At 43.2% G+C, this 72,089-nt stretch overlaps 1 long non-coding RNA gene across 1 annotated transcript; it reads left to right on the top strand.

The window, feature by feature from the left end:
* Window positions 1-21,046: 21,046 nt before the first annotated feature.
* On the top strand, window positions 21,047-58,922 carry LOC137351362 (uncharacterized). Its single transcript, XR_010969490.1, has 3 exons — window positions 21,047-21,168; window positions 57,827-57,952; window positions 58,844-58,922. It is a non-coding gene; the product is annotated as an uncharacterized lncRNA (long non-coding RNA).
* The last annotated feature ends 13,167 nt before the right edge of the window (window positions 58,923-72,089 follow it).

Here is a 72,089-nt window from a genome sequence, read left to right as displayed (position 1 = left end):
TGGAAATGTGCAAACTGCAAACCTCCCCAAAAATCACATGAATGTATTGCAGGCTGAGAGTGAAGAAACTTTAAACCCCTTGGGCAACACATAACTATCTTACACCCACCAAGGGAAAAGGGGCAGCTTAAGGCAGCACTGCTACAAAGGAAAGACAGGCTGTAACAATTTTTAAGATTTCTGAATGAATGAGAGAAATGCATGCATGTTTTCCTGTACTTTCTCTTCTTCATATTTTATAATGAAATTCTCCCCTAATGTCGCATTTCATTCTGCCAGATGTGGAGCTGTGACGGAAACCAAACCTGACAGTTGGAAATATATTAATTTTGTCATATGGAACATTATTTGAACGTTGACTGGACATTGAAAATAATTTGTTTCAAAAAGACCACAGAACAGTGGCTGAAAACACGGCTGCACATTTGCATTCTAAAAGATAGTGGCATGGAGAGACAATGGGAGTACTTCCGGATTCAATTAGCCAGATGGGTTTTGTCAATAGTGACATTGAGAGTCATTGACTGTGTAAGAGCCAGCATTCTACACCCCCCCACCCCTCCCCACCACCCCCCACCCTGCCACTGAGAGTGTATGGTAAGCTGTGAGGAATCCACAAACTTGCAGGTGAGGCTGTCTCAAGCACTAACCTGCTGACCAACCTGGAGTTAATTGAATTGTGCTCACAGAACAGTTTTTGGAAGAGACTGCAATTGAACTTCAAGGAGGAAGGTCTCCCTCTCTCTGTCTTTTTCTCTCCTCTCTCACACAAAGTTCCAGGGACCCATGGAAGTAACTTAAGCCTCAAGACAGAAGACCAGCGACACAAGTTTGAAAGTATGCACTGGGCCCCAACGAGAACTGCAATACTTAACTTCAATCAAAGACTTTACATCCAACCCCAAAACCATTAACTGAACTCCATCTATTACTTCAAACCTATCCCCTTTAATTCTCTCTCCTCCTCTGTCTCTATTTGTGTGTGCGTTTATCGCATATGCATGCTAGCGTGGTCGCGCTGCATATTTTTAGTAGTTTTACCTGAGTTAGAGTTTTGAGGTTAATAAACTTAAACCTTTCTTGTTTAAATCTGAGAAAACCTGTCTGGTTGATTTCTTTACAATTACAATTAGAGAGCAATGAGTAAGGACTCACTGAGAGGAAGATAAAAATACTGTGTTTTAAAAGTTAAACTCTGTTACAGCCAAACCAGGAAACGGCTGAGAGGGGAGCCCTAGACCCCTTCCTCACCTGGTCATAACAGTACTTAGTTCATTTACAGTTTGACCCCAAATTAGAAAGGCATGCTTCCAATTGCATGAGTTGAAACCTAGAACAGTTCATAATGTTGTAGACATGTCACAGCAATAATTTGAGTGCGTTTTTGACTTGCAAAGAGGAGAAGCAATGCCAGGCAAATTTGCATGAATTTCCCATAATAACTCCACCTGTGAATGGGACAGAATCTGCGCTCCAGGGATCATTGGCTACTGCAGAAGTCAATACAGAATCCTTTCCTTGCCTGTAACCTATATAGATCTGCCCCTTTTTATTTGTCATTCAAAGTCAGTGCAATGAATTGCTTTTTGTATAGAATACTGCGGGTACACGGTTCAAAATTCTTCACATACATCACCAGTGGGCGATTTTCCATGCTGGTTATGCGATGTTAAAAATTAATCCTATTGTACACACATTATTTAAGAATCAAAAGAGAGGTTCTTGGGTTGTTACTATTCAAAAAAGGTAATAGGTGAAAAGGCAGGCAAAGAAGAACATAGTTAAATGATGTGATAGAATGGCCACATGTAGAAGAAGGGGCTGTTGCAATCCATCTGCATAGAGACAATCTCAGGAATGGAGAAGAGAGAGAGAGAGAGCGACAGGGCTGTGATAATCTATCATACAGACCAGGAAGGTCTCAGTTTGATCCTGGGTTTGTACGAAGCTGCTGCTCCTGATTGGTGTCGAGCTGAACTAATTGGACTCTGTTTCTTCAGGGGAAAAATCAACCAGCTTTCCCATTCCTAATTGCCTTGCCATTATTTTTGCAGAAATGTGAACACATTGAATAAATACTTGAAGGGAAAAATTTTACTGGGGTGGGGGAGTAGGACTAATTGGATAGCTGTACCAAAAGAGCTGGCACAGGCACGATGGGCTGCATGGCCTCCTTCTGTGTCGCATCACTCTGTGATTCTACGTGGATATTAGCAAGGTCTGGACCAGGCTTGGATGTGTTGTTCTCCATGGTTGAACAGCCCATTGACACTCATTCGTGGGTGACGTACAGAAGGTACCATTCCTTTGAAAATGTACCCCAGCCTGTCATCACTCTCAAGGAGGAGAGGATAAATTCACAATTTTAAGCTTAATTATTGATGTTGGGAGCTGCCAAACAAAATGTTCTAAATATTATGCATATTTCGACCGCCTACTCAACTCCCTAACAGTTGTAGGGGAGGATAATGTCTAACCTTTCTCACTCAAGCCACACAAAACTGAATTTGAATTCCCATAGAATAAAAATAGAAATCCTTCAAGCTTGCTGGCTGGGAATAGATTCCACTGGGTCAACTGTGAGTTTGAATTAAATCCCAGTTAAATGCCTAAAAGGGCCTCAGACTGGTGTAAAGTTCTGTTCCTTGAAAACTTCCTTGGCACTGTGACCAGAAAGATACTTTTTCTTTCTTCCACGTTGATCTCATGTTACTTCGGGTCTGTTTCTGTGATCAGTAGGGTACTGGATCTTGTTCTTTGATACATGGATGTTGACCTGAGAGATTTTTTCTGCATTACGGCCTGCATTCTAAATGGATGGTCTGACAGACAAAAAAGAACCAATTAAATGAGGGTAGGAGGCAAGGACATTAGATAATATTTGAGAATGCGCAATCCTTCATCCAAATTTTATTGTGATTAGGGTAGATTTGCGGTCTTAATTTATTGCTCTCCTGATAGCTTAGTAGGTAAATGAACTGCCTAAAATACGGAGCCACAGATCAGAAAGGTCTAAGGTTGAACCATCCCCCCACCACCACCGACCACCGCCCCCCCCCCCCCCACACCTCCCCTCGACTGTGTCACATAACTGATCTCAACAGGAGCTGTACTTGGGGTGCTATAATTAGTTTCAGTGTTCTTGAGCTCAGGAGAGGGAAAAACATCAACCAGAGTTCCTGCATTTGATTATTATCCACTGATCTCTGCTGGTATTGCAAATATGCAATGTCAGATCTAATACTAAACCATATAGAGCAGAAGACCCCAAGACTGATTTCTGGTCCAAATAAGCTGATCTCAGGTAAGGCTGCCATTGGGCTGCAACAATTGCTTTCAATGCTCAGAGTGCAGACAAGATTTTCACGGGAACAGGATTAGGCCATTCAGCCCCTCAAGCCAGTTCTACCATTCCAGTTACTAGAATGGTACCAGGGATGAGGGACTTGAGTTTTGTGGAGAGTTTAGTTTTAGTTTAGTTTAGAGATACAGCACTGAAACAGGCCCTTCGGCCCACCAAGTCTATGCCGACCATCAACCACCCATTTATACTAATGCTACACTAATTCCATATTCCTACCACATCCCCATCTGTCCTTATACTTCCCTACCACCTAACTATACTAGGGGAAATTTATAATGGCCAATTAACCTATCAACCAGCAAGTCTTTGGCATGTGGGAGGAAACCGGAGCACCCGGAGGAAACCCACGCAGACACAGGGAGAACTTGCAAACTCCACACAGGCAGTACCCAGAATTGAACCTGGGGCGCTGGAGCTGTGAGGCTGCGGTGCTAACCACTGCGCCACTGTGCCGCCCCAGAGACTAGATTGTTCTCCTTTGAGCAGAGAAAGTTAAGTGGAGCTTTAATGGAAGTGTTCAAAATTGTTAAGTGCTTTGCCAGAGCAGATAGGGAAAAATTGTTTCCACTGGCAGGAGGATCGATAACCAGCGGACTCAGATTTAAGATAATTGGTGAAAGAACCCAGGGAAATGAAGAGAATATTTTTAAGCTGAGAGTCTTCATGATCTGGAATGTGCTGCCTGAAAGGGTAGTGGAAGCAGATACAAAGCAACTTTCAAAAAAGGAATTAGATTATATACTTGAAAAGGAAATATTTGCAGGGTGACGGGAAATCAGAAAGGGGAACAGAATGGGATAGCTCTCTGAAACAGCATGATGATGATTCTTTAATTTGTGCGAGAGCTAAGCAGAGAGAGAAAAGTCATTTAGGGTTCCTACACTTTATCACTATCCAGTGGTATACCCTTGGCAGTGTAGATATACATTCCTCAAAAGTTGCATGATGCTGAACACCAGATGAACGTCAATATGGCAGGTATGTCTCTGGATGGTCTCCCAAAATGCTTTCCTGATTGCCCTTTGCTGCTTATTAGGTGATTGGAATACACACGCCATGGAGCTTCAAAGATTTTGTAAATGCCTTTGGCCTCTGCTTTCTTTTTGTAGTTCACAGAATTACTTGGAATCATCATTGGGTTCAGAGCAGCACAGGAATCTAAGATTCTGGATGGCCACTACTGAATGACCACCTAGAGGCCAGGTATGAGAACATCCTGCCACCTATTCAGGACCTGGCGTTGAAGCTCTGTACCACCAACTGGTGGAAACACCATTCAATGCGGTTATGGTATGTGTTTGTGTTATGGTCAGCAGCAATGTGTTTTTTATGCTAGCGTGTTATGCTATTCACCATGCTAGAATTGAAAAGCTCCTAGAACTTATTGTCCATCCAGCAAGGGTTTGAATTTTTACTTGTCAATTTTCTAATGATTAACTAGTGGCTATATTTATGAGGAGGAGAAATAAATGGGGCTACAATGGTTCTTGGATGGAAGTTTGACAACCAGCCAACCCTCAATGGCAGACTAAATCCCTGAACCAGACAAGTCTGTGGCACTGCAGGGTACTATTAATGATTAACCGGTCAGGGTGACACAATTATAGAAATCAGAGGGGTTGGCATGTCACTGGGCACTGAAATTCTTCCAGGTAACCCCACAAGCCAATTCTTTAATAGGTGCAGTGGTCCTAGCTACACAAACCGCAATTCTGTACTAATAAGTTGTGTGGCTTTAACTGGTGAACTTCAGTCACATCCCTGCACACACTTGGGGTCCCAAAATCTTGATTTTGCTGAACTACACCCAATGTATGAACTTAAGTAAATGCAGTGTGTTCCTAGAGGGTAAGAGTGTGTATTATGCATCAGACAAATAGAAATTCTATAGATGCAGATTACTCAGTAACCTGGTTTAGAGATTTCTAAACATGTTCTAGCCACCCAGCTGACGAAAAATGGTATTAACTTAGGCTATGTTGCCGTCTACAGTCGAACAGCCTGCCTTTACTCACTGTTTGGCTAATTCATAAAGAATGATACTTGGGTGAGATACCAAACTATTATCCTGGCTGAGATAAGCTGATTTTAATCAAGGTGGCAGTGATGGTGCTACTATTGACCTCGATCCCTGGGTGAGAAAGTGGAAAAAAAATAGAGGATTCCTACTTCTGTTTACTATCCACAAGCTGTGTTGGAAGTGCCATGAGTTGAGGAGAGTATTAAGCTGGAATGTGAGGTTCCCTCTCCTTCCCACTATAATTAAAGCCATTTGAGTGAAGTATGTCGAGGGTGATTGAGGAACTGTACTCGAGCAAGGTCTAAACACCTTCCCTTCAAGAAAGAAATAATAGACAAAGTTCAGTCATGGCAACCTGTAGCAGTTTAGTTTTGGTACATTTGCGGCTCCTTTAAAAAACTTTTATCTTCTTGGGTGACATACAGTGCTCCAAGCAATATGCTCGTCCTTCCACCATGTTGTTCTCAACTGTTTATTAGAGACTCCATGTACCCAGATAAAGCTTTTAGCAACAACACAATCACATGGTAATGTACATACTGATAAGGAAAGATCAGAGTTGATGCTTGATCTCTATAATGTTGCTTTTCAAGGTTGAGTACATAAATGATACCTGCCAAGTGACTGACCAACAAGAGATGTGATTTAAGTGACTGTTAAAATTAATAATAGTTAGCTTATTTGTAATTTTGACAGTGAAACTGAATGTATAGATTTTGAACTTTTCAATGCGAGGTTTTAATAAGAAAATTATCAGCTGCCAGAACTTAAATATCAATGTTGTTAGCTTGGAGATTTACTGTAAAGTGGATTGCCTATCTGTCATAATCTTATGAAACTAAATGTAATGACTCCTTTCTGTGGAATGGGTTGGACATTTGATATGGGTTTGTCAGTGATTATCAAAAACAGTGTGTACTTTATCAACTTAAACTGTGTAATCTGTCTGCTAATATTAGTATCTTTGTTCTGTAGTTTGGCTGACTATCAAAATCACTACAAATAAAAGGGGTAATTTAAACCACATTTTGCTTCAAACAGAATAGTTATTATTGCCAGTATGCAGTTTGATTTTGTCAAACTAGCTCTACCCATCAGCTAAAACCTAACCTCAAAAAGGGGATAAAATATTGTATGATTAATCTTAGATGATTGCTATTTTTCGACTAATATACGATGCTATTTTCAACAGACATATTTCACGGTAAATATTTGGACATTTGCTACATGTGGGTGTGCGAGTATTTTTATCATTATTATCTTACTCTCCTGAAGGCATTACAGTTCCATAGGCACTGCTTCCTTTAGTAACTTACTGAAGTGGACATTATTCATGCAAACCTCGACATAATGGTGGCAGGTTATTTGACAGTTGCTGGCAATGCAGCAGCCTGATCCTGACCTGTGTTTCATGCTTACAGCAGGGATTGCTGGCCAGCAATCATGGGTTTGGACCTTTGGCATTTTACCCATCTCTAACCCAAGGCTAATTGTAGTGCCCTCTACTTCCTCTCCACTAGCTGGAGACCAGAGACCAAACTTGGGACAACCCTTATCTATATGGCTCAGCTGGATAAAGTTATCAGGGGAATCCAGCAAGCAAACACTTTTTGTAGCACAAGTAGCTATTTCAGAACAGACGGTTGTGATAAATGATGTTTACTGGTGTTATTGTAGACAATATGTCCCAATGTGTCAATGCCTATACTGACTGAAACCAGCTTTTTTTAAAATAGTGATGTACACTTTAACAAATGAACTGATATCGACTTCCACAGTTTATTTTTAACCAGTAGATATCTGGACCCTTCAGTTTCTGGGGTGGAGCATGCAAGAGTGAATTATATATTGGCATAATGGTGTGAAGAAGTACAAGTTTTTTGTTTTCCAATATTCTCTCCATTCCTCCTCTCCTTTCTTTGAGAGGGTCGACTTAATCTGGGCTACAAGTTCAGCACTTGCACCCTTCAGGTACTTCAGGCACAGTGGCGCAGTGGTTAGCACCGCAGCCTCACAGCTCCAGCGACCCGGGTTCAATTCTGAGTACTGCCTGTGTGGAGTTTGAAAGTTCTCCCTGTGTCTGCGTGGGTTTCCTCCGGGTGCTCTGGTTTCCTCCCACATGCCAAAGACTTGCAGGTTGATAGGTAAATTGGCCATTAGCAATTGCCCCTAGTATAGGTAGTTGGTAGGGAAAAATATAGGGACAGGTGGGGATGTGGTAGGAATATGAAATTAGTGTCGGATTAGTATAAATGGGTGGTTGATGGTCGGCACAGACTCGGTGGGCTGAAGGGCCTGTTTCAGTGCTGTATCTCTAAACTAAACTAAGCAGCCACACTTCAGTGGGGGCCAAGGCAGCTGTGTTTCAGTGGGCTGTTCAACCATGGTGGGCTTTAAAATTATGTTTGATGCTACCTTTTCTTAGATATTCACAATGGGGCATTGTTCACAAAAAGGCATGTTGCAGAAGAACTGAACAGGAGCAGGAACCATAGCTGATTTAAAAAAAATAGTTGCCATACATGAGAATGCTGAGCCTAATTGTAGTGCTGCCATATTTACCCTGGCTGAGATCAGTAATTCAGCATAGATCACACATCAAATGCAGGTTGGGTGACCACTTTGCGGAACTCCTCCGCTCAGTCCGCAAGCATGACACCGAGCTTCCAGTTGCTTGCCATTTCAACACCCGCCTCTGCTCTCATGCCCACACATCTGTCCTGGGCTTGCTGCAGTGTTCCAGTGAACATCAATGCCAGCTCGAGTAATGGCATCTCATTTACCGATTAGGCATGCTGCAGCCTACTGGACTGAACATTGAGTGCAATAGTTTCAGAGCATGACGGGCCCCCCTTTTTTATTTTTAGTCATATTTTTTCTTTTTTCTTCTTTCTTTTTATTTTATTTTAGTTCTTTTTTTAACCATGTGCCAGTCCCCTGTTTTTTTTCATGTTTGTGGTTTTGGCCAGGGCTGTTCATTATTCTGTCAATTAACACTCTCTCTGCACTAACGCTTTGTCTTTCAGCACACCATTAACATGCCCTTTGTCTTTGCTCCATGACCTTCTCATCAGTTATTCTCTGTGACCCTCTGTCCTATCAACACCTTCCCTTTCGTTATCTCTTGCCCCACCCCCACTTTATTTGTTTAAAACGTATTACATTTCTAACCTTTGCCAGTTCTGATGAAAGGTCACTGACCTGAAATGTTAACTCTGCTTCTCTCTCCACAGATGCTGTCAGACCTGCTGAATATTTCCAGCATTGTTTTGTTTTTATATCAAACCCAAGAGCCTTCTGATCTAGATGTAATACTACGCCACGTGGTGCATTTGCTCCATGATCAAGCGACTTTGGCAGAGACGCAACCAAATTTGGTACCACGTCATTTTATGCCTGTTTTCTTAAGAACATGAGAAAGTGTGGAACATATGCCAGTCAAGCCTGCTCTTTCTACACAGCATGTGCGATCTCCATAGATTATGTAGAATCTCCATAGCACATATACAAGCTCTACACATTGTGCACAACCCCAGATAACATGCATAAGCTCCACAGATCATGCACAATATCAATAAGCCATGTACAATCACCACACATCATGTAGAATCTCAGACTTAAATTTACCAATTTAATCTCCAGAGGAGAGGTTCTGTATGAAACATCAATTCTGTTGATACCGAAAAGGAGTTGATTTAAGAAAACACAATATTCTGTATACTAGCACTTTAATGTAAGTAATTATTACCTAATCTCCCTATGATATAATTACTGCTATAAATATCGAAAATTAATAACCAAAATCAAACATTTCTCTTCTGTTAATTCACAGTTTTACAAATAAATGAGCTGAGTTATGAATAACAAATCAGGAATGGCAGAGAAAAGGACATATCTTTTATTCTGTGGCTTGGATTGTTGTGGTTTGGAAGTTGGGGATTTTACAGTTTAATTATTGACCTTCCTTATTAAACCCATTCAGACACAGAGAAAAGGATAATAAAGGATTTACTTTAAGCTTGTCCGCCGACCAAACAAATCAGTAACTATTCATTACTTCATCAGGGATCGGTTCCTTATAATGGAACTACATTAAATGTAATCTCTAACAGCATATGTTTCTTCCTATTTTCTCCCTTTTTAAGTGTTCAACTGCATGCGGCATTTCACCCAAGCCCAATCATTCCCTCAACTGGTGTGCACTTCCAGCTAATTAGCAGACCAACAGCAGCAACTCTGGCTAATTTCATCCTTCCTAATCAAAGGACACTGAGGTCAGATTTCATGATCTTTTCACTGCTCCAGCTGAAATCACAGGTTAAAGGATTGAACCTGTGTTCATCCTAGTTACTGTAACTCAGCTACTCATTCACTTAACCAATTGAGGTGCCAGAGTGGGTCGGGATCATAACATCATTTGCTTTTCCTTTCAATGTATTTTCTGCTCTTTGTTGCTTTCCGGGCATCAGATACTTGGACCAATACTATACGGCAGGCAGGTGTCATCAAACATCAGCAATATAAGCTGTGCTCAGATACTATTGGCACAGAAGTATGACTTTAAGAGACAATCTTTCAGATAGTCTCTCCATTCTGTTGGCTACACATTATGCTTATATTTTCATGTAGCTTTCAAGATCTTGCCAACAGATCCGTATCAAAACCCAATGCTCAAAAGTCAAGTGGTCTGAATGGACACTGTATATTCTCACCAGTTAGTTAGTTATAGTGGACATATGAACATACAAAAATGATGGATAGAAAAAGTCCATCAAGCCTGTGCCACACAGTCCTGTTGCCTGAAGTATCATGATTAGACATTCGATCCCCACCAGAAAACTTGCAGCCTTATAGGAGAGGTAACCCCCTCCCCCCAACTCCCCGACAAGATATATAATTTTCTACATGACAACAGTACATTCAGTTCAAAAATACTCCATTGGCTGTAAAAACACTTTGAGATGTCCTGAGGTTGTGAAAGGTGCTATAGAAATGCATTTTTTTTACATACAGGTCCAAATAAGGGTCACTAAAGAATAATCAGGACTTTTCCCTTCTTAGCTCTCATTGATTTTTCCCCTTTCCAATCTTGGCGAACTGATGCAAATTCTATATCCCACTCCAGCTAACTGTGAAAGGACCAACGACTGAACACAGGATCTTCCTGGCTGAGTATCAGACTGGACAGTGCATTTATTCAGCAAGGTATTGGGGATCCAGTGGATGGTGCAGCTAAAGTGGTTTCCCATTCATTTCATGCTCAGTTAGTGCAATCCTGGTATGATGCTGCCTGCTGACTGTCCTCGTGAGCTAGTTCTCATTGTCTAAACGTTCTGCTCGAATCTATTGCAAAGTTCAAACTGGAAAATATTTCCCCTCCAAGATGCAGAATTGAAAGTGCTCCACACTGCTAAAGCACAGATTACTTCTATATTTTTATTTATTTAAAAGAAGAATTTCCCAACTGTTCGCTCAGCCGTTGAAGCCAGTGAGTAAAGAAAGAAAGGCTTGCATTTATATATCACCTTTCACAATCTCAGGGCATCCCAAAACACTATACTTTTGCAGTGAAGTCACTTGTTGTACCATGCCAGACAATCTGCTGCAGCTCCCACAAAAAAACAATGTGATAATGATCAAATAATTTATTTAGTTAGTTGAGCGATAAATATTGGAGAGGACTCCCCTGCTCCACCTGAGAAGACAGAAAGGACATTGGTTTAACATCTGAATGATGGCACCTCTAACAGTGTAGCATTCTCTCATTGGAGTATAAGTCTAGATTTTGTACTCAAGATTTTGGGAGTGGAACTTGAACTGATGATCTTCTGACTCAGAGGCAAGAGTGCTACCATTAAGATATAGCTGACTCATAGTAATTGAGCTAAATAGACCGGGCAGGTCCCATGTTACACCTCTTTTTTGTGCTGAGTCAATTGATCTCACCCTAGAAGAATGTAGCACTACTATAATTATCCTTAGAGCCCCTGTGTTAGAGAGGAGAATAAAAGAATCAAGGTTCTCGCTCATGATGGGTTTTCTGTGGTGCCAACTAGCTGTACATTTAGCTACATATTGGGTCAGGATAGACTCAAACTCAGCTGTGATGCCCCTACAGTCCAATAGACTGCCCATATTCACTATCGGAACTCATTGTTATAGACAGGTAAAAAGGGCTGTGGGTAGTTCCCACAGTTCACCTCCCAACTGACCTCAATTGTGTTTTGCTAAAAATGATGAGTTAACCCCTGAGTGTTTTTTGGGTCAAACAGACAAATGACAGGTTTTCTTGTAGGTTGAAAAAGGTAACTTTATTTTTACACAATTCCCAAAATGGTCGCAACCTCACCCATGCTCACATTCACTTACACACATACGCAAGAATAGATAGATAGATAGAGAGAGAAAGGGTAAGTGGTTTAAAGTTCAAAGTGAGGTAGGATTTCATGGTTTATGGTTAACTGTTGAATTTTCTCAGGAAGACAATCTCTTTTAAAGGTGCAGGCCAGGGTGCTTGTAATCTTGAACTTGTTGAGGAGTTGTAGATTTTCTGGTGGTTAAGACTTCAGACTGAATATGGTCATCACTGTAAGCTCTCTTCTGCAGCATATTGAAGTGTAGAATTAGCAGCAGGGCTTCTTCCTTGCTTGGCTGGATCTCTTTTCCCAGCCTCTGGCTGGACTGCTTTCTGAAGGTGTTGGTTTGATCTCCCCCTCCATTTCCAGAGGGTTACCTTTCAAGGTAAAAATTCATCATATTAGAATCGCTGTTAGGAGCCACATGGCTCACTCCCCTGGTGTGACCACACAATGGACCAGGATGTGGAGACCATGGCTATCAATTGATGTCTGAATGGGGACCCATCTGCTAACATGCTGCTATTTCACACCTATTCAATTTTGGTTCGTGCTGTAAGTCTGTTGGTCTCCAGAATCCTTTGTTAGTTCATTCATGTTGATAAGAGTTATTAATGCAATCGTGCTGTTTACAATTTCAAAGGGGTGCTCCCCAGAGCTATTTCAGGCGAGGTTAATGAGTTCCATTGTTGTAGACAGATTTGTTGATTTCCAGTACGGGGGGGGGGGGGGGGGGGTGGAGGTGGGGGGTCATGTGACAACTATTCCACTTTGACTGTGGTACAAGTGACCATGTTCTTGTGGTTTTGTTCAACAGTTGATATTTTAAAAATTCATAGTTCTTCCATTTCATTGTTTATCTCATCACGGCTCCTTCTGTGCAAGACATCATACATGAAGAACAACTATTTGGGTGATTGGGTGAGATATCGCAGAGGGTTATATGAGGATCTGTACCTTCAGGAGGAGGGAAGAAAATCAGAGGGAGAAAATAAAAAGAAAAACTTTTTACTGAATCTGAATTGATTCCAGTCAGTGCCTTGCAGATTTTCTCAATTCAAGTCTAATTCAAGTCAAATAAAATGGCACCTTTGCTCATTCCAAGTAAAAGTAACAAACTGTCCTCTGCACCATTAAAAATGCAAATTTCCCTCAGAAATCAAGACCAAACAAGCTGCCTCAACCCCTTGACCTTCACTACTTCGTCATGCAACCACAGTGATGCTAAGAAACCCAGAATCAATGTGTTCCCTTTCAAGCATCATACAATTAAAATGAACAATGACTCGAGGATATATGTGTCAATATACAGCTATATGTTTAATAACTTCATAAAATGTGTGACTGCACATTCTTGAGAGTTCAATAAAAAGAAGTTAAACAAAATGCAAGTTCCAACTTTGCACTGCTGGTACACACTCTCATTCAGATCAAATGAACCTCACCCCTACTACTCCCAGCTGTGTACATTGCTGTATAGGCAGTTTAATTCATCTTCAACAGTTGTTCCTTTTACTTTGTTTTTAACAGTTCATTTATACTTCGGTTTTGTAACGGCTTTTGTTCCCTGACTGTTTATCTTACCCTTATTCCTTACCTTGGTCTGACTTTTATTCTCATCTCCTATTTCCCCCCAAAAATCTCATTAATTTCCCTTTCTTTAATAGAAATCTTGATATCTTGTACAAAAAATTTCCTCCATTCTTTGTAATGCGTGTCCTCACATTTTACATTTGATATTCCTAACCACAGTTTACAGTGCCTGCCCTATAGTACCTACAAAGCATAACTAGAACCTCACCTGCCATTCTTCTCAGTCTTCTGGGAATCCAATTAATATCAAACACAGTGATTATGAATTCTTCCGAATCTCAAGTAAACCCCAACAGGATTATCCATGCTGTGTTTTTACAAGAGGAACATACCTTTTATCAAAAACTTTTACAGATCCCAGAAAGAAAAACAAGTGTCTTTTTTCTGGAATCTAAATGTTTAACTATAAAAGCACCGATGAATTATTTTTATGATGCATTCACATGCATGTAAATTGTAAATAGATGTGATTTGATTTTTTTAACAAGTGGGGGCAGGGTGAAGAATTGTTCTGACTTACATATAGCAACATCTTAAATGAATTCAAAAAGAGCATGTTTATTGTGCGACTCCATGTAAGCTTAGATTGTTCGATATTGATGCAGTTTAAGAAAGGAACAAACCTGCATTTATTTAGTATCCTTCATGTCTTCAAGGAATTCAAAAGTGCTTCACAGCCAATGAATTACTGTTGAAGATTGCTTGCGATGAATTTTCATTGGGTAAACACAGGGAGGGTGTACAAAGTAGACGAGGTGGAAGAATGGCAGGCATGTGCTCGAAGGTGGGGTTAAAGGAAATGGCAGTGGTAGGGAGATATAAGACCAGGGTTTGGAGCAGGAGTTGGGGGTATGGGGGGGGGGGGGGGGGGGGGTGGTGGCTGGTGGGTGCGCGCGGTGGGGTGGTGGTGATGTATTTGTATTTGGGGACAACAAGAATTTGAAATCAATTACTTTGGATGGTTAGAGTCAATCAGATTGGTGAGAACAGGAGTGAGATAGGGCAATAGAACTTAATGTGGAATAGGATATGGGTGGTATGGTTTTGGACAAATTTGCAAAATGTGGAGCTTGTGAAGTGAACAAGAAGAATGTTGAAGTAATATATTTTGGAGGTGATAAAAGGCTTTCGGCAACAGAAATAGGGGTAGAGCCAGGTGATGTTGCATATTTGGAAAATGTATTCTTGGTGTGGCTAAAATGTGAGGTTACAAGCTTTGTTCAGAGCAACTAGAAGATTGACATTGTACACCATTGGACTGAACCTGGGTGAGTTCTCAGGGAAATGAATGGAATTGGGACAAGGGTCTAGAGTTTTTATTGAGCAGTTAAGGCTTTGCTCATACTAATGTGGAGTTGGAGAAATTTCTTCCTCATCCAGGACTTGATGTTGCTAAGTAGTCAAATAGCATAGGTGAGCAGTCAAGAGTGGCCACAAGAAGGTAGATCTTATCCTTATCCAGCGTCACTTGCAAACAATTTCAACTGATGGTAATTGGACAGTGACTAGGAGCAGGATGCTTGGCACAGGGGAACTTTTTTAACAATTTGTTTGTGGGATGTGGGCTTCGCTGGCTAGGCCAGCATTTATTTCCCATCCTTAATTGCTATTTCAGAGGATATTTCAAGAGTCAACCATATTGCTGTGTGTCTGGAGTCACATGTAGGCCAGACCAGGTAAGGATGGCAGATTTCCTTCCCTGAAGGTCATTAGTGAACCAGATGGGTTTTTACAACGATCGACAATGGTTTCATGGTCACCATTAGGACAGTTAGGACACCTCAGCTGAAATCAATGAATTCTCTACTGTAAGTACCATAATATACAGTGAAGACTGGGAATTGAACCCAGCAACATTCTAGTCTTTATGCCTCATACATAGTGCACATTTGTATCACAACTAAATGTGCTAATGGATTATATTTTGATATCTAACAAAAATACAACAAAATAAAAATGTCTCTGCTTATAGTTACTCTTAGAGCATTTGTACAGTTATAACTTGTATTTTTCTTCAGTTGCTGCTGCTAACACTGGGGCTGAATTTTCCTGGCTCCATGAGCTATTGATTTGAGGCAGGGGAGCTGAGAAAGTAGGGGGGAGTTGTATCGGGACGGCTCCCCAACACATTCCCGCCTGTGGGGTCCTTGCCTGGGGGTGCTGAGAACCGTATTATCTGCCCGCTTTACTACCGGTGCCAGTATTTTGCTGACATCAGCATGCTCCACTCCCGCTGTGTGCAGAGGCCGCCAGCTCAATTAAGGTGGCCTCCTGATGGCAAGCCAGGTGCCCATTAGAGCCGGAGGATCCACGCCCTAATGACAAGGCTGCGCGGATGAAAGGCTGTAACCGTGTCCGTCACTATGCCTGCGGAGGGGATTTCTCTTCACCCCGATGGCCCTACCAGCTTTGGGTCTCTCTTTTTGATGAAATCAATGCAAGCAACCGTGGGCATGTCCATGTTGAAGCACCCTTGTGCTCACCCATCTGCCTCATCGGCGTCCACCTCTCCTGGTGGGGCTGCCAGTCTGACATCACTACGGGCCCTCCGATTGGGCCTCCAGCCTCAAGAACCTGTCCGCCGTCCTTAATAGGGTGGCAAACGTGGAGGTGGGCAATTAGGAGGCTGCCTTCTGGAAGGTTGTGCAAGCAGGCACACTCAGGCCCACAGTCAGAGTCTTGACACCCGTCAGAATATTCAGCCCTGGGATATTGGTTTAACCATAATAATAATAACCCCAAGTGGCCAGTGTTCATTTGCAAATCTGGACAATGAGTCAATAGACTATCTGATTATGGGGCCCACCACAGCTGGTCCTCACCAAATCCCCACGCTTGTGCACTTCCTTACAGGAATCAGTTGCTGGGCATTAGGAATGGGAACTTGGATGATTTGTCCTTCATTACTCCAGCAACTCTGAAGTCAGTTTTGGCACTCCTCCTGTACCATGGCTGAAATGAGCACAGACTGGGGATTTGAATCCGGAATCTTCCTGCTCAATAGGCTCAATTCCACACTGGAAATGTTCGCCAATGGGCAGCCATTTTCAACATCTTTCATTGCTCTGAAGTACAATTCTGGGCACCACACTAAAGGAAGGATGTGATTGCACTGGAGCGGGTGCAGAGGAGATTCACCAGGATGTTGCCTGGGCTGGAGCATTTCAGCTATGAAGAGAGACTGAAAAGGCTGGGGTTGTTTTCCTTAATGCAGAGAAGGCTGAGGGGGAACCCGATTGAGGTATACAAAATTATGAGGGGCATTGATAGGTTAGATAGGAAGAAACTTTTTCCCTTAGCGGAGAGGTCAATAACCAGGGGGCATAGATTTAAGGTAAGGAGGTTTAGAGGGGATATGAGGAAAAATTTTTTCACCCAGAGGGTGGTTGGAATCTGCAACACACTGCCTGAAGGGGTGGTACAGGCAGGTACTCTCACAACATTTAAGAAGTATTTAGATGAGCACTTGAAACGCCCTAGCAGACTAGGCTATAGGCCAAATGCTGGAAAATGGGATTAGAATAGATAGGATCTTGATGGCCAGCACAGACACAATGGGCCGAAGGGCCTGTTTCTGTGCTGTATAACTCTATAACTCTATGACATTTTATTATAAAGCAGGAATATTGCTATTTGAACATGAATTATTGTGAAGGGAATTTCCATAAAGAAATATAGGGAACAGATAACTGGGAGTGGAAATTCATAATAATTGAAGACTTCAGGCCACAGGAAAACTTAAAATGTTTATTAATGTCTTCTGAAACATAAGGTTGTGCGACAGTTTACAAACACACTCCTTGATTTTTTAATGATACAACAAGGCCACTATTTTCAAACCATTGCTAACTTACATGTGATCAGACGGAGAGGGCTTATGAACTCTGTGCTGAACAAACTCCCATGTTACAGATTGAAAGGAAGGAAATTTGGCACAGGGGATACATTGTTATGGTGTTTTACTGGAAAATTCATTGCGTGATCTTTATCGGAAGGAAATACTGTTTTGTCAACAAATGTTTTGGATTTGGGCACCAAGTACAATAACCTGGAGTTAGAATAGAATGATTAAACTTCCCCAAAATATCAGTGGGTTTATGGTGTAGTACCTAGTCAAAGGAACTGGAACATTCCAGGTTTGATTCCTGCTCCAGTTGGTTGATCTCTGATGAAACAACAGTTGAGGTGCTGTAGTTAGCCTCGATTCCACTGGGTTTAGGATGACAAGGTCAATGAGACTTCCTAATCCTAGTTGCCATTCAGTGACCCATGCTGGAAATTGTGCATGTGTGGATTCTGGGTGAGAACAGGATCAGGTTGGCTGTGGTGCCCTCCTGTCAATACTCACTACCTAGGTATACACCACATGATTCCGGTCCTGGAAGTGCTCTTTAGACTCTTTAGCGATATATATCTATAATGTAATGAAGTGAGGTTTGCTATTGTGCTGCGGGACTGTATTATTAAAGAATGGCTACAAGGACAAGGTAAAGGTGGTACACACAACTGATGCCCATCAAATTGAACTTCAGCAAGAGGATTGTAGAAAATCCCAATGATTAAATAGCTGTTAAATAGCTCAGGTAAACTCCCCTAGCTGAGTCTGTGGAGCTTGAATCGGAACTATGATTAAGCTGAACTGAATGAGACAGAGTAGGGGAAGGAAGGATGGAAGGTAGGATGAACACTCACACAAATATTTGAAGATCATTTTGTGGCGTGATGGTTCATTTTGTTATTGAAATGGACTGTTCATGACATTTGCTTCTTAATGGAAGAAATTCAAAGGAAAATTAATTAAGCAGTCTTGAAAATTAAATCACTAAAAGCAATACCTTTATTCCAGCTATTACATTAATGTATCTATTACTGGTTTTAAACTGAGTGGTAATTTTACTGGTGCTACATTAATTTGTTTTCTTTTCATAGGCTAAGCAGACAGTCTGGTGTTAAGCTTATTATCGCTTAAGTAACTTTTTATACTGGAGTGGAACTTGAAGCACAACCTTCTGACTCAGGAGTAATGTTGCTGCCACTGAACCAAGCATCAATAAATTGGATGGAGTAGGAGAGGGATGGAGGTGAAAACTGAGATGGTGCAATGTTTCAGTGATGGCAGATAATGGCAGCATGAGTTAAAAGTATTAAAAATGCTTTAATTAAAATTAACACAGAACAGCAAATGAAACCCTGATTTTGGTTCTGCATTATGGGCCAGAAAGTGGAATGCAGCATTTGAGGAAGTGATGGAGAGATGAACAGAAATAGAACCAGCAGGAGTTAAAGTGGCAGTTGGAAATAAAATATGTTAAGGTCAGATAAGTTGTTGCAGAGAGGGTCAGAGAAGTCAGCTAGGGAAATAAGATGGGCATAAGCATAGGTTAAGGCATGAAAAGGCATGAGCAAAACAAGAGGCAGCAGCAGCTTAGGCCCAGACAGATGCCTGATGTTTGCGTACCTCAGGAGGATGGAGCAGTTGAGGACAGAGCCACTCACATTTGGGAGATACAAGTCAGGGAATGGGAAGGGTCACTGACCTGAAACGTCAACTGACCTTCTCTCTCCACAGCTGCTGCCAGATCTGCTGAGTATTTCCAGCATTGCTTGTTTTTATTTTATAATGGGAAGACTAGATCTGGAGTCAGTAACATAGGAAGTAACTGAAATGTGATTAAACTAAGAAAATTTTGATTTAAATATGTGGGGTAAAAATTTGCATTGCATGCCTGAATTGAACCAGGTCTGAAATTAGGCCTTGGACTCAACTGAAGTATTCCAGGTAAGCTGCCAGTATCTATCATTGCCTTCACAGGCAGCCCACCCTTCAGCAGAATCAAATTTTATGCTGCTTGCCTTGCCTCAGATAGATTCTGGTGGGGGGAGAGGCAGGGCGGGGCAGGCATTGCATGCGGGGCAAACCTGCTCCTCCTGGCTCTATATTGTTTTTTAGTAAAGCTGTTTATATACTTTTTTTGGTGGCGGCCGCTTACTAGGCTGCATCCACACCTGCAAAACTTGGCTGAGCAGGCCAGTCGCCTACTCAAGGCTGCCTAATTTTCCAGAGGAGTCCTAAAACAAGGCTTCTCATTAGCAAAGCAATGGGCTTAACCCATGTTTTGCATGGCCAGCCTTGACACCAGAAAAAGCAGCTGAGGTCCATCTGGCATTGGGACATTTTTCAGGCATCCTTGGGTGCAAGGCATGTCTAAATATTTGGTCACCACTTTCTGCCGAGTTTCTATCCCATTTAGTTTAAGTGGTTTTAGTTAAGTTTATTTTGTTTTAGTTAAGACAGAAAATTTACAGATAGGGACAATGGAAAAGGTATGATGGGAAAATTATATCAGGAAAGTGCTACAGTAAGTAATTGTTACACTGACAGAAAGTGCGCACTACTTTCAGACATTTGATAAATTACAGATTTTTAGAAATATATATTTAAATATACTGGGGTATTTGCATGAACTATACGTGATAAATTGCAATTAAATTATCATTTGACTCCCTACAATTCCTCCCATTAGTTGGTGAATCATGCTAGGATTCAGATCAATGAGTGCTGGGTGCTCCCCTCTACTTCATACCTTTACCATGTGTGTGTCCAGGTTGAAAATGGCGACCTGCTATTTGACTGTAGGAGCCATCACACTGATTTCGATCCTGTCATCTACCCGAAATCCACGCATACATGCACACAAGACACATGCGTTTTACAGCTGAAATCACTGCCTAGACTGCATAGCTATCAGGAACCCTGGCTGAGTTTGTTCCTCTTGGCATCTGAGGCTAACTGTGGTGCTCCGAATGCTACCAAAATCATCTAAATTGGCACAGAGCGGGTGCCTTCAGACCCCTACGGCTTAGTACAGCTTCATTGGCCCACAACCTATCACATGCCTGATTGAATATTTCTTCTCCTAAAGGCAAAGGAATCTAAATATAGAATCAGTTCTCTTTATTATTTCAATAAACACTGGGGGAAAATATATGTTGCAATTGTCTCAACTCAGCTAACTTTTCTGTAAAGTCAGAAATAGGCAATACCACATTCATCTGAAACAATTGGAATTTTATGAAGCCTACTTAGGTTGCACAACAGGAAATATCACTCAAATGCCCTTGGATTGAGCATACTGTTTGTTTGTACTGTGCACCTCCGCATGTGAGCAATGCATTTCATTTGAATATTGTTGATGGTCACTGACTGTGACTGATCAGCCTGCAGCCAGTTAGAGTAAACAGCATCCATTATCCACCTCCACATTCATCGCTGGCATGTGATTATCATCCCAATTAGCAACTTCCTGTTGCTCCACATCACCAACAAACAAAACAGGGCCTTGAAATGTCAAAAGGGAAATTGGAAACTTAAAATTCAGGAACAAAGACATGACACAGGATTGAAGTGAAAATGGGTCATCGCCCACCAACAGAAATCAGCTTCACACAACGCGCTCTGCTTTGCTGCTAGTCAGGCCAAGGCTGGAAGGTTTTTGCACCGAGGTGTCAAGGTCACTCCTTGATGCTGATATTACTGTTAGTCAGCCTCCATCCTGACCAGATAGCATGTCATTTTGAGAAGTAACGGCTAACTTACGGTAATGTTAATAGTGAAGGACGAGAATTCCTCACAACTGACAATTCTAACCAGTACATTGTAATGACTCTTTGACCTTTTATCTCTTATTTTGCAGAGCTCCTTTTGCACACATGCACGTATCACTTTCCTGTATGTGTCAAATTTTACCACAGGCTAAACTTTGAAGTAAAAAGAACAAGCTGAACACTTGCCCTCATTTGAGTGCTCTGCCCACGGCCTTTTGGGCTTCATTCAGGTAAGTCTTTTCCAAAATAAAAACAGGGTTAACGGGCTGAATTTTACCAGCCATCTAGGAACGAGCTGGGAGGCAGGGTGTTGGACAGGGGGTGGGTGTCCGTAAAATGGGGAGGGAAGGAGGTGGAGTGCCCAGCATCTTCCTGCCGCCATGCCATCTTGCCTGCAGCAGGTAAGGTAGCGGACAGTCCTCCCACCAAGAAGCCAGTTGAGCCACTTAAGTGCCCAATTAAGGGCCTCTTCCCACTGCCACTGGCATTTTACCAGTGGCTGGTGGGCCCTCTGCTACACGAGGAAGCTATCAGGTGAACGGGGCTCGGTGGCAATGGCGCCACCTGCCCTCACCAAAACCCCCACACCCACCCCTCTCGTCCGGGCCTGGCTGACTGGCCCCAGCCTTCCTGACCCCAGTTGCCTGGTTGGGAGTGCACTGTCCTTCCAAGGCATCCTTGTCTTTCAGGTGCAGACCCAGCAGTGGCCACTGCTCCCTGTGGTGCCGCTGAGACTGCTAAGCTGCCAACCCACCGATTGACCAGCAGCTCCTGAGGGCAGCTGGCCATCATTAATAGGGACGGCAGCCCTGAAAGCAACAAATTGGTTACCTGCCCCCACTAATATGAAGCTCTAGGTCATATAAACATACGAATTAAGAGCAGGAGTAGGCCACTCGTCTCCTCAAGCCTGCTCCATTACTCAATAAGATCATGGCTAATATGATTATAACCTCAATTCCACATTCCCACTTACTGCCGATAACCTTTCACCCCCTTGCTTATCAAGAATCTGTCTACGTCTGCCTTAAAAATATTCAAAGACTCTGCTTCCACCACCTTTTGAGGAAGAGAGTTCCAAAAACTCACGACCCTCTGAGAGAAAAAATTTCTCCTCATCTCTGTCATAAGGCGACCCCTTATATTTAAACAGACCTCTAGTTCTAAATTCTCCCACAAGAGGAAGCATCCTTTCCACATTCGCCCTGTCAAGACCCCTCAGGATCTTATATGTTCCAATCAAGTCGCCTTTTACTCTTCTAAGCTCCAGCAGATACAAGCCTAGCCTGTCCAACCTTTCCTCATAAGACAACCGGCCCATTCCAGCTATTAGTCTAGTAAACCTTCTTTGAACTACTTCCAACGCATTTACATCCTTCCTTTAAATAGGAGACCAATACTGTACACAATATTCCAGATGTGGTCTCACCAATGTCCTGTATAACTGAAGTATAACTTCTGTATTCAATTCCCCTCGCAATAAACAATAACATTCTATGAGCTTTCCTAATTACGTGCTGTACCTGCATTCTAACCTTTTGCAATTCATGCACTAGGACACCCAGATCCCTCTGCATCTCAGAGCTTTGCAATCTCTCACCATTTAGATAATATGCTTCATTTTTATTCTTCCTGACAAAATGGACCATTTCACATTTTCCCACATTATACTCCATTTGCCAGATCTTTGCCCACTCACTTAACCTATCTATATCCCTTTGTAGCCTCCTTATGTCCTCTTTACAACTTACTTTTCTACCTATCTTTGTATCATCAACAAATTTAGCAACCATACCTTCGGTCCCTTCATCCATGTCATTTATATAAATTGTAAAAAGGTTGAGGCCCCAGCACTGATCCCTGTGGCACACTACTCGTTACATTTTGCCAAACAGAAAATTACCCATTTATGCCTGCTCTTTGTTTCCTGTTAGCTAGCCAATCTTCTATCCATGCCAGTATCATCCCCTATATCATGAGCTTTTATTTTTCACAATAACCTTTGATGTAGCACTTTATCACATGCCTTCTGAGAATCTAAGTACAGTACATCCACTGGTTCCCCTTTATCCACAGCAAATGTTTATTCTTCAAAGAACTCCAATAAATTGGTTCGACATGATTTCCCTTTCACAAAACCATGTTGACTCTGCCTGATTACCTTGAATATCTCTAAGTGCCTTGCTATAACATCTTTAATAATAGCTTCAACATTTTCCCTATGACAAATGTTAAGCTAACTGGCCTGTAGTTTCCTGCTTTCTGTCTCCCTCCCTTTTTGAATAGAGGAGTTACATTTGCTATTTTCCAATTTAATGGAACCTTCCCCGAATCTAGGGAATTTTGAAAAATTAAAACCAACGCATCAACTATCTCACTAGCCACTTCCTTTAAGACCCTAGGATGAAGTTTCTCAGGACTCAAGGCCTTGCCAGCCTGCAGTTCCAACAATTTGCTCAGTACCACTTCCTGATGATTGTAATATACTTGAGTTGCTCCCTCCCTTCCATTTCCTGATTTCTAGCTACATTTCGGATGTTACTTGTATCCTATATAGTGAAGACTGATGCAAAATACCTTTTCAATTCATCTGCCATCTCCTTATTTTCCATTATTAATTTCCCAGACTCACTTTCTATAGGACCAACGCTCACTTTGTTAACTTTTCTTTTTTAAATATCTATAGAAACTCTTACTATCTGTTTCTATATTTCTAGCTAGCTTTCTCTTGTTTTTCCCTCCATATCAATCTTTTAGTCATTCTTTGCTGTTTTTTAATATTCTGTCCAATCTTCTGACCTGCCAGCCATCTTTGCACAATTATATGCTTTTTCTTTAAGTTTGATACTATCTTTAAGTTTTTTAGTGAATCACGGATGGTGGATCCTCCCCTTGGAATTTTTCTTTCTCATTGGAATGTATATATTTCATATATTCTGAAATATCTCCTTAAATGTCTGCCACTGCACCTCTATTGACCTATCCCTTAATCTGATTTCCCAGTTCACTTTAGCTAGTTCTGTTTTCATGCCCTCATAATTGCCCTTATTTAAGTTTAAAATATTAGTCTTGGACCCACTCTTCTCTCCCTCAATCTGAGCGTAAAATGCAATCATATTATGATCGCTGCTGCCTAGGGGTGCTTTCATTATGAGGTCATTAATTAATCCTAGATTGTTGCACAATATCAGGTTTAGTATAGCCTGCTCTCTGGTTGGCTCCAGAATGTGCTGTTCTAAGAAACTATCCTGAAAACATTCTATGAACTCCTCATCTAGGCTACTTTTGCCCATCTGATTTTTCCAGTCTATATGTAGACTAAAAGCCCCAATATTATCGCCATACTTTTCTGACAAGCTCCCATTATTTCTTCCTTTATACCTCGTCCGACCATGTCGTTACTGTTAGGGGACCTGTAGACGACTTCAAGTGACGTCTTGCCTTTATCATTTCTCATCTCTACCCAAACAGCTTCTACATCCTGGTTTCCTGAACTTAGGTCATCCCTCTCTATTGTGCCAATACCATCATTAATTAACAGAGCTACCCCTCCACCTTTTCCTAGCTTCCTGTGCTTCCTAAATGTCATGTACCCTTCAATATTCAGGTCTTAATCTATGTCATCCTGCAGCCATGTCTCTGTAATGGCTATCAGATCATACTGATTTATTTGTATTTGTGCTATCAGTTCATCTGTTTTGTTTCGAATGCTACGCGCATTCAGATACGGAGCCTTTGGTTTTGTCTTTTTATTATTTTTGTAACCTCTGCCTTACCTGCTGATTTACTCTTAGCTTGTACTCTCTGTCCCTTCCTGTCATGGCCTGTTTATCATTTTCCATATTAATACCTTTCTCTCTTGATTTGTCTCTACTCTTTAATTTACCACATCTTCCAAATTTGATCCCTTGCCTGCACTGTTTACTTTAAAACCCTCTCTACTTCCTTATTTTTGAAGCTCACTGGAACACTGGTCCCAGCATTGTTCAGATGTAACTATCCCAATGGTACAACTCCCACTTTCCCCAGTACTGGTGCCAGTGCCCCATGAAACAGAACCCACTTCTATCACACCAGTCTTTCAGCCACACATCCATTTCTCTAATTTTATTTGCCCTATGCCAATTTGCACATGGCTCAGGTAATAATCCAGAAATGATTACCTTTGAGGTTCTGCTTTCTAACTTGGTGCCTAGCTTCTCATACTGACTATGCAGAACCTCTTTCCTTGTCCTGCCTATTTTGTTGGTACCTACATGGACCATGATGACTGGATCCTCCCCCTCCCACTTTAAGTTCCTCTCCAGCCCTGAGCAGATGCCCTGAACCCTGACACTGGGCAGGTGACACAGCCGCTGGACTCTCACTCTTTGCCGCTGAGGATAGTGTCAATCCCCCTCACTGTACTGTCCCCTACTACCACTACACTCCTTTTTGCTCCGCCCGCTTGAACGGCTTCCTGTACCATGGTGCCATGGCCAGTCTGCTCATCCACCCCGCAGACCTCGCTTTTGTCCACACAGCTTGCAACCACTTCAAATCTGTTTGACAATTGCAAAGTCTGAGGCTCCTCCACTACTGTCTGCTTGGTCCCTTTACCTGCCTCACTCATGGTCACACCCTCCTGTCCCTCACCGCTGACCAAAACAGACGACCCTATTCTAAGGGATGTGACTGTCTTCTGGTACAAAGTGTCCAGGTATCTCTCCCCATCCCTGATGTTGCGCAGTGTCCGCAGTTTGGCTTCCAGATCAATAATCCTGATCCGGAATTCCTCTTGCTGCTTACACTTTCTGCAGACGTGTTTGTCCTGGATCGCATTGTCATCCAGGAGATCCCACATTCCACAGCTGTAACACAACACCTGTCCTGCCGTTGTTACTTATGTTATTTAGTTAATTTAATTTAATTACTCTCTTAAATTACTTAGAATAATTCCTAGGTGTACTGCAATTTAATATGCTTATTAAATGCTAGTACCTCCTACAACTAAGAGTTATACATTTCTTAATTACACAGATATGTGTTTTAGGTATTTATTTTAAAATTTTAGTTCTTTTTATTTATAGATCTTCCCAACCAACCTGCTCCTTCCATTGCACTAAAGAAAGAACCAAATACTGGAGGGTGGAAAAAGTAGAAAAAAGGAGCACCTCCTCCCCACTTCACTGAACTCCCCACTCACCAAATTTGTATCTGCACACTCTGCTCACAATCTGCATGCTGCTTGCAAGCTGCACCCAAACCTCTGTATTTATAGTTTATCTGAAGCTGAAACTGCAGCAACCAGATTGGACTGGTTAGGTACTAAACTAGTCAGCTGCTCTGCAGTACAGCTTGTTAATCACTGTCTAAGGCTAGAAGAAACTTTACTTTATTAACTTACGCGCTTGTGCAGATCAGCAACAAAGTGAAAAATGGAAGTTAAGTTAACTGATGGTCGGGTCGGGCGCGGGAAAAAATGGAAGGACTCGGGCTGGGTCGGGCTTGGGTCGGATGTGATTCTGTCGGACTTGGGTCAGGTTTTTCTTTGCAGACCCGAGCAGGCCTTTAGCGTGAGGTGTGTACCCAAATGTCAGAGTTACCTGCGGCACTGTGGAGTCATGGGATGAGAATGGAGGAGTCCATTCATCCCATGAGCTCCACAATGTCTCAGTACTTTGAACGCATGAGGTCGTCCATTGAGAGAGTGGCCAACCTCATGAAGAGCCATATGCAGCATCACTCAGAGTGGATGCAGCCGGAGCAGCGCACTGACATACATGGAATACATGCCACATTTGGTGGCATTGACTGATCAGTGGCATAAATGGCGCAATGAGGCATGGAATGTATTCCAGTTGCACCTTAGTGATGCCTCCAGTGATCAAGGGCCCGATAAAAGACATGAGGAGTCATCAGATGGTGATGTGGGAGCTACACCTTATGGGGAACATCAACATCATCTGCCCCGACGGCCCCTCTGACAGGCAAAGCATCTGTGGCAGAGACTGCTTCTGCAATGCTGCCAGTGCAGAACCTTTGGAGGTGCTCTCTCCACCCCCACCTTCACGTTGAGGCTGACCACCAAAGGAATCTCAGTCGCAGACAGGCACTAGTGAGCAGTCTGCCTCCACTTCAACCTCAGCTACAGCAGGACCATCTCATAGGAGTGGCCGTGAGCTCAGACCACCCCATCGATCATGACACTTTATGGGTCACATGGGTATTTCTGATGCAAATAATAGCGACATGTTAAGCAATAAAGCACTGGGAAAGTTGTTGCACTAAGGCTGACCTGTGTGTTTCCATTTCATGTTCGCAAAATGCAGGAGAATGGGATGTGAGAGTTGGCAAAGCGATGGAGTGTGCTGGTGAAGATTGTGTAAGGTGGAGAATCTGGAGCCTTCCTGCCATCCGTCCTCACCCCTTCACCCTCTGTCGTCCAGGGGTCTGCCGCTGCTCCATCAGATGCTGCTCCTCATCGCTGATATGAACAAACTCAGAGAAGCATGATCCTATTTCCTCTAATGCCCTTCCTTTGTTGGCAATGGAATGTGGGGCTGACTTTTACACCACCTGATACAGCGGAATGGTGGCGGGGATGGTGTAAAATGAAGCGGAAGGCTCCAGGAGCCCTTCCCGACCTGCTCCCGCCTCCGCCGCCACTTTCTGCAGGGTGGCGGCAGTGAAAAATGGCCCGCCTGCCCCAGGCCACTTAATGGCCACTTAAGGGTCTTCTCCTGTCTCCATGCAGATTTTATGCGTGGCAAACGGGCGTCCTAGACAAAGGCAGGCGGCTCTCTAACGTCCTGGCAGGGGGTCCTCATGATGGGCACCCTGTGCCTGATGGAGGGGTGCCCCCTCTATCCCAACCACCCCCAACACCCAATATGCCCCACATCCCCCCAACCAACCACACTTGTCTCGCCGGGGCCCGACCAATTACCCCCAGCGAGGCAACCAAAACGTACCTGCCTTCCAGGCTCCCCGGCAACTTTACTTTCAGCTGGGCTGTAGTCCCAGCGGTAGCCACCGCTCCTGGTGGCACTACTGGGTCTAGGAGCTGCCGGCCCACTGATTGGCTGGCAGCTCCATTAGGCGGAACTTCCTATCTCACGCAGGTGGATGTCCCACTTCAGAACAATTGAAGCCCGGGGACCTGCAAAATACAGGTCGAATCTCCAGCCGAGGCAGAAGCAGGTCTACCACTGACTTCTTAGTTGGTGGCTGGCTCCCGTCCACCTATGGTTAAATTCCGGTAGTGGAGTCTTCTGGAACAACCCCACCACCACCCCCCACACCACAGCAGCCCCCCGTCCCCGTCAAGAATCCATGAGACCCATTAGTAGAAGGACCTGTCGCCCCAACATATTATTAACTTATCCAGTGTTTTAGGAGTGTTGTGTTTCCTACTTTCTCTCCTTTACTTCCTGTCTTAAAGGTAGCAATTCATTCCAGAAATGATTACAACAACATATATTTATATTGAGCATTTAACGTAATAAAACATCCCAAGGTTCTTCACAGGAGGATTATAAAACAAAATAATACGTCAAGGCACTTAAGGAGATATTAGGTCAGATGACCAAAAGCTTGGCCAAAGAGGTCAGTTTTCAGAAACGTCTTAAAAGGAGAAAAGCGAGGAGGAGAGGTGTAGGGAGGGAATTCCAGAGCCTTGGGCCTAGGCTACTGAAGGCACGGCCATCAACGGTGATTAAAATCAGGGATGCTCATGAGGCCAGAATTAAATGAGCGCAGATATCTCAGAGGGTTGTGGGACTGGGGGAGATTATAGAGACAGGGAGGGGTGAAGCTATGGAGGAATTTGAAAACATGGATGGGAATTTTGAAATCAAGACGTTGCTTGACTGGAAGCTAATGTAGGTTAGCAAGCAAAGGGGTGATAGGTGAATGGGATTTGGTGTGAGTTAAGACCTGGACAGTAGGTTTGGATGACCTCAAGTTTATGGAGGGTAGAATGAGTTATCTGCAAACTAAGTTGAAATTACTGATGGAATACAATCACCTCTTCACCTTCACTCTGCCAGTTTCCTTCCCACAATTTTCTGCTACATGCTTACAGTGGGCAAAACACCTCGTTGTTGGCAAGGACTCAGGAAATCCACCCTTAAAAGTTTACTCACAACTGAGGTAAGGCTAACTGCCCAGTAATTTCCTGGCTTATCCCTTTCCCCTTTCTTGAACAGAGATGCAGTATTTGCCAGTCTCCGATCTTTGACACTATTTCTATTTCCAAAGATTTTTTGGAAAATTTTGGTTAGTGCTTCCTCAATCTGCTTTAGTATTCTGGGAGGCAAACTGTCTGGGTTTGGTTACTTTTTTTTTCACTTTTAGTCCCATTACTGTTTTTAGTACAGTGTCCTTTTGATGATCTCCAGGAGTGGCTTTGCACATCTTCCTCAGGTACTAGTACAGTCCCACTTTAACCTTCCTTTATAAACACGGAGGTGAAATATTTATCCAGCAGTTGTGTTTTCTTTTCCACTAACTTTCTCATCTCCACATCTTTCTCAAAGGTGTTGACTCCTTGCTGAGGTACTGCTCCATGACTATTAGTCATCCTTCAATACCTCATCCCCATGCCCCTTATTGATATGTGGGCCTTGATAGTGAATTTTGGAAGGCAATTTGACTGGGGAGGGGGAAGGGAAGGATGCCTGACACCAGTCATGGTTTGGTGTCGGGTTTAGTTTGATAACGCTCCTGTGAAATGGCTTGGGACGTTTTACTATGTTAAATTTAAGGGGCAGAGGGAGCTGAGTGTGCATGTGCATAGATTTTTGAAGGTGGCACGACACATTGAAAGAGTGGTCAGCAAAGATTATGGGATCTTGAGTACAAAAGTAGGGACGTTATGCTGAACCTTTACAAAGCTCTGGTTAGGCCACAACAAGAGTATTGCATTCAGTTTTAGTCACCACACTTTAGGAAGGTTGTAAGTGTCCATGAGATGGTGCAGAGGAGATTTACCAGAATAATTCCAGTGTTGAGGGATTTTAGCTACAAGGTTAGGTTGGAAAAGCCAGTGTTGCTCTCCTTGGAGCAAAGGAGATTAATGGGAGATTTGATAGAGGTGTACAAAATTATGACAGGTTTGGATGAGATAGAGAAAGAAAAGCTGTTCCCATTAGCTGATGGTACAAGGACTAGGGGACACAGATTTAAGGTTTTGGGTCAAAGATGCAGAGGGAATGTGAGAAAAAACATCTTTTACACAGTGAGTGTAATGACCTGGAACTTGCTGCTGTCTATGAGGGTAGTGGAAGCAGAGATAATCCATGATTTCAAAATGAAATTGGATGGGCACTTGAAGGCAATAAGCGTACAAGACTATGGGGATAGAACAGGGGAATGGGACTGACTAGATTGTTCTGCGGAGAGCTGGCATGGAATTAGTGAGCCAAATGGCCTCCTTCTGTGCTGTAAATGACTGTGACTCTATAAAGGTGCCATATAAATGCAAGTTGTGGTTGAACTATGGTATGTGACAGGGAACATCAGATTATAAATCTGGCACATAAGAAGTTCGCAAGAAATTTGCAACCGGGGGTGCAAATATGGATTTGGGAACCAACTGAGGAATTTACACCACTCCAGTTTACACTAGAGTAGATGAAAAACCAGCATTGGGAGCGTAGGCAACTAAACAGTGTATCCTGTAACTTCTGATGTTAATTTAATTTAACGGTCAAACTGAGGTAGGTTCTGTGTGACTTGCTGCATGTGAGGAAAATGATCCATCTGCAAAGGTAACTTTCAATTGTTTTTAGATGCAGATGTGCAGGTCTTACTCTGTTGACTTTAATCCCAAGTACAAACAACAGTACCTACAGGGAAGCAATGGCATAGTAAAACCATGAAAACCTGGGTGTCATTGGATTAGATGTCCTGCTCCAGCAAACTAAGCAGTGGGAGAGGCAATCTCGACAGTAATTGGATTTTGCAGTGAAGGCTAACAGCACTGCACAGAATGGCACTGAGTGGAAATGCGACAAGGGCCGGAGTGGCACATGGATGTCATTTTCCCAAGACATTTAAAAAAAAAAGTACATTCTTAGGATGTGGGCATCACTGGCAAAGCTGGCATTTATTGGCTATTCCTAGTTGCCCTTGAGAAGGTGGTGGTGGGCCTACTTCTTGAACCCCTGCAGTCTGTGTGGTGAGGTTACTCTTTCTGTGTTGTTAGTGCGGGGTTCCAGGATTTTGACTATGAAAGAATGGCAATATGTGTAACTTGGAAGGGAAGTGCTGGTGTTCCCCTGCACCTGCTGTCGTTGTCCTTGTAGTTGAAAGTGTTGCAGGTTTGGGAGGTGCTCTTAAAGAACTAAAGTAAGGCAAGTTAAAAACTTCCTAAGTGATGGTTATTCTGAAGTGAGATTTGTGGAATGCAGGTCAAATTTTGTTTCCTGCTGGTCTATCTGATGCACTTTTCACAGTCTGCAGCAGTGATACTGACCAAAAACAGCAAATATACTTGTAAATCACTGTTATAAATCACACCATATGTTTATAGGTTGTTTTGTTATTTAATGATGCAGTATTTTATCAAGGCAACACTGAAGTGTTAGATTCATTGCAGTCAAATACAGGGCTGTGCTTTGGGTGACAGTCTAATCTGGAGCCCTGTTCCCAGGCCTCTATGAGGGCCACTGCAGAACCAAGCAGCAGGAGATGTAAATTAATGAGGAGGAATTAGTGATCAATTATCACCCCTCTTTTGGGGATAGAAACAGTCAGCTTTCCATCAGCAATACAGTTGCAATGAAGAAACTTGTCATTTGGGAAATTATGAGCGCAAATTGCATGTTACGTGGTCTATTTTAACCTTTGAGTGCCTGAATGGTGGTGAAGAGGCCGCCCCACCCCCACGAGTTCTGAGTTCCTCATTTAAATATAGCAGGCAGGTTGCCAAACAGGCATCTCAGTGAAGCTCATCTGATTGAAGCCTAAATGATCAGGCCAGTGCACCCACTAGCAACACACACCATGCATGGTCATCGTCGGCTGTCCCTCGATTCAAGGATGATGTCTACTCAAGGTCGCTAGTTTCTGCCATGGGTCTTCAAGTGACTGAACGGGCCGATTCTCGACCCACAGATCTGAGAGCACATGGGGCAGGACGTCCCACGAAGTAGTGGGATCCGGAATGCAGGATTTGCTTCCTTTTCTTTCCTTCTCTGCTGCCACTCTGCCTCATCATTAAGGTGTTTGGACTCAAAGCATGATGCAGCTTGATGGACAAGTTGTTGCCATTTTGAACAATTGGAAGCCAGCTCCTCCCAGTCATTCTTGTCAATGATGCCGCACTTCAAAGAGAGCGTCAGAGTGTCTTTGAAGCATTTTCTTTGTCCTCCCCTGGAATGCTGGCCAGTTGAGAGTTGAGAAAACAGGACCTGGCTGGGGAGACAGTTTTCAGCCATCCGGACACAGTGTCCAGTCCATTGAAGTTGGTTTTGCAGGAGTTTTGCCTGAATACTTGTGGAGCTGGCATCAAGAAGGACACTAGAGTTTGTTCGATGGTCCACCCATTGAATCCGGAGGATGTGGCAGAGGCATTGTTGATGGAATTTCTCCAGTGCTCTTATATGTCGCTGATACACAGTCCAGGTCTCACTGCAGTACAGGAATGTGATGACAACAACTATTCTGTATTTTTTTTTTTATTTCCAAAATATACTTTATTCATAAACATCTGTAAAAATTACATTGCCAAACAGTTTCCAAACAGCACCAAAAAATACAAACATTGCAAGGGATATCAGTTTCCTTCAATACTCTCATGAGTTTCTTCCCAACCCTTCCGTTTCACAATTGTCATGTCAATTACAGTTTTACATTTACAGCAATTGAGAATATTAACGATACAGTTTGAGGGGTTTCCCAGTGATCCAGCCCCTCAGTTCAGCTTGGTGGGGGAACCTTACACTGTGGTCTTTCCCCATTGAGCCTTTGCTGCGGCTGCCCCAAGCTTTAGTGCGTCCCTCAGCACGTAGTCCTGGACCTTGGAATGTGCCAGTCTGCAACATTCGGTGGTGGACAACTCTTTGCGCTGGAAGACCAGCAAGTTTCGGGCAGACCAAAGGGCGTCTTTCACCGAATTGATAGTCCTCCAGCAGCAGTTGATGTTTGTCTCGGTGTGCGTCCCTGGGAACAGCCCGTAGAGCACAGACTCCTGTGTTACAGAGCTGCTTGGGATGAACCTTGACAAAAACCACTGCATCTCTTTCCACACCTGCTTTGCAAAGGAACATTCCAGGAGGAGGTGGGCGACCGTCTCTTCCCCACCACAGCCAACGCGGGGGCACTGTGCGGAGGGGGCGAGATTTCGGGTGTGCATGAAGGATCTGACGGGGAGGGCCCTTCTCACCACCAGCCAAGCTACGTCTTGGTGCTTGTTTGAAAGTTCTGGTGATGAGGCATTCCGCCAAATGACTTTGACGGTCTGCTCGGGGAACCATCCGACAGGATCCACCGTTTCCTTTTCCCGTAGGGCCTTGAGGACATTCCGTGCAGACCACTGCCCGATGGACCGGTGGTCAAAGGTGTTTCCCTGCAGAAACTGCTCCACGAAGGATAAGTGGTACGGAACCGCCCAACTGCACGGAGCGTTCCGCGGCAATGTGACCAGGCCCATCCTTCGCAACACTGGGGACAGATAGAACCTCAGCACGTAGTGACACTTGGAGTTTGCGTACTGGGGATCTACACACAGCTTGATGCAGCCGCACACGAAAGTGGTCATCAGGATGAGGGCCGCGTTGGGTACATTTTTCCCGCCCTTGTCCAGAGATTTGAACATCGTGTCCCTCCGGACCCGGTCCATTTTACGTCCCCAGACGAAGCGGAAAATGGCTCGGGTGACTGCCACGGCGCAGGAGTGGGGTATGGGCCAGACCTGCGCCACGTAGAGCAACAACGTGAGCGCCACGCACCTGATGACCAGGTTCTTACCCACAATGGAGAGAGATCGCTGCCCCCACATGCCCAACTTTTGTCGTACCTTGGCTACTCGCTCCTCCCATGTTTTGGTGCACGCCCCGGCCCTTCCGAACCATATCCCCAGCACCTTCAGGTAATCTGACCTGACGGTGAAGGGGACAAAGGATCGGTCCGCCCAGTTGCCAAAGAACATGGCCTCGCTCTTGCCGTGGTTAACTTTGGCTCCCGAGGCCAGTTCGAACTGGTGGCAGATGCTCATCAGTCTGCGCACGGACAGCGGATCCGAGCAGAAAACGGTGACGTCATCCATGTACAGGGAGGTTTTGACCTGAGTGCCTCCGCTGCCTGGGATTGTCACCCCTCTTATGCTCGCATCCTTCCTAATAGACTCAGCAAAGGGTTCAATACAGCAAACAAACAAGACCGGGGACAGAGGACAGCCCTGTCTGACTCCAGATTTGATCGGGAAACTTTCAGATTCCCACCCGTTGATTGAGACTGCGCTACTGATGTTTGTGTAGAGCAGTTGGATCCAATTGCAGATTCCCTCCCCAAACCCCATTTTGGAAAGCACGTCCATCATGTAGGTGTGCGATATCCTGTCAAAAGCCTTCTCCTGGTCCAGGCTGATGAGGCAGGTGTCCACCCTCCTGTCCCGTACGTAGGCGATCGTATCCCTGAGTAGCGCGAGACTATCAGAGATCTTCCTGCCAGGTACAGTACAGGTCTGATCGGGGTGAATCACCAACTCCAGAGCAGACTTGACTCGACTGGCTACGACTTTGGACAGAATCTTGTAATCAACATTAAGCAGTGAGATGGGCCGCCAATTTCTGATTTCTGCCCTCTCCCCCTTCTACTTGTAAATGAGGGTGATGATGCCTTTTCTCATGGATTCTGACATGCTGCCGGCCAGGAGCATACTCTCGTATACTTCCAGCAGGTCCGGGCCGACCCAGTCCCACAGGGCTGAGTACAACTCGACCGGTAAGCCGTCGCTCCCGGGAGTTTTACTCGTCTCGAAAGACTCGACGGCCTTTGTCAGCTCGTCCAGAGTTAGCGGCTTGTCCAGTCTCTCCCTCCTGCTGTCATCTAAGACCTCGGTGATAGATGACAGGAAGGACTGGGAGGCTCTGCTGTCTGTAGGCTTCGCGTCATACAGCCCAGCATAAAAGGATTTGCTGATCCTTAGTATGTCGGACTGCGAAGACGTTACCGAGCCATCTTCTTCTTTCAGGCTGCTGATAACAGAGCTCTCTCTGTGTACCTTTTGGAAGAAATAATGCGAGCACGTCTCATCCTGCTCGATGGAGCGGACTCTGGACAGGAAGATGATCTTGGAGGCCTCCTTGGCAAAAAGCGAGGCCTGCTGGCTCTTCACCTCTTGGAGGTCCTCCTTGACCTCGACCCCCATTGACTGCAACCGGAGTAGATTTTGCATAATTTTCTGGAGTCGGGACAGTTCCCTCTGTCTCTCTCTCGCCTTCTGAACACCTTTGTGGATGAAGAACCTCTTGATGTTCTCCTTAATCGCTTCCCACCAGTGAACTGGAGACTCAAAGAGGGGTTTCACGGTCCTCCAACCTTTGTAATCCCTTTTGAGTTCCTCAACGTTCTCTGGGGTCAGCAGTGTCGCATTGAGCTTCCACGTCCCTCTGCCAACCTGCTGGTCGTCCTGTAAGTGACAGTCGGCCAGTAAGAGGCAGTGGTCGGAGAAGAACACCGGCTTGACGTTGGTGGATCTGACCGTGACAGCACGGGACACAAACAGGAAGTCAATCCTGGAACGGGCAGACCCGTCCGATCTTGACCATGTGTATCTGCGCTGCGCTCCGTCTGCAGGTTTGCTGAAGACGTCGTGCAGTTTGGCATCTTTAACTGTTTCTATTAGGAATCTGGACGTAGCGTCCAGTTTGCTGTCGTCACTGCCGGATCGTCCAGCCGCATCGATGATGCAGTTGAAGTCACCGCCTAGGATGACCGGCCTATTCTGTATGCTAGACTTTTGTTGACTTGCAGAGGTCTTGCATGGTAGTGAAATGACCAACTGAGCCGTTAGGGAAATCGCACAGAGAGTCATTTTAACATCCCTGTGACATATTGGGCGGGGAAGGTCAACATGGGGGGGTGGGGGGACGGGGACGGGGTGCTTACAGTTTAACTGCAGTGGGTTTGGAGTCAGCTGAGTAACCTGCTCTGGAGAGGCAGATGAGTGTAATTAAAGTATTTAAATGAGGCTCTGTGCCTCACATTCTCTCAGTGATTTGCATTTGATGCCTGCGGGCTGAGTTTCCCAGGTTCGGGAAATCAGGCAATTGAACAAGGTGGGAGCTGTCAGATCCAGCAGCCAAGTAATCTCGCCCATCCCTGTTCCCCTTCTCCCTCCCTCTCTTCCCCTAAACAAACCAGTCGCAGTCCCTTCACCTCCCCCACCACCGCATGATCTCTCTGAATTCCCCCTACACATCTAAGCTTGATGACCATATGATGAGAGATTTATAATAGCACATTCATTGCACACAGTCATGTCTGTGATGGTTCATAGTGTGAAGGTACATCAGTAAGATATAGTAGTTGGATCAGCACGTGATAAATCATCTGATATGTTCCAAAGCAAGCAAAAGCAGAAAAATGTGGTTTGTGGTGTGACTGTCAACATGCAGTTGCTATTACTCACTCAAGAAATTTCTGGAATGTTGGCTTTTTTGTTTTTAATCGCTGTACAGAGGCGCAAGGGGACAGCCAACTGTGCAACAGCCCCAACAAACAAATTTCTCTGCAGCACCTGTGGAAGAGCCTGTCACTCCAGAATTGGCCTTTATAGCCACTCCAGGCGCTGCTTCACAAACCACTGACCACCTCCAGGCGCGTATCCATTGTCTCTCGAGATAAGGAGGCCCAAAAGAAAGAAAGAACTTCCCTTTGCAATATTCAGAGATTAGTAATAAACTAACCAGCAGAAACATATGTTGGTGGATTAAGGAAGTGCTAAACATCAGCAGTTCTGCTTGATAATTGTCCGTCTAGCACATGTAGAACTGCTTAGTCAGACATCCAGTTACATCCATGAGAATCCGTCGTCACCATCCCCTCACTCAGCCTACAATCAGGCCCCGGGGTTATTTTCTTTTTCTCTTCTTTAAAAGTGACAGACTCTAATGATGGATTTACAAGTATAATATCAGTGGGAAGCAGTTCTGGTTTAACCACATTGCTAATTTTTTTGTGTGTAAATCAAGTCATAAACTGACTCCGAAGTGATGTGAAGTGACACTACCTGCTACCCATTCAAATATCTCTGAGCCTTATTAATATGAAAATATAAATCACACCCTTTCCCACCACCCCCCCCCCCTCCCAGTCATCTCCTTTCTAATGAGAAGAGTCCCAGTAAACAAGTATCTTCCACCTATTGATGACTTTTTATCAGGAATAATTTCCTGATCTTGGTTCATTTGAACACATTCCTCTCAGTTCTACTCTCACACTTTAATTTACAGCAACATATTGTGTTAATTTTTTTTGTGCTCTTAGTAATCTTATTTACCTCTGTCATGCTACCTCTCAGACATCTTTCTAGGCTAAAAGATCAAGTGTATCCCGTCTTTTCTTATAATTTAGGCCAATGTCATTGGTAATCAGTCTCATGACTCTTCTCTTCACTGCCTCCAGTGCTGGAATGTTACTTGTTTTTTGGTGACCAGAAATGGATTCAGTACTCAAGGTACTCAAGAGCACCATACGGTTTGATCATTTCCTACTCTGACTTAAATTCTACTGTTTCGGCTGCATTATTCAACATCTTATTGGCTCTGTTGATTGCTGGTCTGTATTGGTCGGGCATGTTTAGCGTGGAATTTTCTAAGATATCTAGGTTTCTTTCAGCTTCATCCTTAGCTGTTGCAATACCATTCATGGAGTACATGTACATGGAGCAAATCTCAACTGCCATTGTTTTCATTTGTTTCGTGGGATATAGGCATCACTGGTAAGACCAGCAGTTGTTGCCCATCCTTTCCCTTGATCATGTGATGGTGAGCTGCCTTCTTGAATCTCCGCAGTCCAGCTGGTGTGGGTATATCTGGTTCTGCCCGTTAAAATATGTTGTCCAACTCATTCCATATTCTTTGCCTTCTCCAATTGCACTGCACTTCCTAGTTTGGTATCATCTGTAAAATTGACCATTTTGTATTGTGCTTCCACATCTAGGACATTCATGTAAATTATAAACAGTAGCAGTCACTGAACTCTGAGATCCCCCACTCAGTACTCTCCCCCACTCTGATATGAATCATCTAATAAATACTGATTGTTTCCTACCCTTCAACCAGTTTCTTATCCATTCCCAGTGTTTATCGTGAATGCCTACAGCTTTGAGTTTAATTAATAGCCTTTCATGTGGAACTTCATCAAAAGCTTATGCAGGTGTGTTTCTGCATTTTATTTTCCAGTCTCTGTCATTTTAGTAACTTTTCTCTGCACCTTTACGAGCATAAACTATATTTTTTAATAGCGTTCTAAAACTGCACATAATACTCCAGGTATGGCCTGACCAATGTTAAAAATGATCTTTCTGAGTTATACAGATCAGAACACCTGGTCCATGTTGAGTTATCTGATCTTATCCAGACTAGCAGTGGGAAGGTGTAATTGGCTTTAACATCTTGGGTTGATGGAGGAGTAAAATTGGCTGTGCGTTGCAATAGTAAAAGATTATCCAGTGGCCCCTGCTAAAAGTACAAGTGCATTGATGTCTGGTTTTGACTGGAATGGACTTAGGTGTGATGGCTGCTATTGTCAAATAGCCTGCCAATGCTGACCAAATCTCACACTTGCAGCTGAATAAAGGCCAGCTTGTGCAATGTACTGAAGGATGGCTGGTGTCTGTGGAATTGTATCACTGTTTTAAGTAAAGGAGGAGTAAGGGGGAAAGAGGATTATTTGCCATATTTCCCATAACAGCAGAGTTAGTGGTGATAGAAATAGAGCTTGTGTGGCAAATGAAAAAGGAGCAAATGGTGCACAGGAGCGGGATTTGAGTTATAAAACTACTGTTGCATTGGATTCACATTGATCCTGGTTTACGCTGCTGGCAGTTTGACTTTGCCAGACTAAACATGGCACAAAGGAATGCTTTTTTTTTTCTTGATGAACAATAAGTTGTACTTTAAGGGCATGGATATATAACCAATAGAGTTCTGCCATTATTTTCAATGCTTTTTTAATTCATGTGATGCAGGCATCACTGGCCAAGCCAGCATTTATTGCCCATTCCTAATTAGCCTTGTGAAGGTAGCAGTGAACTGCATTCCTGACACTAGGCCATTTCAGAGGGCAGTTAAGAGTCAACCACAAGGATGTGGGTTTGGAGTCACATATAGGCCAGAACCAGATAAGGATGGTAGATTTCCTTCCCTAAAGTTTGACATTAGTGAATTAGATGGGCTTTTACAACTACTGGATTGTTACAGGGTCACCATTCCAGATTTATTTAATTAACTGAATTTAAATTCCCCAGTTGCCATGGTGTGATTTGAACTATGTCTCTGGGCCATTAGTCCAGCCTGCTGGATTACTAATCCCTTAACACAACCACCATACTACTGTTCCCATTATCCCTACCTCCAGACAATGCAAACAATGACAAATATTGTTAAACTTCAACAGAGGTGAAGAGACTTGGCCTTTGAGCTCCTGGTTACAGATCTTTGTATCAAAATCCCAAAACTGCATTTCTGTTTATTGCATTCTCACTACCATACAGATGGCTTGTTATAGTGGAAAGTCGCACCTCATTCATAGAAATTGTTGACATACGTCACAACAGAACTTGTCTTTAATTTACCAAAGGAAACTGTGTGGAGCAGGGCTAAGAGCCTGATACTTATTGCTATAGGTTAACACAAAGGAAGCACATATGCATGCATATGAAGGGAGCCCACATACTGCTATTAACCAGGAAGTCAATTTTTACAATTTCTTTACTGCATTCAAAAGATAAATTACACTATAAGTTGCACCCTTCGGACTTACGGAACACACACAGCGAGTTCAGTGCATGGTTTTAATCTAGACAGCCTCAGTGTTGCAGAAAATAGGCCTTCAGGGGATCGTAGTCAAGTCAGATCCAACATCCCCTTCCTCATTCTTCAGCGTAGCTTTTCTCAGTGTGAGAGTGAGCTAGCTGCAGCTCAGGTTATCTCCATGTTATGGGCAGGATTTTCACAGCGCTGGGGTGGTGGGCTGGGAGGCAGGGGTGGCCAGGAAATTGGCGGGGAGCCGCGTTGGGATGGCTCTCCAACACATTCCCACTGCCGGGGAAATTTCCCAGCGACGGGACTGAAGGTGGAGCGGCTGTCTGCCAATTTAAATAATTAACTTAGGCTCGATTCCTCGGGGCTGCCAACTTTTTTGTCCCATTTTGGGGTCCTGAAGCCTGTGATAAAATCCTGCCCTATGTGTCAATCTGAGACAACCTAGCACACGTTGTAAATGTAGACGACCATGCAGCCTCATTTCTGCTGAAATCAGGCAGAATCCTGGAGGAAAACTCCCCCTTAAGTTAAAGAAATTCTGCTCTGTATAATGCACTAAGTTCAAAAATAACTGCTGACTTTATGCTTCAGGGTTGCCAATCAAACATTTATCATTGCTATCTTGAGGGCGTGAATTATTTTTCTTTTAAGGATAGCTCTCTGTTCTGTCCCTTTCAAGTTGCATCTCCTACGATCTTTGCTGAGAGTTTAAAGAAACTTAGTGACATAAATTACCCTTGCTGCATACTCTTATGTATCTTCACCACTCTGTCTGATCATTGCATACTGATGCCCCAAAATAAGCGAATGCTTACATTTATATGATGTTTTATGTCTCTCAGAAATGTTCCAAAGTATTTCACCTGCAATGAAGCACCTTAAAGAACAGTGATTGTTGTTATGTGGATGAATAAATTTTGTGTGTAGCAAGGTGTAGCAAGATGGCAGGATCCCCAAAGACACATTGTACAGCGAGCTCGCCACTGGTATCAGACCCACCGGCCGTCCATGTCTCCGTTATAAAGACGTCTGCAAACGCGACATGAAATCGTGTGACATTGATCACAAGTCGTGGGAGTCAGTTGCCAGCATTCGCCAGAGCTGGCGGGCAGCCATAAAGACAGGGCTAAATTGTGGCGAGTCGAAGAGACTTAGTAGTTGGCAGGAAAAAAGACAGAGGCGCAAGGGGAGAGCCAACTGTGCAACAGCCCCAACAAACAAATTTCTCTGCAGCACCTGTGGAAGAGCCTGTCACTCCAGAATTGGCCTTTATAGCCACTCCAGGCGCTGCTTCACAAACCACTGACCACCTCCAGGCGCGTATCCATTGTCTCTCGAGATAAGGAGGCCCAAAAGAAAAAGAAAGAAAAAAGAAAGAAGTAGCAAGGTCTACCAGTAATGATGAATGACTATGCAATCTACCTTAGGTAGTGATAGTAGCGGGAAAGATGCTGGCCAGGACCCGGATTAATCAATATTCTGTGATCATTAGCATCGACTTGAACCATCAGAACAAGCAACCTTGCAGCCTTGGTTTAATCTCCCTGAAGGATGCAGCACTCCCTCAGTATGCAATGAAATATTAGCCTAGATTGTGCACTCATGTCCTGGAGTGGGGCATCAAACCACAGCCTTCAAGGTTTACAACCTCTCTAAAGCTCATAAAAGAGCCATATAAACGCTTAGAAAACCTATAAATAGTAGTGTATCAAATAGCTTCAGGTGGTTGACCAAATCAAATGTTTTAGCATAATCAATAAACAATAAGAATTCTTTCTTATAATGGCAGGCAGTTTTTTTTTATTCTGTTGCCAAAGTGACTGATTAAGCTTATAATTCTTAACTGCTACATTTCAGAATATCATTAACCTTGTACAATGCCACAAATTCCTGTTTATTGGAATCTTTTGGCTGAATGGCAGAGTTGGTGGAGTAATATCACAACTATTTCACTATAAGCCTTTGATGATCGCTGCACAAATACCTTCTGGACTTGGGGCTTTCTTGAAATTCAACTTTTATAATATGCTTCCTTACTTCTTCTAGGATTGGAAATCTGTTCTGATTGTTGTCCCTTAGTCATTGGTCTTCAGAACAAATCCTTCCTGTATTTAAAGCCTCTGTTCTGTCATGTGAGAACATGACTTGGTATTCGCCATCAAACTCACCTAAATAACTCAATAACTTATAGGATAAGCTCACTGAGCCATCAGGGCAGTTTGTAACTACATATTACTAAACTAAGGCTTGATAAAATGAAATTCAAAAGCAACATTGAAAGAAAACAAAACCACTGGGCATCTTCGGACCTGATTTCAAGGCTGTACATGTGAATGGGTTTTGAATGAGTCAACATTGGGTTCTAATAGCATTTTACTCTGAATAATAATGATTGAGTGGTAAAGGTCACAGCAGAACAAATACTAAATAAGTTATGATGTCAGAGCACAATGATAATTGTTTTTTGTCGATCATTTGATTAATGAAACAGATCATTCATTTGATTACTTGTATACTTTAACTCATTGAACTAATGACTCATTGAACAAGATTGTACCTAATTGGTTAATGGGATTGTGTACCAATATGATCTTTGCTGAGTTAACTGATAAAGCTTATCTTGGAACATTTACACAGTTTGGGAAACTTTTCATGACTTTACACAATGCCACTTCGCTTATTTTTCTTAGGGATTTTTTTTTCTATCAAATAATGTTGGCAAATTGAACCCTCTTCCAAAAGTAATTTCCTCCTATTTTCTCATCAGCTTTCAATCTTCTCAAGCGTCAATTCCTTGCTGAACTACAGTTCCTTGGTCACCAGTTGTCCCCTGTTACCTTGACCATACAGTCATTATTCAAGCATCAATTTTGACATTGAGTTTTGATATGCTATTGGCCAAACTCAGTGCAACTCTCACCTAATGTTATCAAAACAAACATTTCCAACAGGTGATAAAGGAGTGAAAACACTAGATCATTTTTCTCTTACTATCAGAGGGCAGCTGAGGTCAATTGTAACCCCCTTTCTGCCAGTCCAGGTTAGTTTAGAGAGTTCAGCACAGACAGGGGATTAAAAATTGGAATTTTCCTAATCTGTAAGGTCCAACAACTCATTAACAACTCAGTGGACTTACTCAATGAACTCCTAGTAGTTTTTTTTTTAAACAATAAGTTTAAGCAGAGGATGTTCTGAGCCAGGAATGCTCAGGTTAGGTACATTACAGTGCATGCTTTTACTTAATCCTTTGGGATTATTTGCAAGAAAGTCAAAGTCAAACTGTAAAATGCTCTGATCAGACTATGCCTTGAATGTATTGTCCAATCCCAGCCACTGAAACACAAAGGAATGACATCAAGTCACAAAGGAGAGATACCGAAAAACTGACCCCCAGTCTCAGAGGTTTCAGTTATGAGGAAAGACTGGAGAAATGTGGATTTTTCCATCCTAAAACAAGATGCTTGAGATGTCATCTTCGAGTTATACACAGTTGTAAATGGTATGAGAAAGATAAATTCAGAAATAGTTCTGTTAAACTAGTGGAACAATATCAGGGAATTTTTCCTAGAAAGAATGACCAACACATGGAATCAACTCCCAGCTGGAGTAGTGGAAGCAAAAACCCTGGACCAATCAGATGGTGCGGTGTGGTTACTTCAGGGTCTTCCTGATTGGCTAAGGCACAATGGTATAATTATCTTTTGATCTTATGTAATGATGTTCCAGGTGAGGTTAACCTTTTAAAGAAAAAAAATATTATTTTACAGCAGTCCCCTTACAAAGGTAACTTCACAATGAGGCTCCTAGCAGTTGTTTTTCAGCACTTATTGATAAGAGCTCCTATAACTGGGTGACAGGAAGGGGAGGAAACAGGTGACAAGGGTTTGAGAGGTGCCAGAAGGAAAAAGAAAGGGAGATATAAGTAATGAGCTCGGGTCCTGAATAGTAGTTGAAATGTACACATTAATGGGCAAACTATTTAGTCTCATCTACTCTTTTCAAAGGTGTTTGTGGCCTGCACTACAGACCTAGGTCATTTATTTTTCTCAATAATAATTTAAAGAATAAATTAGGTGGCATGATGTAATGAGGGACAAATGGGTAAAACTACTTTTTCTCCACCTCACCTTTAATTGCAACCAGCTGCCTGTAAGACTCCCCTAATTAGTAAATACTTAGTCGTCTTGGGATTTGAACACGTGACCCTGTGGTTTGGGAGAGTCAAGCACTTGAAAACTTCAGCTATAAAGCTTCTTTAACTATAACTGAACAAAATAGCTGATGTTATTCCAGTTTGTCCAGCATGGATTAATTTGCCTTCCTGCACAATAGATAAATGAGAGGTATATTGTCTCAATAATGTTTAGAGGTGTCTGTTCACTCTATGCACTGCAAAGACACAATACACATCCATTTAGATTAGAGATACAGCACTGAAACAGGCCCTTCGGCCCACCGAGTCTGTGCAGAACATCAACCACCCATTTATACTAATCCTACACTAATCCCATATTCCTACCAAACATCCCCACCTGTCCCTATATTTCCCTACCACCTACCTATACTAGTGACAATTTATAATGGCCAATTTATCTATCAACCTGCAAGTCTTTTGGCTTGTGGGAGGAAACCAGAGCACCCAGAGAAAACCCACGCAGACACAGGGAGAACTTGCAAACTCCACACAGACAGTACCCGGAATCGAACCCGGGTCCCTGGAGCTGTGAGGCTGCGGTGCTAACCACTGCGCCGCCTGTGTAGATCTATATTGGGAAGTTATTATAGATCTCTTTATTTTCAAAATACAGTTTTAAAAAGATGAAATGTCTTTGATCATCTCAGCCAGAGGGTTAGTGGATTTGGAAAAACTTGAGCTAATTTATTTTTCAGCATTTAATGGGCATCAATACCCAACACATTTTCAGCTCTACAATGCATTTTTTTAGAAACCACAACCAGCTCCCGAGAATGAACACAGTGTTTCAAACCATAAAATAGGTAAAACGAAATGAGATAGAGACCTTCTGTGGTTGTTAGCCAATCAACTGAAACTTTTAAATAACATATAACTTTAGAATAGTAGCAAATGATTTTGGTAGCTCCTACTATCAGATAGTGTAAATCAGTGGTTGTCAAACTTTTTTGGTTAAAGGATCCTTTTCAAATGGATTAGTAATCATGGACCCCCCCACCACCCCACCGTTCACCACTGCCCCCCTCCCACCCTCCAACCCATCTAAATTGTAATATAATACTAGTAAAATGAAAGGACCTAAAAGATTTTTTTTTAACTCCCCTCTCTCGAAACAAGGCTGAATGCACCTGACACCCACCACCAGCCTTGGTATCTGTGCATTTACCTGGCATTCTTCATGCTGCTCTAAGTGCTCCTCCATGCGCGCTCCCCCTCCCATGTTGGATAGTTAGCCCACTCTGTACTGCACATGTGTCAGCCACACTCTGCTCCTGGCTCACATTAAACCTGCCTCTGGCCGCCACTCATTTGCATACTCAACTATTCAATGGGCTCCTTGGAAAATGTCTGCAGACCTCCAGGAGTCCAGGGAGCAAGTTTGAGAACCACTGACACAAGATGTGTCGAGCACTGTGTGAGCATGTACTGAGTGAGTGAGTGGATAAATGTCAAGGTCAATAAAAGGAACACACAGAGCACATTCTCTCTCATCCTCTCTTTTGCAAGTTGTACATACAGATGCAAAGTATTTTTTTAAATGAAGACCTGGAGCCTATTTTTTTTTCTTGTTCCTTCTCTTCTTTCCTGATGAGGTGTTAGCACCTCTCTGTTATCTCACTCAAATGGTCATTTGTGGGCGACTCTCAATATTGCAGACTAATTGAACATGAAGGACATGAGAACTGAATCTCCCTCTGTCCTTTAGGGTGGCGCAGTGGTTAGCACTGCAGCCTCACAGCTCCAGCGACCCGGGTTCAATTCTGGGTACTGCCTGTGTGGAGTTTGCAAGTTCCCCCTGTGTTTGTGTGGGTTTCCTCTGGATGCTCTGGTTTCCTCCCACATGCCAAAGACTTGCTGGTTGATAGGTTAATTGGCCTTTATAAATTGCCCCTAGTATAGGTAGGTGGTAGGGACAGGTGGGGATGTGGTAGTAATGTGGAATTAGTGTAGGATTAGTATAAAATGGGTGGTTGATGGTCGGCACAGACTCGGTGGGCCGAAGGGCCTGTTTCAGTGCTATATCACTAAACTAATCTGACATTCACATGTTTACACTTTCCAAAATGGATCACTGGTTAACAATTAGGAAAGGGAACCATGCACAATTTTTCCTTCCCTAGGCAAGGAGCATTGAGGCCAATTTCAGCACCAAAGATCAGACATTAAACCTGGAACTTCTTGGTCTATATGGTTTAGGACCACACTGAGCCATCGAGAGAGAGTTCACAAGATAGTTACAGATGGAGGCCATTTGACTCTTAATGCCCCTTCTCATTGTCACATCCAATTGTTTCTTATATGACTTCAATGCTTTTTCCTCCACTATTCTGTCTCGAAGTTTATTCCACATGTTGATTACTCTTTGTGTGACGATGCATTTCATGGTATCAATCTTCAAAATTACCTTTTACTCATTTGAACCCATGGCGCCTGGACCTACATCTGGAGTTTAAATTGAAGTAATTTTCCAGGTTAAATTTTTCTAGACCTTTATTGTATTCCTCTCTAAGATCACCTCTCAGATATCATCTTTCTTGGCATTCCCAGTACCATTCCTGGGAATCAGTCCCATAGCTTTAATCTTCACTCTCCCTCATGCTAGAATATCTGTCTCATTTCTTGGCAACCAGAACTGGACAAGCTGTTCAGATGTGGCCTGATCAAAGCACTAAGAAGTATGATTATTGCCTTCTCTGACTTGTGTGCTATTGTTTTAGATGTGTAGCTCAACATCCTATTAGCTTTGTTCAAAGCTGCTCTGCATTGGTTGGACCCACTTGGCTGTTGAATGCACAATTGCTTCTAGGTATCTCACAGTTTCATCCTTATCTGTTTCAGCACTGTTCATTAAGTATGTGGACTTGTCTATTTTCCTTACTTGCTGCTGGCAATGTTTGCTGATAGGCTGGAGGTCATGCGGGCCATAGTTAGGACTACCGGTAAAATGGCATGGATGGTCTGATGGCATCACAAACGCAGCACTTCCAATTAGATTAGGCCCCTTGTTCCTATTAAATGGGTGGCCTTCCAATACCTGAAGTAGTAAGTAGAAGCTTTTTGGGGGGTGGGGTGGAAACAATGTCAGGAACACAGTGGAAATCTCCCCTGCCCCGTCCTGGCCATTTAAAAAATTTATTTTTATTTTAGAGATACAGCACTGAAACAGGCCCTTCGAGTCTGTGCCGATCAACAACCACCCATTTATACTAACCCTGCCGTAATCCCATATTCCCTACCACCTACCTACACTAGGGGCAATTTACAACAGTCAATTTACCTATCACCTACAAGTCTTCGGCTGTGGGAGGAAACCGGAGCACCCGGCGAAAACCCACACAGTCACAGGGAGAACTTGCAAACTCCGCACAGGCAGTATCCAGAATTGAACCTAGGTTCCTGGAGCTGTAAGGCTGTGGTGCTAACCACTGTGCCACTATGCCACCCATCTTACCCCCACCCACACCATTACCACCAGGCCGCATGAGGTCTAAAATCAACCCTTGAATTTTTGATTCTACTAGACAACACACACACACACACACACAAAACTTCTCCTGTGTAGTTAGTACATTGAAATACAGTTAGATCATTTGATATAAAACAGTCAAGAGAATTCAGAATAAAAATAACCAAAATACTCTCAGCTGAGGAGTGTCCAAGCTTTCTATCTTTGTGGGCTGCTTCAGGCCTTGAGGAACACAAAGAAAGCTCCAACTGTGTTTCCATACTGTCGACACAAGCAGACCTCGGTGTTCTGATTTAAGATTTATCCACCAATGAGGCAACTGTGCTGACACCAGCTCCTTCCAAATTCCAACAGAACAAGCTAATGTGTAAGAATTAAAATTGAAAGTCAATCTCAGTTGCCTGAACTTCGTGTGTGTTGGATTGCCAGGGTTCATAATCTGTAGATCCCAGCCTTAAATTCAAGAAAAATAATCAAAGCCCTTTCAATGAAAGTCAGCCTTTTATTTTAGATATTAACTTGCTCTGAATACTGCATCTATTCCTATGTTGTAGAACATGACAACACAGCAGACCATAATTATAACAGCTAGGCTTAGGTGAACATTTGCAAAATCCCCCTTTTATTGTGAGCCAAAATCTTTGCATCGGATCATGTAACACCCTCTCATTATCATTTAAGTTAATTAATTTGACACATTCATAGACCCTATATTTCTATCACAATTACAAAAACAATCATTCATTCCCTCTTTCATCTGTTCCATACAGAAAGTATGAGCTTTGATGCTTGTGACTTCATGCAATGTTTCAGATAATATATTCGGGATTTTCTATTTTATTCTTGCTTACTTTTTGCTTTTTAAAAATTAATACATCTTGTTATTGTAGAGTGATTCCAGGCTGGATGGAACCTGAATATTGTTTCAAAGTAAATTAAACCTAGATGACAGACCTTACTTGATCCCTGTCATACTGGGATTTTTCAATGCAGAGAATGTAGACTGTATCATCGGTAAGAATTCTCGTGGTAATTTTTATTGATAGAAATATTTTCGACGGTGTGCAGTTCAGATACAATGAATGCATTTTAAGATTTTTATCAAGAAAAAGGTTGGTTTGCACTGCTATCTTCTGAAGCTAATTACATTTCACACTTGTGAGACATTTTCTGAGTGGCATATATCCAATAAATGGAGCTCATGAAATTATTTAACTTAAATAATTCACATTGTGAATATTACATGCTCTATAGAATGCTGCTGACAATTACTCCCAAAAATATTCATTGCTGAGCATGGGACTTTGTTCCCTCTCATGTCGTCCGGAAAATCAATTGCCGACCTGCCATTGAGCACTCTCCTCAGAGCAGAACATACTGATAAGCTTCTACATTCTTCTTTGGCCTCCTTGTCTCGAGAGAGAATGAGTAAGCGCCTAGAGGTGGTCAGTGGTTTGTGAAGCAGCGCCTGGAGTGGCTATAAAGGCCAATTCTAAAGTGACAGACTCTTCCACAGGCGCTGCAGATAAAATTGTTTGTCGGGGCTGTTACACATTTGGCTCTCCCCTTGCGCTTCTGCCTTTTTTTCCCGCCAACTGCTAAGTCTCTTCGACTCTCCACTCTTTAGCCCCACCTTTATGGCTGTCTGCCAGCTCTGGCGATCACTGGCAATGGACTCCCACGACTTGTGATCAATGTCACAGGACTTCATGTCGCGTTTGCAGATGTCTTTAAAGCAGAGACATGGACAGCCGGTGGATCTGATACCAGTGATGAGCTCGCAGTACAATGCGTCCTTGGGGATCCTGCCATCTTCCATGTGGCTCATATGGCCAAGCCATCTCAAGCGCTGCCGGCTCAGTAGGGTGTATATGCTGTGGATGTTGGCCGCCTCGAGCACTTCTGCGTTGGAGATACAGTCCTGCCACCTGATGCCAAAGATTCTCCGGAGGCAGCGAAGATGGAATGAGTTGACATGTCGCTCGTGGCTGACATGCGTTGTCCAGGCCTTGCTGCCGTAGAGCAAGGTACTGAGGACACAGGCTTTAAACACTCGGACTTTTGTGTTCCGTGTCAGTGCGCCATTTTTCCCACACCCTCTTGGCCAGTCTGGACATAGCAGTGGACACCTTTCCCATGCGCTTGTTGATTTCTGCATCGAGGGACAGGTTACTGGTGATAGTTGAACCTAGGTAGGTGAACTCTTGAACCACTACCAGAGCGTGGTCGCCAATATTGATGGATGGAGCATTTCTGACGAACTGTCCCTTGATGTTCATTTTCTTGAGGCTGATGGTTAGGCCAAATTCATCGCAGGCAGCCGCAATCCTGTCGATGAGTCTCTGCAGACACTCTTCTATGCAGGATGTTAATGCAGCATCATCAGCAAAGAGGAGTTCCCTGATGAGGACTTTCCGTACTTTGGTCTTCGCTCTTAGACGGGCAAGGTTGAACAACCTGCCATCTGATCTTGTGTGGAGGAAGATTCCTTCTTCTGCAGACTTGAACGCATGTGAGAGCAGCAGGGAGAAGAAAATCCCAAACAGTGTAGGTGTGAGAACACAGCCCTGTTTCACACCACTCAGGATAGGAAAGGTGTCTGATGAGGTGCCGCTATGCTGAATTGTGCCTTTCATATTGTCATGGAATGAGGTGATGATACTTAGTAGCTTTGGTGGACATCCGATCTTTGCTAGTAGTCTGAAGATACCACGTCTGCTGACGAGGTCAAAGGCTTTGGTGAGATCTATGACAGCAATGTAGAGGGGCATCTATTGTTTGCGGCATTTCTCCTGTAGCTGGCGAAGGGAGAACAGCATGTCAATGGTAGATCTCTCTCCTCGAAAGCCGAGTACCGAGCCTGCTATATGCTCAGCACTCCATGAACTGCTTTGCCTGTGCCGGGATGAGGGAGCAGTACCACAGGACGTGCGCAATGCCAATATCATCACTCTCTACAAGAACAAGGGTGACCACTGTGACTGCAACATTTACCGTGGAATCTCCTTGCTCAGCATAGTGGGGAAAGTCTTCGCTCGAGTCATTTTAAACAGACTCCAGAAGCTGGCTGAGCGTGTCTACCCTGACGCACAGTGCGGCTTTCGAGCAGAGAGATACACCATTGACATGCTGTTCTCCCTTCACCAGCTACAGGAGAAATGCCGCGAACAACAGATGCCCCTCTACGTTGTTTTCATAGATCTCACCAAAGCCTACATTGCACAATTCCGTATTTTCTATAAAATGAGAATGCTCTCCCCTATCCTATTCCGGGGGTATTTTTCGTTCATGTTGCTGGGGTTGCTTTTCTCATTTAGTTGCAGTATCTCATAATACTTAACAAGTGGTTTTAAAGTAGTATACCAGTCCTTTAGTTTGCTTTCTGTTGCTGTAGACTTCAGGGTTTTTAGATAGATATGCCAACTGAGAATGTTTACTTCATGGGTGTCGTTTGCATTTGTGTGGGCACTGCACCAGTGTAAAGACTGGAGAAAGATGCTTGGGCCAGGCATGAACTTCCCACTCCCGGCTCCAGGTCCAGGAGAAATTCCTGGGAATTTATAGCCTGCCAGCATCGTAACTAATTCCAAATGGACACCACAATTGTACATTGGGAGAATTGTTGCTGTTCTGGTAAGGGGTAGCTGAGAGAACACAACAAAGCCTGCCAGGGCAATATGGTTCACTACTACCAGCCATATGCATCTGGTAATCAATTTCCATGAGCGAGAACTACAATTAGGCTTGACCACTCAGCCATCAATTGTTTTCATCTGTCCTTGGCCTTTACAATTGTTGCATGAAGGTTGCTACAGGTAAAACTCTGAGGGTTTATCTCTGGCTGAAGGGGTTAGAATTGCTTGGCTGGTATCTGTCAAGCAGTCTGTTTATTTGAAACCTATTTGTCATTGACCGCTTGATTTAATGGTGAAGGATATCTTTTTGATTTTACTTGTCTCAGCGCAAACTTCAAAGTGAAGAGAGAAGAATAACAGGCAACAGCAATAATTCTTTGATGCATCCTTACCTTGCTATGTAACTAATAATTCTTTGCAAATGCTCTGTGAATATCCCATCTCATAGAAAAATCTCTATCACAGATATTTGGCCTAAACTAAGGAGGCTAAATCAGCTAGCCCCCAAAATCGGGCATGGGGATCGCATATGTGCGTTCAAAGAGATGCAGGCTGCACACAAACTTCATGCTGCTGCTAATTCTTGCTCCCTGTGTGGACGAGAGCAGGGACTGTAGGGAGAATGAGCAATCTGACCGTAGCACCATGGTACAGGGAGCCATTCAAGTGGGGGCAGAAAAGAGAAATGTAGTCGTAATCGGGGATAGTATAGTTAGGGGCATAGACACTGTTCTCTGTGGCCTGGATTGAGAGTCCTGAATGCTGTGCTGCCTACCTGGTGCCAGGGTTCAGGATATCTCATCTGGGCTGCAGAGGAACTTGGAGTGGGAGGGGAAAGATCCAGTTGTCGTGGTCTACGTAGGTACCAACGATATAGGTAGAACGAGGATAGAGGTTCTGCTGACGGAATATGAACAGCTAGGGGCTAAAGTAAAAAGCAGAACCAAAAAGGTAATAATCTTCGGATTACTACCTGAGCCACGTGCTAATTGGCACAGGGTCAATAAGATTAAAGAGGCAAATGCATGACTCAAAGATTGGTGTGGGAGAAATGGGTTTGAATTCATGGGACATTGGCAACAGTACTGGGGAAGGAGGGAGCTGTTCCGATGGGACGGGCTCCACCTGAATCATGCTGGGACCAGATCGCATAACTAGGGCTGTAGATAGGGCTTTAAACTAAATAGTGGGGGTGGGGGAGGTGGTGGGGAGGGTTCAGTTTCATGGAAAATTATGAAGTCAAAGTTAAAGGAGAAGGTAGGAGTGCAGGTTAGTGATGAGGCTGATTGTTACCAGAAAATAAAAGGAAGGGACAGAACGTGTGAATGTCATATTGCACCAAGGAATTGTACAAGACTAGCGAAATTTGATAATAGAACAAACATAAAGGCTTTGTATCTGAATGCATGAAGTATTTGGAATAAAATAAATGAGTTAACAGCGCAAATGGAGACGAATGGGTATGATTTAGTGGCGATTACTGAGACGTGGTTGCAGGGAAACCAGGTTTGGGAACTGAATATCAAGGGTACTCAGTATTTCGGAAGGATAGGCAGGAAGGAAAAAGAGGAGGTGTAGCTTTGTTAGTAAAGGAAGAGATCAGTGCTTTAGTGAAAAACTATATAGGCACTGGAGATCAAGACGTAGAATCAGTCGGGATAGAAGTAAGAAATAGCAAAAGAAAGAAGTGCCTAGTGGGAGTAATCTAAAGGTCCCCAAACAGTAGTTCCACAGTGGGGCACGGTATAAACCAGGAAATACTGGGGGCTTGTAAGAAAGGTACGGCAATCATTATGGGTGATTTTAATATGCATTTAGACTAGATTAATAAAATTGGCAAAGGTAGCCTCGAGGGAGAGTTTATTGAATGTATTAGAGATTGTTTTTTGGAGCAATATGTTGTGGAACCAACCAGGGAGCAGGCTATTCTGGATTTGGTATTGTGTAATGAGGTGGGATTAATGAATGATCTCATAGTTAAGGATCCTCTAGGAAAGAGTGATCTAGCATGCTCGAATTTCAAATTTAGTTTGAGGGCAAGAAACTGGAGTCACACACTAGCGTTCTGGATTAAAACAAAGGTAATTACATAGGCATGAGGACAGATTTAATTTAGTTTAGTTTAGAGATACAGCACTGAAACAGGCCCTTCGGCCCACCGAGTCTGTGCCGACCATCAACCACCCATTTATACTAATCCTACACTAATCCCATATTCCTACCACATCCCCACCTGTCCCTATATTTCCCTACCACCTAACTATACTAGGGACAATTTATAATGGCCAATTTACCTACCAACCTGCAAGTCTTTTGGCTTGTGGGAGGAAACCGGAGCACCCGGAGAAAACCCACGCAGACACAGGGAGAACTTGCAAACTCCACACAGGCAGTACCCAGAATTGAACCCGGGTCGCTGGAGCTGTGAGGCTGCGGTGCTAACCACTGCGCCACTGTGCCGCCTCTAGTGGACTGGGCAGGAAGACTAAAAGATAGGACAGTTGATGAGCAGTGGCAGATGTTTAAGGAGATATTCAATTCCTCCCGACTAAAATTATTCCAGAGAGGATGAAAGATTCTAAGGGGGGAGAAAACATCCATGGCTAAGCAAGGAAGTTAAGGATAACATAAAGACAAAAACTAAGGCATACCATATTGTAAAGGCCAGTGGCAGGCTGGAAGATTGGGAAACTTTTAAAGATCAACAAAGGGTTACTAAAAAAGTAATAAAAAGAGCAAAGTCAAGTTATGAAAGAAAACTAGCGCAAAATATAAAAACGGATAGCAAAAGCTTCTATAAGTATATAAAAGGGAAGAGAGTAGCTAAAGTGAATGTTGGTCCCTTGGAGGAAGAGACTGGGGAGTTGATAGAGCGGTACACAGAAATGGCGAGACACTAAATCAGTATTTTGACTTGGTTTTCACGGTGGAGGACACTAGTACCATCCCAATAGTAACAGATAATGCAGAGGTTATAGTAAGAGAGGAACTTAGAAAATCATCATCACTAGGGAAAAAGTACTGAGCAAACTATTGGGATTGAAGGCAGACAAGTCCCCAGGGCCTGATGGCCGACATCCTAGGGTCTTAAAGGTAGTGGCAGCGGAGATAGTGGATCCATTGATTATAATATTCCAAAATTCCCTGGATGCGGGAAAGGTTCCAGTGGATTGGAAAAAAGCTAATGTAATGCCCTTATTCAAAAAGCGAAGGAGGCAGACAATAGGAAACTATAGACCAGTTAGTTTAACATCTGTCGATGGAAAATTGTTAGAATCCATTATTAAGGAAGTAATAACAGGACATTTAGAAAGTCAAAACGCCATCCATCAGAGTCAGCATGGTTTTATGAAGGGTAAAGCGTGTTTGACTAATTTGCTAGAGTTCTTCGAAGATGTGACAAGGAAAGTGGATAATGGGGATCCTGTAGATGTAGTATATCTGGACTTCCAGAAGGCATTTGATAAGATGCCGCACAAAAGGTTAATACACAAGGTAGGCTCATATGGGGTTAGGGGAAATTTATTAGCTTGGATAGAGGATTGGCTAACCAACAGAAAACAGAAAGTCGGGATAAATGGGTCTTTTTCTGGTTGGCAAGATGTAACTAGTGGGGTGCCACAGAGTTCGGTCCTTGGGCCCCAACTATTTAATCTATATCAATGACTTGGATGCAGGGATAGAAGGTACTATAGCCAAATTTGCAGATGACACTAAAATAGTTGGTTTAGTAAGTTGCAATAAAGAAATAAGAAATTTACAAATGGATATGGATAGGTTAGGTGAATGGGCCAAAATCTGGCAGATGGAGTTTAACGAGAATAAGTGTGAGGTTATTCATTTTGGTCAGAAGAATAGAAAGGCAAATTACTATCTAAATGGAGGGAAATTTCAGAGTGCTTCGGTGCAGAGGGATCTGGGTGTCCTCATGCATGAATCACAGAGAACTAGTTGCAGGTACAGCAGGAAATAAGGAAGGCAAATGGAATTTTGGCACTTATTGCTAAAGGAATAGAATATAAAAGTAGGGAAGTGTTGCTGCAACAGTACAAGGCATTAGTGAGACCACACCTGGAGTATTGCATACAGTTTTGGTCCCCTTACTTGAAGAGGGATGTAGTTGCATTGGAGGCAATTCAGAGGAGGTTCACTAGATTGATTCCAGGGATGAGGGGTTTGTCTTATGAAGAGAGATTGAGCAGTTTAGGCCTTTACACTCTAGAGTTTAGAAGAATGAGAGGAGATCTAATTGAGGTATTTAAGATGATTAAGGGGATTGACAACGTAGACATAGAGAGGATGTTTCCTCTTGTGGGGCAATCTAGAATGAGAAATCATAGTTTTAGGATAAGGGGTAGCAGATTTAAAACAGAGATGAGGAGAAATTACTTCTCTCAAAGGGTCCTGAGTCTGTGGAATTCACTACCCCAGAGTGCAGTGGATGCCACAACATTGAATAAATTTAAGGAGGAGATAGACAGATTTTTAATTAGTAATGGGTTGAAGGGTTATGGAGAATGGGCAGCTGAGTAGCTGCGCATCTCAGCAGGGGGCATACGTTCAGGTAAGGTTAACACCACTTAAAGCTAGCCTGCACTACTTAAAGCCAGACTGCACCTCTTAAAGGCAAAGTCCATTCTGCTGCAGCAAGGAATTAAACCACTTGGAGAAGGATAGAAGAAGCAACAGAAATGGCACATGTCAGAGAGTGTGCCCCTCGGTTTTTGGATGCCGTGCTGGAGGTCTTGGTGCAGGAAGTGGACAGGAGGAGAGAGGTTCTCTTCCCTCAGGGGGCTAGGAGACCCTCCATACAATTGGTGAGAAGGCAGTGGGAGCAGATGGCTGTGGTGGTCAATATCAGCAGGCTAGCGCCGAGGACCTGGATGCAGTGGCTTCAGACGTTTAATGACTTCACACGAGTGACCAAGGTCAGTGAATGCATCCTTACATGTCATATCTGACCAACTGCATCACTAGCCTCACACACTGCTCCATTCATCACACCCCCATCACTCGCCTGCAAACACTTTATATCAACCATGACTGCAATCTCACTTTCATATGCTTCACCTCACCCGCACACACTTAGCATTGCTGGAAGCCTCACAGCTTGCACACACTGTCAGCTATTAAACTGTGGCAGGCATATCATCCAAACACATGGCACGACACACACTGATACACTTCCCTCTCTTTTCCAGGAGAAGGTGGCCCTAATAGATGGCAGCAAAAACTAAGTAGCATGGTGAGGGAAGGAGCAGGCACAGCTGCACATGCTGAATCCCATGGAGTGTTAAATTCCAGAAAGCTTGTTGTGGAAGAATAATGCTGGAGCCTATCTTTACTCAGTTTCACATTTATTGTACAGTGTAAAAGGATTACAAACATGTAGCTCCTCACTCAAACCCTCCACCAGTCTCAGTAAAAGTCTCCCTATAAGTGCTCTAGTAAGACACCAGTTAACATCCTCCACCTGCATATAATTAAACAATTGATACACAATTAACATGGAGGAGACGGTGCTGGGAACAATTGAAGCAGCAGACATGAAAACTGTGGTCAGCAGCGTCATTGAAGCCAACGTGGATGATAGTATTTTCCTGCCTAATGCACCTTCTCAAATCCCACTGCACCTTCATTCTGCAATCTGTACAATGATTTAGATTTAGATTTAGAGATACAGCACTGAAACAGGCCCTTCGGCCCACCGAGTCTGTGCCGACCATCAACCACCCATTTATACTAATCCTACATTAATCCCATATTCCTACCACATCCCCACCTGTCCCTATATTTCCCTACCACATACCTATACTAGGGGCTATTTATAATGGCCAATTTACCTACCAACCTGCAAGTCTTTTGGCTTGTGGGAGGAAACCGGAGCACCCGGAGAAAACCCACGCAGACACAGGGAGAACTTGCAAACTCCACACAGGCAGTACCCAGAATTGAACCCGGGTCGCTGGAGCTGTGAGGCTGTGGTGCTAACCACTGCGCCACTGTGCCACCCTTTAGGAAAGATGTGAGGGCATTGGAGAGAGTACAGAAAAGATTCACGAGACTGGTTCCAGGGATGAGGAACTTCAGTTATGAAGATAGATTAGAGAAGTTAGGACTGTTTTCCTTGGAGAAGAGAAGGCTGAGAGGTGATTTGATAGAGGTATTCAAAATCATGAGGGGTCTGGATAGAGCAGATAGAGAGAAACTGTTCCCACTCATGAAGGATTGAGAATGAGAGGGCACAGATTTAAAATTGCTAAGAGAAGCAAAAGCGACATGAGGAAAAGCTTTTTCATGCAGCGAGTGGTTCAGATCTGGAATGCACTGCCTGAGAATGTGGTGGAGGCAGGTTCAATTGAAGCATTCAAAAGGGAATTAGACTGTTATATGAGAAGGAAGAATGTGCAGGGTTACGGGGAGAAGATGGGGGAATGGCACTAAGTGAATTGCTCCTTCAGAGAGCTGGTGTGGACACAATGGTCTGAATGGCATCCTTCTGCGCTGTAACAATTATGTGATTCTATGTACAAGCTGCAGATGATGTAACCATGCAGCTCTTGCTTTTCCCATTTCCCTCACCCCAATCCTGTCTTTTTACATTTATTTTTTCAGTTACCCAAGAACTGCCTCCTAGCCAGCCAGTGGTGCGGGAGGCTAAAGGCCTCGAGGGAGAGGAGACTGAGAAAGAAGAAACAACGTCACTCGATCTGACACTTGCAGCCACCAACTCAAATACTGGTACTGCACGACTCTTAGAGGGTAACATAGAAGTGAGATCTGTGTATGGCGCAAGTGGGCTGCAGTCAGGCCAGGGGGAAAGGATTGTGAGGGTGCCAGCTTCTCAGAGGGCGAACCACACACACACAGCTTCTGCTGCAGCCGACTCAGATGAGGGCTTCAGTGGAGTGGCCGATAGAAGAAGACTGATGGGTATGCATACAGAAATGCTTGGTGCATGGGCAGGCTTGTCAAGGAGCATGGAGGAGTTCAGCTCCAACTTGGCACAAGGCTTTGTGCAGAGCTTGGCACCCATCCTTGCCACGGTGAAAGTGATGGCCAACTCCATGTGGACCCAACGGTGATGCAGTATCTCATGGCTAATGTCTCAGCTGGCATTGCAGCACACTTGGAAGCCACGCTACAGTGCTGCAGTGGAAGCTCAGACTGAGCTCATGAAATCTCAGTCATCACGCAGGCACAGACTGCTGCCATCATGTGGATACCAGTACTCAAAAAGGTTTGCAGGGTGTCACAGCAGTCCAGCAACCTGTGCTCCAGCAGATTACTAGGATTGCTGAGCCACTAGCCTGGGGGAGTGGCAATGCCTCCTTAGAGCGTGAACCTGTTGCCCACTACCATGCCCTTGCTGTTGTTATGAAAGTGCTTCCACTTTTTAATTTTTTTTTGAGGACTTATGTTTAAAACTGGAAAGATTCCATGGATGTATTTTTTTACAAGGGTCACTGAGAGGTCTTGTTTGAAAACAGCTTTTACTGGAAATCACATGTCTTAAGTTCAATAAACAACAGAAACCTTGGTGACCTGGGGAGATGTTTACAGAGAAGTGATGTGTCACGATTTATAGTGGTTAGGAGGTTCTGACTTGCTGTTTGAATTTTTGCTTTTAAGATATTGTTTTGGTTCAGTTGGGGGATAGACTGTGTTGAAAGCAGTTGGAGTTCAGCCTGCCAAGAGAAAATCACCCAGCTCATCTCTTTCCTCCTGTCTCTGCAAAACTCTGCAAAGATCTGTTTGTTAATGCTTTGCTTTGTTACTGGATAAGTCCTGTTTTATAATAAACTGATAATTTTGCTGTTTATTAAAGAAACCTGGTTAGTGTATTTTATTCAGGGATAAACAGACGAGTATATGATAGATTATAGACATATATTATATATATGTTATAGATATATATGATAGAATATATGGTCTATGGCAGCGAGGCCTGGACAACGCATGTCAGCCAAGAGCGACGTCTCGATTCATTCCATCTTTGCTGCCTCTGGAGAATCCTTGGCATTAGGTGGCAGGTCCGTATCTCCAACGCAGAAGTCCTCGAGGCAGCCAACATCCCCAGCATATACACCCTACTGAGCCAGCGGCGCTTGAGATGGCTTGGCCATGTGAGCCGCATGGAAGATGACAGGATCCCCAAGGACACATTGTACAGCGAGCTCATCACTGGTATCAGACCCACCGGCCGTCCATGTCTCCGCTTTAAAGACATCTGCAAATGCGACATGAAGTCCTGTGACATTGATCACAAGTCGTTGGAGTCAGTTGCCAGTGATCGCCAGAGCTGGCGGACAGCCATAAAGGCGGGGCTAAAGAGTGGCGAGTTGAAGAGACTTAGCTGTTGGCAGGAAAAATAACAGGTGCAAGGAGAGAGCCAACTGTGTAACAGCCCCGACAACCAATTTTATCTGCAGCACCTGTGGAAGAGTCTGTCACTCTAGAATTGGCCTTTATAACCACTCCAGCCGCTACTTCACAAACCACTGACCACTTCCAGGCGCTTACCCATTGTCTCTCGAGACAAGGAGGCCAAAGAAGAGAAGAAGATATGATAGATTGTATAGGTACTTGGGTAAACATTTAAACATGGGGTGTGACCTGTGGAGAAGTGGAAATAGAAAAGACAGTGCACTCCTCCCACCTCAGTCGTAGCACTGTTGCCTGTTACCCAGCCAGTCCAGTCTGCTGCCACCCAAGCTGAGGTGGTGCAGTCCAAAGATAGACCTTGCAAGGCCTACAGCTGCTCAAGGGCATTCTGCAAGGCTATTTGTAGCGTTCTCCACTGAAAGTAAACAGCCTTCCACCAGCCAGGCTGTGGTCACTGGGGGAACACTGCGTAGAGCACGAGGTCAGGCAAAGGCACCTGCAACAAGGGCACTAAGGGAATGCACAAGAGTGATTGGTTGAGTATTGTATGGAATATTGGATGTCTTGTTAGATAAAGTTGGTATGGAATCGTTGCTTTGTGGTATCCTTTCTTTCAGGATTATGGCCAAGAGGACACTGTGATAATCTGTCGCTGAGGGATGGTAAGGTGTGGAACTGTTGAACAATGGGGATCCGGGGTTTCATTCCAGGGAACCAGAGTCTGATGATGCGCTTGCGGACAGCCTGTGTGGAATCTGGATGTGCTGGCTGCCTCCTCCCTTCCTCCTCCTGCTCCTCCTCCTCCTCTTACTGCTCGCACTCCTCCTCCTCTTCATAATCTCCCTACTCCGCATACTTCCAGCCCACACACATAACACCCACAATAACACCCTCAGCAACATGGCAGTCGGTGCGGGGAAGTGGGCCCAGACACCATTTTTCTCCTAAACCATAGTGTCAGAGCCAAATGATGCAGCCTAGAAGTGTGATTTCTGAGAGCTGCTAGAATTTGCACACAGCATTTATTCTTTGAAATAGCAACTCCAAGTTCAGTAAAACATTGTAATCCAGTGAAATCTGATATGTTTATTTTTACTCTTAATAAATTTGATTCCTGCTTGTAACCTTAATATATGCTTCAACAGAATGCTACTTGTCTATTATACTACTTCCACTGCCTGCTTAATCATTTAAAAAGTTGTTTGCTCTTTCGTCCCCTATCCCAGGTTAGTTTGAGTATAAAGGCACATATGATTCCTAGAAGGTTTGCCTGTTAAATTGGGCTTTTCTGCTGATCACAAGTAAAGGTATCAGGAGCACACCCAAATCATAACAATTCTTTCATTAAAGGAGTAGACTTAAAGGTGACCATCATAAAAAGATCATCTGACAAAATATTCATATATTTTGAACTACCAAAATGCTTGATCCAGGAAGTTACTGATTAATGTTAATTTTCCTCCTGATTATTGTACAAAGTGATGTCACAACGGCACCAAGAGAAACAGGTCCAATTTTTACAGAAGACATAGGTGCAGTGGAAGAGGTTTGATTTGTGCTGTTGAACAGGTGGACCATTTTGCTCACTTACACTTTGGAAAACATAAACCAGATATAATTGCAAGATAATACAATCTCTTCATGTTAATCTCAAAACTATAATTTGGCAAAATATTTGACTAGGATAGTCTCAGATTCGATGCTCGGTTGTTTGAATTTAGCCACAAGGCAATACATTTGGCATCAAGGCTCCAGACCGGGGAGGCAAAAATCAGATCAGGATTCTCACTTCTGTTGGAAAATGTGCTACATTTAGCTTCAGTGTCCCAAAGTAGGTAGGCGAGAACACGCTACAGTTCCAACTCTAGATCATTGTCCAGGGACTCTTCAGTAATTGTGCATGTGTCAATGTTGTGTGAAGTCAGCTCAGCATTGGGCTTGGCAGTGATTCTGCACACAGTGTTGAACAGCTTGCCAAGTTTCATCAATTTAACTTATCCTTGAAAAATGGCCACTTGCTTGAGTAACCTTTGCTGGTTCCCTTGGACCATTAGGTGAAGAACGAAGAAAGGCGGAGAAACCAGACAACAAAATTGATATAAAAACAGACAGTGCTGGAAATACTCAGCAGGTCAGGCAGCATCAACTGACCTGACTTACTGAGTATTTCCAGCACTGTTTATATTTCAGATTTCCAGCATCTGCAAGTTTTTGCTTATATTTCAACAAAATTGATATAATCAGAATAAGTGTAAGTGTATGGCATCATGTGACACTTCAAATATTGCTTAATTTATTTTGGCAATCACTAGTACATATTTTGTATGTACTACAGTCTTCACTCTAACTGCCACAAGATCTTGAAATTACAGAGAAGCAGTTGGTTAAATATTCGCCCCCTACCTCAGCTGCTGAAAGTTGCATCCATGTCTTTGCTATCTCTGGACTTGATTATTTTAATTTTCAACTCAATTTACACACCTTAGTTCCATATCACAATCACAGAAAATGCTGGAAATACTCTGCAGGTCAGCCAGCATCTGTGGAGTGGAAAACAGTTAATATTTCAGGTCTGTGTGACTGTTCATGCATATTCCATATCCATTAATACTCTCATGGAATGAAACAATCCATCAATCTTAGTTTTAAAAATTTCAAATGACCTAGCCTTAACTGCTTTTTGAAAGAGAGTTCCAGATTTCCATGACCCTTCTGTTTAAAGAGATGGTCTCCCATCATCCACCCGACATAAACTTGAACTCATTATGACACAAAGCTGGGTGGGAGCGTGAGCTGTGAGGAGGATGCAGAGAAGCTCCAGTGTTATTTGATAGGTTGAGTGAGTGGGCAAATACATAGCAGATGCAGTATAATGTAGATAAATGTGAGGTTATCCACTTTGGTGGCAAAAACAGATAGGCAGATTATTATCTGAACGGCAATAGATTGGGAAAAAGGGAGGTGCAGCGAGACCTGGATGTCCTTGTGCACCAGTCACTGAAAGTAAGCAAGCTGGTGCAGCAGGCAGTTAAGAAGGCAAATGGCATGTTGGCCTTCATAGCGAGAGGATTCAATTACAGGAGCAAGGATGTCTTGTTGCAATTATACAAGGCCTTGGTGAGACCGTATCTGGAGTTTTGGTCTCCTTATCTGAGGAAGGATGTTCTTGCTATGGAGGGAGTGCAGCGAAGGTTCACCAGACTGATTCCTGGGATGGCAGGACTGACGTATGAAGAGAGGTTGGGTCGATTAAGCTTGTATTTGCTAGAGTTTAGAAGAATGAGAGGGGATCTCAGAGAAACCTACAAAATTCGAACAGGACTGGACAGACTAGATGCAGGAAGTATGTTCCCGATGGCGGGGGAGTCGAGGACCGGAAGTCACAGTCTAAGGATAAGGGGTAAGCCGTTTAGGACTGAGATGAGGAGGGATTTCTTCACCCAGAGAGTGGTGAACCTGTGGAATTCTCTACCATGGAAAGCAGTTGAGGCCATATCATTAAATATATTCAAGAAAGAGTTAGATATAGTTCTTAGGGCTAAAGGGATCAAGGGATACGAGGAGAAAGCGAAACAGGAGACTGAGTTTGGATGATCAGCCATGATCATATTGAATGGCGGAGCAGGCTCGAAGGGCAAAATGGCCTACTTCTGCTCCTATTTTTCTATGTTTCTATTCTAAACTCTGCTGATCGAATCCTAACTTGTACTAAGTACCACCCACCCAATCTTTGACCTACATTGGCTCCTAGTCTGGCAAAGCCTAGATTTTAAAATTCTCATCCTTGCTTTCAAATCCTTCCTTGGCCTTGTCCTTCCCTATCTCTGTAATCGCCTCAAGCCCTACAACCCTCCGAGATCTCCGCATTCTTCAATTCTGGCCTGTTGTGCATCTCTGATTTTAATTGCTACACAAATTAGTGGTTGTGTCTTCAGCTGCGTAGGACCTAAACTCTGGAATTCCCTCCCTTAACCTCTCCGCCTCTCTACCTCTCTCTCCCCCTTTAACACGCTCCTTTAAACCTACCTCTTTGACCAAGCTTTTGTTCATCTGTCTTAATATCTCCTTACATGGTTCAGTGTCAATTTGGTTTGATAATGGTCCTGTGAAGGGGATATTTTACTAGGTTAAAGGTGGTTATAAATGCAAGTTCGTGTTGTTAATCAGAAAATTGCTTTGATAGTTTCAGAGTAATTGAAAGTAAACGGCATCATGTGTCAGTTGTTCTAGTATTGCTTAGTTTATTCTGGCAACAATAGCCCATAAAATGATTTTGTATATGTTATAATTTTCATAATAACTGGCTCTAAATTACAGAGAACGGGGGCGGTTAAACTGGTTGCACTCACATAAAGCATAGAGGTTGGCAAAGAGGAGCCGCCTAAGTTTTCAGTGAATGATTCATGTTTCATTACTTTTCCTATTTCCCACTGCTGACCACCAATCTTGTTTTGATGGTCAGTGATGTTGCCAGAAAACTATTTCTATGCATCAATGGATGAATGACTACATTGGTTCATTGTGTCTCACATTGCACATGCAGCCTGTTAGTGGATTCAGATAATGACACTTTCTAAGCAGTGAGCTTTTGATTGTCAGGGTAATTGTTTTCCCCATCCTTCGGTTGCTTTCATCTGTGATACTTTGGACATAAATGACAATGGTCATCATCCTTTTTAAAAATGAATACAGATATGAAATATAATTTGTTTCCAGATTACATTCCCTTTTTCCCCCTCATCGTCAACTTTTTCTCTTTCACTTCTCTACTTCTCTTCTGAAGTTGTTGTCTCATTGCATAGAAATGGTTCCATGAATACTTTGCCGGACTTTGTCCATTATTCTCAATATCTGACTGTGGGAGAGAGGCCGAAAGCCAAGCCCAAATCTGTCCTCACCCAAGATCCATACATGCATTTCCAGCAGAGGTCAACAGGTAGTGATCAGGGGTAGGACCATGAGTTGACATTAAATAATATCCTAGAGTATCACCTTTAAAAAAAGAGTTGCAAAGCCCACCTGCTTCATTGGGCCATAAATATGTTACAGCACTTATAATCACATACATGAAGAACAACAGACAGCCATGCATTAATGGATAGCACACCTCACCAATAGAACCAAGCTGCCTCCTTGGCAAGAAACCCAGGTGACACAGGAAGGCTGAGATTGGGGAACTTAGTGGGCACTGGGTGCATGTAAATATATTCAATTGTAAATGTCATCTGTTACTGCCTAATATATATAGAATCTCACACCAATTAAATTCTGACTACAATTTCAAATCAATCTAAATTTATGTTTCTCTTTGCAAAATTGCACATTTATGTGTAACATTTTTTGTGTTTTGAGAGTGATTTGAATACCAACTGAAGGGCGAACTTCAAAATAAATTAAAGATTCATATAAAAAAAAATCTTTTGCTTCACTTCAGAAACTGAGGCAAGCTAAGAAAGAGAGAGAAAGAGAAAGATGCACATTTACCACACAGACCGAGTCCCTACCCTCTATTAATTATTTTTACAATTCCAAACTGAAGTACAACTTGGTTATTTAGCCACAGGGTGTAAGGGCAACACAGATTATTTTTCAGGAGCTTTTCATTTCTGGACAATGAAATCTTTAGACAACAATGCAAACCATGAATCTTGGAACTCTTGTCTGACATAAATGATCTTTTCTGGGGTAAGTTTTAGACATTTTTAGGACCGACAATTGGACTTTTGTTTATAAGCTCCATCCTCTTGTTGTCAAGTGAAACAGTGTGAACTGATTAAGTTCTTATTGAAAAATGCAGTAACACTGCAAAGCAATTTTTTTATGATGAGGTTATTACCCCCCAAAAACCTTTAATTTGAGGTAAGTCCTGTGGTGCAAAATAAATTCTAGAAGTGCTATGATTGACAGCAAGACTGGCCATTCATAGAGGCTGACATTTTCAAGCCCCTCCTTATCTCTTTCCAAGAAATTCAAAACCCGAAGACAGAATATTATTGGTTGGAAGTAACAGTTCCATCAGTATTTACTGTTCCAGAGAGAGCATAGATACATAAACCTAGATTTTCCAATTGGGTGTGAGCTAAGTGTGTTTCCAGGGTCCGCCTTGTTAAAGTAGCTATATTTATCAGAAGTGCCTCTAACTAGAATCTCAGCCAGTTAGGAGGGTGGGGACTATCTGGATTGCAGTCTAGGAAAATATTTTGCTCGATTCAGGAGATCAGAATGAAGGAGACGAGTTAGAAATTCCATTGTTTTATCAATTAATTATGACACTTCAGTCCACACATCGGAGACACAGATAGAAGGAGTTGGGGGTGGGATGGGTGGGGAGTGGGGGGGGGTAGTTTTCCCAGGCTATTGAAGACGGGTTTGGAGGCAGTGGAGCGGCAAGCAAATTTAGGGGAAAATGCCTCAGGTTGATTTACCGATGAGTTCCCATGTAAGGCTGCTTTTCCCAGGGCAGGCTGGATCCAATGCCAGCAACCTCACATCCGTGGTGGGAAGCTAATTAAGGTAGTTAAGGGATTACTTTTCTGCGATTTTCTCAGCTCAAGGCAATTTTGACTGTATTGCACGGCCCTCCACTGTGTCAGCACCCCAGCAACTCTGCTGTACAGGCAGAGGTCAGAGCTGCATACAATTTCAAGGCTTTATAATGCTTACCAGCAAAAAATGGCAAGGCTGATGCATTCCCATGTCAAAGGCTCGCCGTAACATATGAATCTCCTGGAGACTGGTGTCTTCAATAGTGCTGGGACTGTTGCAGTGCCAGCCGCTCCTCTGATAATGATGGCGCCTCCATTCCACCCATGCTGCTCCTGCTTCTTGCCCCTCAGCAATGCTCTCACTGGTGACACTGTGAAAGCTGCCCTAGCAATGGGCCGGGCTGTATCTCCCTCCCGCCTCCGGAACCTGTCCGCCATCCCTAATTGGTCAGCTTTCCAGAAGGCCCGTTTTTAATTGGCCAGCTCATGTAAGATCGCGCCTGAAGTCCAGCTGCTGCTGCGGACAGGGTCGGGATCCGAAAATTGTCCTGACGCTCGAAAAGTTTCAAAGTCTGGAAAATTCAGCCCTATGAGTTGATGTGCCTTCTTTAAGTGAAACAGAATTAAACAGTGAGGAATAATTGAACCAGGGCCAGCAAACATAATTCATAAAATCATACATTCTGTCCTTACTTTCATGATAAATTCCTCTGTCTACATGCATAATACGGAAACAGTCTAGATAAACCTGCCGTTCTGTAATTATATCCTCCAACCAATAGTGGCGCTGCCAAATTTCTAATGTATGCTGCCAATGAATAAGGCTTCCCGTCAAAAGTGTGAAGTGGGAAAATCAGCCCCATTGTGTGTTACGCAGTATAATGCTTCCTAGCGTATAAAACAGTGCATCGGCTGACCTAACATGAACAATGCCATGGAAGATCTGCTAGTTATTTTCTATTCACGTACGGTTTCAATCATAGATCCACTTTGTCATCTAGTCGTGCCCAGAAAACGTTCATCAGCTAAATGTAACAGAACCGAAACCCTGACATAACTGAGAGAACAATTTTGGCGGAACGTGCTAATTTTATTGAAAACAACAATTCATCTTGAACGCTGCTGTAATGAAATGATATCACTTTGGGGTGAAGCCCTATTGCTCTTACTGATCTGGTCAACAAACTGGAAGTGACAATGACAGGAACCTACTCTCCTCTTTCTCTAAGTCAACTTGCCTTGCACAGGATGATTAAGCATGCATTTAGGTCTGCACAGGAAACCAGTATTAATGGATTTTAAACCCGCCTAGAAGCTTGGCAGTTAGTTTGCACTTTATCTAGTATTTGTTTAGGTTGAGAAACACAACAAGTGGCAGCAGCGAGGGAACCACATTATAAATAGCCTGTTTTTCTATTGTGGTATTTAGTCTACAACCTAGTTTTCCTTCATCAGCAAGAACACCGAGTGCTTCTTATAGGAAATGAAAACAACCTTTGTGCTAAACTGTAGAATAAACCAAAACACAGACATCAATGGGTGGGTGGGTGGGTGTAGAAAGAGCACATATAAAACCTGTTTAAGTCAGTGTGGATTATAAGAACCTTAGCTTGAAGTTCGCAGATAGATGCTAAGGGAACAGAATTTTTTTTAAACAAGTGAAAAGGAGTGTGATAGGTAAAATCAATTCTAATGGCTATACTCAGTGAAAAGCAAAATACTCTGGATGCTAGAAATCTGAAATTATAACAAAAAAATGCTGGAAATATTCAGCAGGGCTGGCAGCATCTGTGGAGAGAGAAACAGGGTTAACATTTCAGATCGATGACCTTTCATCAGATCAGTTCTGATGAAAAGTCATCGACCTGAAACGGTAACTCTCTTTCCAAAGCTTTATTTTATTATTAGCTGATCTTTTGTGACAGGAGATCCTCAGGGTACTGTCCTAGGCCCAACCACCTTCAGCTGCTTCATCAATGATCTTCCTTCAATCATAAGGTCAGAAGTAGGGATGTTCGCTGGTGCTTGTACAATGTTCAGCACCATTTATGACGCCTCAGATACTAAAGTAGTCCGTGTAGAAATGCAGCAAGACCTGGACAATATCCAGGCTTGGGCTGATAAGTGGCAAGTAACATTTGCGCACACAAGTGCCAGGCAATGACTATCTCAAACAAGAAAGAATCTAACCATCTCCCCTTGACATTCAATGGCATTACAATCGCTGAATTCCCCCACTATCAACATCCTGGGTTACCATTGACCAGAAACTGAAGTCATATAAATACCTACAAGAACAGGTCAGAGGCTAGGAATCCTGCAGTGAGTAACTCACCTGCTGACTCCCCAAAGCCTGTCCACCATCTACAAGGCACAAGTCAGGAGTGTGATGGAATATTCTCCACTTGCCTGGATGGGTGCATCTCCAACAATACTCAAGAAGCTCGACACAATCCAGGACAAAGCAGCCCATTTGATTGGCACCCCATTCACAAACATTCACTCCTTCCACCACCGACACACAGTGGCAGCAGTGTGTACCATCTACAAGATGCACTGCAGCAATGCATTATGGCTCCTTAGACAGCACCTTCCAAACCTGCGACCTCTTCCACCTAGAAGGTCAAGAGCAGCAGATGCAGGGAAACACCACCACCTACAGGTTCCCCTCCAAGCCCCACACCATCCTGACTTGGAACTATATCGCCGTTCCTTCAATGTCGCTGGGTCAAAATCCTGGAACTCCCTTCCTACCAGCACTGTGGATGTACCTACCCCCACATGGACTGCAGCGGTTCAAGAAGGCAGCTCACCACCACCTTCTCAAGGGCAATAAATGCTGTCCTAGTCAGCGACGCCCACATCCCATGAACAAATAAAAAATATGTATGGGAAGTTTGTGTATTTGTGATGCTGTCTGCAGCTGAACATCTTTACTGTGCCCCAGAGCCCAAACAGGTTAGTTAGTATATGAAAGAGAAAGATTGGTCAATGTTGACCCTTTATCAGAATGGAGATCAAACGGAGCCGAACAAATCTTTTCTTTCAGGCTGTGCATTCAGCAAGTTCCCAACTTTCCTTCTTGTGGGCCTGACAGGCACAGACTACAGGTTGGATTTTGTGCACATGAGTCCCCTAAAGTACTTTGGACATGAGTGCTTGTTTTTCTTACATTTTCAAAACACAAGGTTAATAAAAAGTGTTACTTTATTGCAAGAATCAATTTATTGCCTGAAGAAATAATGCCCATGCTGTTTGCTCTTGCGATTTAATGTCCCCCTTAGCCAGGAACAATCATAGAGGAAGCAATGTGACTTGTTTTCATTAGAGCTCAGACTTAAAATTTGTGAATGAAATAATGTAGCAGTTATGCCAAGGTCAAGGCTTTTCCAGACATAAGATTTGTGTACTGAATGTGTGGGTGAGCTGCTGACCCTGTTCAAAGATACAGAGGCCTTCTGTTTTCTTGGCATGTGATGGGTTTAAAAAGCTTCAGTCTGCAAGTCGCAGCATGTTTGAGTCTCATGGTGTGCAAGCATTGATGCTGCCAACTGGTACTTTTGTGGAAGGAATTTTCTTGTGTTCTCTCCAGAGAAATAAATGGAATCTTAAATGTTTAGGCACCTAAAAGGCATTAGTGTATTTGCAGCAGGGATTGCAACATGATTATTATTTCAAATGAAAATCAGTCCTTGCATGCAATCAGAGATTGGCAGGATTTTCATAAAATACTTGTTTAAAGTTTCTGGCTTCAGTGGGTTATTCGTAACATGAATTATTTACTTATTTTACATATTTAATAAATTGCATGTTATTTCACTGTGCCAGTCTATTGTTGCAGTTTCAAGTCATATCTGGTACTATAGAACTAAGACTCACATGGCATGATGCAGTCATAGTCTTGGTCAGGAGCTCAACATTGAACTGTATAGCTGACTCAAACAAAAATGGTGGCACATCTTATATAGTATGAGTGACTAATAAGGGACTGGGTGATATGAGGTTTTACACCGGCTTTTTCACTTTTATTTTTTTATTTAGAGATACAGCACTGAAACAGGCCCTTCAGCCCACCGAGTCTGTGCCAACCAACAACCACCCATTTATACTAACCTTACAATAATCCCATATTCCCTACCACCTACCTACACTAGGGGCAATTTACAATGGCCAATTTACCTATCAACCTGAAAGTCTTTGGCTGTGGGAGGAAACCAGAGCACCCAGCGAAAACCCACACGGTCACAGGGAGAACTTGCAAACTCCGGACAGGCAGTACCCAAAATTGAACCCGGGTCACTGGAGCTGTGAGGCTGCGGTGCTGACCACTGCGCCACTGTCCCACTTCTGGGACTTCAGCCTTAGTTTTGTTGGTGGTAAGGTACAATAGTTGCTCTTTGGTTACAGAGTCAGTCAGAGTTTCCACTTTCAACAGCAATCATGTGCTCCCTGCTGGAAGTGCGCGTACGTCAATGTCGGGTGGAGAATGGAGCAGTTTGGGTTGTGATAGCCCTATGGTTAATACTCTGCCACCACTCACTATCAAAAATCTGCCTAACTACTGAGGCACCTAGTGACTTTGAAACCTTACCCCAACAAGGACCCAAATACTTTCAGCAGACTATTAGAAAGGAATAAACTGGCAAGAAAGCAAAATGCTACATAAATCAATAGCTTTTCTACTCCTGTCCAAACTCTGCCTTCCCAACATATCCCAAACTACCTCTCTTGGAAACAACAATCAACAATAACTTCCTCATATAGAATCAGTTCCTTAATATGATGGGGCCCAGCTCCTGTTTCATGCTGTGCTTTCTTTTCACGTGCTAAATTTTCCTTTAACTAGGAGAGTAGTGGGGATTGAGCTGCAGTGAATTACCCCATATAAATTCTTTTCTGCAGTGTATTCTCTCCCATCATAGCATATTTCTGAAATGGTTCCTGCTATATTCTAACTAACATTTCTCTTGTTAATAGTTTTTGAATGCATCTGTTAACAACTACAACTTTCCTTCTCATTAAGATGTGCCCATTGCTGCTACTTCACAGTAATATACACACTATACTTTCTTCTGGTCCTCTAATTACTGCCTCTGAATCACTGGGAAAGAGTTCATTCTATTCATGACATATTCTCTGCTTCTTTGTTTATTTGGAGACCGTACTTCCACCTCTCTCCTTTCTCTTCATTACGAAGCATGGCCTATTCATTCAAGTTAACTTTTTCTCATTAGGCACACTGTTACTTTCACTAAAAGTGGTCCATAGAATCATAGAATGATACGGCACAGGAGGCCCATCATGCCTGTGTTGGCTCTTTGAAAGAGCTACCCAATTATTCCCAAACCCCCGCTCTTTCCCCATTGCCCCCCAAATGTTTATCCTTCAAATATTTATCCAATTCCCTTTTGGAAGTTACTATTGACTATGCTTCCTAGGTCTACCACATCACAGCTGAATGAAGAAAATTTTGGGCATTTCTAACAGTTATATAAATGCAAGCTGTTAAGTGGCTTGTTCGTTTCTTGACAAGTGTTCAAGCATTTACAAATGTTTTGAAATTTCTCTGATTGACATCTTTCAACACTCCACATGTGAGGCTCACGAGTGTGATTGGGGAGGGTTTAAACTCAATTGGCAGGGGGATGGGCACCAGCATATAGAAGTAGAAAAGAGGGATAAGGTGCATAAAAAAGTGAGATTGTTGGACAGTACTATGGAAGGAAGTAGTACCATATTAGATAGGCGCAGACTAAGAAGGGCTACAAGGAATACAAAGACAAGCTTACAATGCATGTATGTAAACGCACAAAGTGTGGTGAATAAGGTTGGTGAGATATAAGCACCAATAACTGTTTGGGAATATGATGCAGTAGCAATAATGGAAACTTGGCTTAAAAGTAGTGAGGACTGGATGCTTAATATTCAAGGATACAAAGTGTTATTAAAAGATAGGCAAGAAAAAAAGGCAGGTGGGGTGGCAGTATTGATTAGGGAAGACATTGTAG

Source organism: Heterodontus francisci, chromosome 36 (assembly GCF_036365525.1).
Source record: "Heterodontus francisci isolate sHetFra1 chromosome 36, sHetFra1.hap1, whole genome shotgun sequence".
NCBI lineage: Eukaryota > Metazoa > Chordata > Chondrichthyes > Heterodontiformes > Heterodontidae > Heterodontus > Heterodontus francisci.
This window is presented reverse-complemented; position numbering and strand designations above follow the sequence as displayed.